General features: G+C 37.9%; 2 protein-coding genes and 1 non-coding gene across 3 annotated transcripts; all 3 read left to right on the top strand.

Moving 5' to 3' along the window:
* Window positions 1-46,693: 46,693 nt before the first annotated feature.
* On the top strand, window positions 46,694-49,413 carry LOC140884935 (uncharacterized). Its single transcript, XM_073291844.1, has 9 exons — window positions 46,694-47,048; window positions 47,146-47,183; window positions 47,290-47,398; window positions 47,566-47,589; window positions 47,669-47,737; window positions 48,324-48,362; window positions 48,470-48,557; window positions 48,709-48,769; window positions 48,942-49,413. Exons 1-9 carry the CDS (start codon window positions 46,884-46,886, stop codon window positions 49,216-49,218), a joined length of 870 nt encoding a protein of 289 aa, XP_073147945.1. The 5' UTR covers window positions 46,694-46,883; the 3' UTR covers window positions 49,219-49,413.
* A 4,951-nt stretch (window positions 49,414-54,364) lies between these two features.
* LOC140885910 (small nucleolar RNA R71) lies at window positions 54,365-54,469 on the top strand. The gene has a single exon (XR_012151323.1). It is a non-coding gene; the product is annotated as a small nucleolar RNA R71 (small nucleolar RNA).
* A 2,227-nt stretch (window positions 54,470-56,696) lies between these two features.
* Window positions 56,697-57,359, top strand: LOC140877325 (probable glucan endo-1,3-beta-glucosidase A6). Its single transcript, XM_073280863.1, has one exon. It carries the CDS (start codon window positions 56,697-56,699, stop codon window positions 57,357-57,359), a length of 663 nt encoding a protein of 220 aa, XP_073136964.1.
* The last annotated feature ends 14,730 nt before the right edge of the window (window positions 57,360-72,089 follow it).

Below are 72,089 nucleotides of genomic sequence, written 5' to 3'. Positions count from 1 at the left end.
AACCGCCTCCCCCAGATAGTGGACAATCCCTCCGGATATGACGAGTCTCTCCACAATGGAAACAAGCTCCAGAATCTCTACGGCACTTGTCGGATGGATGGTTCTTCCCACAGTGATCACACTTGTACTTCTTACCGTTACGGACAACACCAGCAGAGCCAGAGGAAGAAGAAGTAGATCCAGACTTCTTGAAAGATTGGGCACGGGGACCCAAAGAATTAGCAGGTCTCGACTGAGAGAAAGACCTGTTCCGTCGAATGCTGTCCTTCGCCTGGTGACAACGGCTCACCAAACCCTCGTAGGACATGTCGTCACCAACCGCCACATGGTCATGGATCTCAGGGTTAAGGCCCTGAAGGAACAGATTATACTTCATCTCGGAGCTGTCGGCAATCTCGGGGCAATAGGATAGCAGATCAAAGAACTTCTGCTGATACTCATCAATAGACATGGCTCCCTGTCACAGACTCAGTAGCTCGCCCGCCTTCGACTGACGGAGTGCAGGAGGAAAATACAGCTTCTGAAAAGCTGTGCGGAACTCGTCCCAGGTGGCCACTCCTCTCGCCGCAACAAAAGGTGCAGAAGTAAACCTCCACCACCTGCGCGCACGTCCATCCAGAAGATAACCCAGTGTCTCCATCTTCCGCTCCTCGGTGCATTGGAAAGTCTGAAAAGTCGTCTCCATGCGGTCTAACCAGTTCTCCGTATCCTCCGGAGACTCACCTCCAACCAAGGGCTTAGGTTCTATCTGTAAGAATCGACGAACATTGAAACGATCCTCATCTCGATGATGATGGCGACTTTCCCGACGAGGCTCCCGGTCGGCATTACCCCAACGCCCACCAATACTGCCATGAGAACTCTGGTTGTCACGATCTGCCATCTACAAAATTAACCTAACGGTTATCTTTATGTAGAATCTAAATCCCAAGAATACTTTGCATGCTCTGATACCATAAATGTAGTGACCCTTACCTGGATCACCTACTAAACAGAACTTAGGCATGCAATTAACTTAATTAAATGAATATCAGAATTAAGCTACGGAAACCATAAATATTATATAATCCCAAGGCAAGGAATCTGTAAATACCCAAATATTATACAAATAGATCGAACAGCTTTATCAATCCAAATAACAACAGAATAAAACCTAGGCGAAGCTCCAGCTGGCCAACCACTGCCTAGCCCCTCTTGGATCCACCCGCCTCATCCAATCGCAAACCTGCCTCATGGAATAGGGTGTCCAGAAACACAGAGTACGAGACGTGAGCATAAAATGCTCAGTATGAGAGTATGAGTATACATGCATGCAAAGTGAACTCCCTATAACTCGAGGTCAAGGATCAGATAACAGAGACAGACCGGGCCCTGTCGCTTCAGGAGGTGGCTCCCATGCCATAATACCAGTGGATTTACCGGACCCAAAGCCATGGAAGTCCATTCACTAACAGGATAGGGTACAACCCTACTAATAGACATCTCGAAGGAGATAGCTCAATATGCAAATGAATGCAGCATAAATCATGACATATAAATCATGCAGTCACATAATACATGCATACTCAGTCAGGATATCTCGAACAGTACTTTCGTACCTCAAATCAGTGCAAGCTCTACCAACTCTAGGTCCACGCCTATAGTCTGCTCTACACTGCCAAATGATACTACTATCATTAAAGTGCTCTAAAAGCCTTAACTAAGCTATTGCATACTTCTAAATATTTATAGGAAGCAAAAGCTATACCTTCGTCCATTGTTAGCCCTTTGATGTCGATGCCTCCAGAACTTGGGCACAACTCTGCTATGACTTTCGAAACGCCTCGACGACTCCCGGGTCAAGCCTAGGAAGGCTAGAATAACTCGGATACGACTAGAGTAGAGAGAAAATCCGGAATTGGCAATTGAAAATGAATTCTCGGCCTTCTATTTATAGACAACGAACGGAGCATCCGAACCTCGATCGAAACATCCGATCCTGCCATCGGAGCTTCCAAAGATCCTGATCTGCCACGTGTCAAAATATCACTTGTTGACTTCGGATAGGGGTGATCGGAGCTTTCGATCCAACCACACGTCATGCCTGACGTAATACCATCGGAGCTTCCGATCCTGCATCGGAGCTTCCGATCCTGTTCGGATCTTCCGAACTCTTCCCAAGTAATTATGATTAATTTCTTAATTACTGATTTTGGTTATGAGCTACTACACTGACAAAAGCAGGGTTCGCTTACAAACGCTACTGCAATTAGCGGAAGCTGCCAAAAGCAGCGTCCGCTGCAGGCAGCGGAGGATGCATGGCAGCGTCCTCCGCTGCTTGGCTCATGCATCATGGATGCATTTGTAAGAGTGGGTGCCCAGTGAGCCAACTGTGTGGCTATGGGCTTTGATGACTCTTTGTATAAACAATCTTTTGTTTAATATTATTTACACTTTTATGGCAATGACTTTATATTACTTCATATTGTTATATTGTGATATACTATTGTTGTTTTGATAAAGACCTTGAATATACTATAGTGTATGTAAGATGTGGTAGAACATGGAGATGTCTATCATGAAATACATCTTATAGTCACTGTATGTTCTAAAACCGTTCCTAGTCGATTGAGCCGTCCGATAATAAGGATAAGGATCGCTCGAGTTTGAGACTAGCATTTGCGATGCGGAGTACCACGTTTCATTGGTAGGGAACATGGAGATGTTCGAAGCATGCAAATGGATATTCATAGGATGAATAATCGAACTACCCTATCCGGACTTTCCAAGTGGTTATCACTTATCGAGTGGATAAAGTCCGCGGTTTTGGTTGTACACCATTAGTCCTTACGACTTGAAACATCATGGAGACTCTATATGCTAGTGCTGTGCTTTGACTCGTTTACCGACTCTATGGGGGTCATCAGGTGTCGAGATTGGGTACAGTTACGACACATATAGGAGTCAATGCATTGTTGTCAAGGATTCACCACATACTTGCGAGTATGGATATCCTATGCGATCTGAGGAGATATTAGTGTGACAAATCTCTGGCCAGAGTACTTGATGTGATTTAAGAAATGGTTTCTTAGTAGCACATGCGATGTCACTAATTTGATCTTCAAGATGTATTGCATAGTTATCGAATCTTGAGCGACTCTCGATATACCAATGGTTGTTGATTCGATCGGGATATATGGATGAAGGGACCGTACTGTACGCTAACCAAAATCTACTGGTTCTTGTAGGCACTATCAGTGATACCTAGGGAATCATGGGGCGATGTTGCTAGGCGCTTTACCATGATTCGTTGGGCAAAGTCGGAAAGTGTTGTTCCGAGTCACAAGGAGTTGTGAGCCCACGGCTAGCTGTATCCCTGAACCATTGAGGGTCACACAGTGTAATGGAGTTTTAATCCCCGTTGAGATAGTTAAATTTAAAGAGTTAAATTTAATGAACTAAGGAGTTGGACTTCTTAAATAAGAGTAAGGGAGTAGGATTTCCTAAAATGACATAGGGATGGACATTTTTGGAAACCACTGAATTCGGATTCAGGAAAATTTATTTTGACTTTAAAATGTGCAGAAATGGTTTCTGTGCACATTGGTGAAATCAGTTCATCAATCGGAGTCACGATGAATTTTATATTAATTTCTGAACGAGCGGGCTTTGCTTGTCGGGCCCCAGCTTATGATTAATGGGCCCTAAGGTGTTAGTGGCCTGCATTATAAATAAGTTATTACAGTACAGAAATTACACACAACAGGTCATAATTTTTGAGACAGAGAAAATTTTCGAACCCTAGCTCTCTCTCTCTGTTCGGCCGACCCCTCCCCCTCTGCCCGAGATTTTCCGGTCTGTGATTTTGAATCGCAGTAAGGAATAACGAATCAGATTCGTTTATTCTCTTCGCAGAAAACTTCTGATAGATTTTCTAGTGCAATCTATCAGAGGGATTAAACCTCTGTTCGTGGACCTGATTGAAGGAGTTCATCGGTTCCAGGGAGAGACAACAAGAGCAGATAAAATCTGTTGGTGTCCAGTAATCTCGTTGCGAGATTGAAGGTAAAATTTAATAATTGTTATTTGAATTTTACACACACAATAATTTAATCAGGGAATGGTTGATACCCACACCATGGAATTGTTCCATGATAAAAATTTTAAACTTCCGCTGCACCGGGTATCAATCGTGATTGATCTGACCGCCAGTTTTTCCAACAGTGGTATCAAAGCCAGGTTGCTCAGATCAAACGATTAAATTAATCGATTGTACAAAATTTTTGAATCTCGGTTTTTGGAAAACAAAATAAATATTTTTAAATAAAAAAAAAAAAATTTTTCGGGGCAAAACCCGGGCAGCGATTGGATCGCTGCCCGGTGGGGCAGCAATTGTTGCTGCCCCGGGCGGCGCACGGCGCCGCCCAAGGCGGCGACCGTCGCCGCCCAGGGCAGGGCCGGCCCGGGAGTGTCCCGGGCGGCCCGCGGGAAAAATTATATTTTTATTTAAAAATTAATTTTAATATTTAATATTTTATTTTTGGTCCGGTCAAAAATTGTTTTTGATTGGTTCACGAGATTTCGGATCGAATTGTTCGAGTCCGTAAATTTTAAAATTGATTTTGGATAAATTTGAATTTTTGGAAAATTTTAATATTTTATCCGTAAATTGAATTTTGAAATCAATTATTTTGGTACAATTGATGATAAGATATGATCTTCTGATATATTAAGTAAAATATGATTTTATTTGTAAAATTGGATTTTATAGATAAAATATGATTTTATTTGATATAGAGATAAAATATGATTTTATATGTGAAATGAGATTTTATATATAAAATATGATTTTATCTTGTTTAAATTTGAATTGCCACAGCATGTTATCCAATAAATTAATTTTGAATTAAATGTTATTGGATAAGGATGATCGATTGCCATGACCAATTTTGTAGGTGTATGTTAGGAATTTACATTTTGTCTTTATTATTGTTGGTTTTATTAATGGGCCTGGTTTATGGCCCGATATGAATGTCATATGTAATAAAAGTGGGCTTGGTTTATAGCCCGTTCCCACCCCCTAAAAATGTATCCCCTACTTGTCATTGTTATTTATTGTAAATACATTAGATTTAGTGGGAGATCAAGATTTGAAGATGGTGGGCCCAGCAGACAATGAAGACTGAAGAAATGTAAATTGGAAGCATATGTAATAGGATTGCATTTGCATACTGCATATTACCTAGGATTGGACTAAGACCCGTGATTGGCAACCACGGGTCAATTAGAAATGGAATCGATCATCCTATATAATATGTGATATTATGATTGTATGCATGTTTAGACATAAATTGCGTGAATCCGGCAATGCATGCAATAAATTAAATATGATGAGACAAATATTTTTATAAATAAAATCCCTCATTTTAAATATGATTTAAAATTTATATCAAGATAAATAAAGGAAATTTAAATATTGTTTAAATGTTCCTACCTTCCATCAACGGTCAATGTATGTGATGCTACCCGCGGATACGGTCCGGCTCATATTATTGGGGGGGCCCGTCCGTCGGAAAGCTGTACATTGGATTGACAAATGTTGTAAGTTGGGTGGAACTCCCATGGGATCGGCTCATATTATTGGGGGATCCACATGGCGACCGTCCATCACAACTTAATATTGATGGGTCATCTTGACATGTCACTTTAAACGGCGTCATATTATTGGGCCCTTATTGGACATGAGGTAAACACATGGGGGTTGCTTTGGAAGCAATTGGGCTCTACCTTTTGAGAATTATGGTTGGCTGATATTATTCGGGACCATAAGTTTGTCAATTGGACTCCATGTTCTCACTGAGGAAAAAGTTTCCCGTTTTCACTAGAGGGTGGTGAAATCGTTAAAATAGTGGGAGTGAGATTCATAAAATTAAATTCGCCTATTTTATGTCTTAGTAAATTGTTAAACAATCATTGATATATGTCTGTTTTTCTTTTCAGTATTTCATACAATGAATTCGCGAAATCCATTATTCTCGATCCTCGAACAAAACAAGTTGACTGGCGCCAACTATACGGAATGGTTCCGGAAGTTGAAGATTGTCTTAACTTCGGAGAAAATGCTCTACGTGTTAGAGAAAGCACCTCCGAAGGAAGCACCAGCTGACATAAGTCCGGAGGAATTGGCCAAACTTGATGCATGGTGTGACCATGACATCAAGACCAAATGCTATATGCAAGCCTCGATGTCTGATGAACTCCAGAGGCGATTTGAGGACACGGTGAATGCTGCTGACATTCACACGCAACTCAAGGAACTTTTTGGGGCTCAGTCGAGGGCTGAAAGGTTCGCTACTGTTAAGGAGTTGATGACGTGCCGCATGCGTGAAGGGACTTCGGTCCGTGATCATGGGGTACGAGTGATTTGGCTCATACAGAAGTTGGCGACCCTAGATTTGGTGTTGGAGCATGAACTCAATGTGGATTTATTGCTTCTGTCTCTTCCTTCTTCATTTGATGGATTTGTGATAAATTTTAATATGAACAAGATAGAGGCCACCCTTGAAGAGATGGTCAATATGCTCGTTACATATGAATCCACACTTAAGAAGGATAAGCCAGCTTTCTTGGTGGGCTCCTCATCTTCTGCGAAGAAGGGGCCAAGTATGAAGGGCAAGAAACGTTCTACCCCACCCAAGAAAGTTGAGCCCGAGAAGAAGCAAAAGACAAAGGCTTCAAACAATGGAAAATCCAAGGATGTTTGCCATTACTGCAAGAAGCCGGGTCATTGGAAGCGCAACTGCAAGGAATATCTTGAGCAGTTGGGAACTGCAAAGGGTATGTTCTATATTGAAATAAACATGTCACTTAATACAACTTCTTGGGTATTGGATACCGGATGTGGATCTCACATTTGCAATGATTTGCAGGTGATGACAAGAAGTCGCAGGCTTAGAATGGGTGAGACCCAGCTGAGGCTCGGGAATGGTTCCAGAGTTGAAGCTACGGCCATTGGAGATGTTTGTTTGATTTTGCAGAATGGTTTTAAATTATTGTTGAGAGATGTTTTATTTGTGCCAGATTTAATTAAAAACATTATTTCTATTTCTATGCTTGATAGAGATGGTTATTCTTGTAATTTTGTGAATGGGATTTGCAATATTTACAAGAATGAATGTTTAATTGGAAATGGACAACTTGAAAACGATCTATACAATTTAAAACTAAAAGACGTTCCAATTAATTATTTTGATAAACCGGCTACAACAAACAAAAGGAAAATCGATAGTCAAAACCCGGCAAACCTTTGGCACGCTAGGCTAGGTCATATTTCCTCAAAGAGGATGAACAAGCTAGTGGGAGAGGGCATGTTTGATATGTCTGATATTAACTCTCTACCTACTTGTGAATCCTGCCTAAAAGGAAAAATGACTAAATCTCCTTTTAAGGGGAAACCTGAGCGTAGTCAGAATCTGTTGGATTTGATCCATACAGATGTTTGTGGTCCATTTAGAGTAGGGACTCAACATGGCCACACCTACTTCATTACCTTTACTGATGATTATTCAAGGTATGGGTATTTATATTTAATGAAATATAAGTCTGAAGCATTTGAAAAGTTCAAAGAATTCAAGGCTGAAGTAGAAAACAAGCTAGGTAAAAGTATTAAGGCACTTCGATCGGATCGAGGTGGAGAATACTTGAGTACCGAGTTTTTGGACTATCTGAAAGAGAATGGGATTCTCTCTCAGTGGACTCCTCCTATGACACCACAGCTTAATGGTGTATCGGAGCGTCGTAATCGAACTTTGTTGGACATGGTTCGATCTATGATGAGCTTTACTGAGCTTCCACCTTCGTTTTGGGGCTATGCGCTTGAAACGGCGGTATTGTTGTTGAACAACGTCCACACTAAAGCAGTGGACAAAACACCATACGAGTTATGGAATGGCAAAGCTCCTAAGTATTCGTACTTGAGGATTTGGGGATGTCCTACTTACGTGAAGCGGACAGTGGGAGATAAGTTGGATAGTCGATCCAGCTTATGTTATTTTGTAGGGTATCCGAAGAATTCAATCGGATATTATTTTTATTATCCTGCTGAAACAAAGGTGTTTGTTTCTAGGAGTGCCACCTTCTTGGAGAAGGAGTTCTTATTGGATAAGAAAGGCGAGATGATGGAACTCGAAGAAGTTCGAGAAGAACCCGAAATACAAAATAACGATCCTACACCTCAGGAACCATTGCTGGACACGCCTGAACCTAGAAGATCCGAGAGGACTTCTAGACCTCCTATTCGATATGGTCTTCTTCTTGAAGGGGATCAAGATGAACCCGACATTGGATGTGATCCAAGAAACTTCAAGGAAGCAATTTCTGATGCGGATTCGAATTTATGGCTTGAAGCTATGCAGTCAGAATTGGATTCGATGCATACAAACCAAGTTTGGTCTTTGGTAGATCCTCCCGATGGAATTGTTCCAATAGGGTGTAAATGGATCTACAAAAGAAAGCTTGGGCCTGATGGTAAGGTATTGACCTACAAGGCGCGATTGGTGGCGAAAGGTTATACTCAAAGGCAAGGAGTTGACTATGATGAAACCTTTTCACCAGTTGCTATGTTCAAGTCCATAAGAATCCTTATTGCCATAGCTGCATGGTATGACTATGAGATATGGCAAATGGATGTGAAGACTGCTTTTCTTAATGGAGACATTAAGGAAGAAATCTATATGAAGCAGCCTGAGGGGTTCACATCCATGGGAAGCGAGCATAAGGTATGCAAGCTTCAGAGATCAATTTATGGTCTAAAACAAGCATCAAGAAGTTGGAACCAGAAATTTGATGAAACAATTAAAGATTTTGGTTTCATCAAGAACCCGGAGGAACCTTGCGTGTACAAGAAAGTAGTTAAGGATGCGGTGACATTCTTAGTACTTTATGTTGATGACATCCTACTCATTGGGAATGATGTAGGGATGTTGCAGTCAACGAAGATATGGTTATCAGGTAGATTTTCGATGAAGGATTTGGGTGAGGCATCCTACATTCTAGGGATTCAGATCTATAGAGATAGATCTAAGAGAATGATAGGACTCACTCAATCAACCTACATCGATACCATATTGAAACGGTTTTCAATGGATGGGTCCAAAAGAGGACATCTACCCATGTGTCATGGAGTTTCTCTATCCAAGTCTATGTGTCCCAAGACTGATGAAGAGATAGAGAATATGACACATGTACCATATGCGTCAGCTATAGGTAGTATCATGTATGGGATGATATCTACCAGACCGGATGTAGCATTTGCTCTGAGTGTCACGAGCAGATATCAGTCTAATCCTGGTCAAATGCATTGGAAAGCCGTGAAGGACATTCTTAAGTACTTGCGAAGGACTAAGAATATGTTCATGGTTTATGGAGGACGAGAACTCAAACTGGAAGGCTATACCGACTCTAGCTTCCAAAGTGATGTGGATGACTCGAAGTCTACCTCTGGATTTGTGTTCATGCTCAATGGCGGTGCTGTCTCTTGGAAGAGTTCCAAGCAGGACACCACAGCGGATTCCACCACTGAGGCTGAATACATTGCAGCATCAGCTGCTGCTAAAGAGGCCGTTTGGATGAGGAATTTCGTCCAAGAGTTGGGCGTCATTCCTAAATTTGTTGGTCCAGTCCCGGTGTACTGCGACAACACGGGTGCCGTTGCTCAAGCAAAGGAACCAAGGTCTCATCAAAGATCCAAACACGTACTGAGGAAATACCACATCATCCGGGAGATTGTGGAAAGAGGAGACATCACTGTCGAACGAGTGGCCTCTGCAGACAATATCGCTGATCCGCTTACTAAGCCCTTGCCAGGACCATTGTTTGACAAACATCGCGAAGCAATGGGTCTACGTAGTATGACTAGTTGGCTATAGGGCAAGTGGGAGATTGTAAGAGTGGGTGCCCAGTGAGCCAACTGTGTGGCTATGGGCTTTGATGACTCTTTGTATAAACAATCTTTTGTTTAATATTATTTACACTTTTATGGCAATGACTTTATATTACTTCATATTGTTATATTGTGATATACTATTGTTGTTTTGATAAAGACCTTGAATATACTATAGTGTATGTAAGATGTGGTAGAACATGGAGATGTCTATCATGAAATACTCTTATAGTCACTGTATGTTCTAAAACCGTTCCTAGTCGATTGAGCCGTCCGATAATAAGGATAAGGATCGCTCGAGTTTGAGACTAGCATTTGCGATGCGGAGTACCACGTTTCATTGGTAGGGAACATGGAGATGTTCGAAGCATGCAAATGGATATTCATAGGATGAATAATCGAACTACCCTATCCGGACTTTCCAAGTGGTTATCACTTATCGAGTGGATAAAGTCCGCGGTTTTGGTTGTACACCATTAGTCCTTACGACTTGAAACATCATGGAGACTCTATATGCTAGTGCTGTGCTTTGACTCGTTTACCGACTCTATGGGGGTCATCAGGTGTCGAGATTGGGTACAGTTACGACACATATAGGAGTCAATGCATTGTTGTCAAGGATTCACCACATACTTGCGAGTATGGATATCCTATGCGATCTGAGGAGATATTAGTGTGACAAATCTCTGGCCAGAGTACTTGATGTGATTTAAGAAATGGTTTCTTAGTAGCACATGCGATGTCACTAATTTGATCTTCAAGATGTATTGCATAGTTATCGAATCTTGAGCGACTCTCGATATACCAATGGTTGTTGATTCGATCGGGATATATGGATGAAGGGACCGTACTGTACGCTAACCAAAATCTACTGGTTCTTGTAGGCACTATCAGTGATACCTAGGGAATCATGGGGCGATGTTGCTAGGCGCTTTACCATGATTCGTTGGGCAAAGTCGGAAAGTGTTGTTCCGAGTCACAAGGAGTTGTGAGCCCACGGCTAGCTGTATCCCTGAACCATTGAGGGTCACACAGTGTAATGGAGTTTTAATCCCCGTTGAGATAGTTAAATTTAAAGAGTTAAATTTAATGAACTAAGGAGTTGGACTTCTTAAATAAGAGTAAGGGAGTAGGATTTCCTAAAATGACATAGGGATGGACATTTTTGGAAACCACTGAATTCGGATTCAGGAAAATTTATTTTGACTTTAAAATGTGCAGAAATGGTTTCTGTGCACATTGGTGAAATCAGTTCATCAATCGGAGTCACGATGAATTTTATATTAATTTCTGAACGAGCGGGCTTTGCTTGTCGGGCCCCAGCTTATGATTAATGGGCCCTAAGGTGTTAGTGGCCTGCATTATAAATAAGTTATTACAGTACAGAAATTACACACAACAGGTCATAATTTTTGAGACAGAGAAAATTTTCGAACCCTAGCTCTCTCTCTCTGTTCGGCCGACCCCTCCCCCTCTGCCCGAGATTTTCCGGTCTGTGATTTTGAATCGCAGTAAGGAATAACGAATCAGATTCGTTTATTCTCTTCGCAGAAAACTTCTGATAGATTTTCTAGTGCAATCTATCAGAGGGATTAAACCTCTGTTCGTGGACCTGATTGAAGGAGTTCATCGGTTCCAGGGAGAGACAACAAGAGCAGATAAAATCTGTTGGTGTCCAGTAATCTCGTTGCGAGATTGAAGGTAAAATTTAATAATTGTTATTTGAATTTTACACACACAATAATTTAATCAGGGAATGGTTGATACCCACACCATGGAATTGTTCCATGATAAAAATTTTAAACTTCCGCTGCACCGGGTATCAATCGTGATTGATCTGACCGCCAGTTTTTCCAACAGCATTAATTTTCATGTCCGTGATGCATTATTGTATCACGGACATGCATTATTTGCATATCTGTGATGCTTATTTTTATTATATATACATTCCTTCACTTGGTTTTTTTTTTCATGCTGAAATTCGTTCCTTCACTGAGTTTTTTTTATACGCCTTCACTTCGTTCCTTCACTTGTTTTTTTATTTTTTTAATTTCGTTGGTTGCGTAGGTTTTGGAATTATTTTTTCTTTTTCTTTGTTTGATTGGCTGCGAAGCTTTGAGAATTTCAGGTACGTAACGTGATGCATGTTTTTTATTATATATATTCTTTCAATTGATTTTGTTTGTTGTTTGCCTTATTGTAATCCTTTTTTTTTTGTGTTGGTTGCGTAGGTTTTGGAATTATTTTTTCTTCTTCTTTGTTTGATTGGCTGCGAACTTTGTGAATTTCAGGTACGTAACGTGATGCATGTTTTTTATTATATATATATTTTCAATTGGTTTTTTTTGTTGTTTGCCTTATTGTAATCATTTTTTTTGATGTTGTCTGTGGAGGTTGCGAAAATTTGAGAAACTTTTGTTTTATCTTTTTTATTTGGTTGGTTGCGTAGCTTTCGGAATTATATTTTCTTCCTCTTTGTTTGATTGGCTGCGAAGCTTTGAGAATCATTTCTGGTACGTAACTTGATAAGTATATAATAATATTTGAAAATTTTGTATCAATTGTTTATTATATAATTTTTTTGTTGATTAATGATTGTATATTTTTATTTTTTTTCAGAATGTCGAGAATAGAAGATCTCAGCGTGTTGTATTTGCAAGAATCACACATATCATCAGTAGTTTCTTCGCAAACGATCGATGAAATTATTCGAGTCAAACGATCAGACAACTTGATTTGGAAAATTGTATCTGGAGAATGGCTTCCATAGCCGTGTGAAAGCATATTTACACCATATGAGATTTTTAGGTGTTCTGCAATGTGGATTTCGTGTTTATGATAACCATTTGATTACTTCTCTGGTCGAACGATGGAGACGTGAAACTCACACATTTTATTTTAGATGTGGTGAGGCGACTATCACGTTGCAGGATGTTTCAATTATTTGGGGTTTACCAATTGATGGTGAGCATGTATCTGGTGTAGATGCTTCGCACAAAGTGGGAAATTGACAACACATATGTCTCAATTTATTGGGATTTACGCCATTAGCCTCATATTTCAAAGGTGGTCACTTGTCGATGACCGCTTTATACGAACACTGCATCTCCATACATATTGAAGATAATAGCTCCGAGGTTGATGTTGTAAAATATAGTCGATGTGTAGCATTGATGATTATCGGAGGAATAATGCTACCCGATTATCAAGGAGGATATGCTAGATTGATTTTTTTTACAACTGCTTTAGAATATTGATCGAATAAAATCTTACAGCTGGGGAGGTGCAGTTTTAGCATTCCTATACCATGAGTTGTGCAATGCAACACGTATAGGAAAATCAATAATATCTGGGCCTTTACATATTTTACAGGTATAATTTAATTTTATTTAACTGAGACTGAATTAATATTTATTGAATTATATTTTTTCAATAATGACAGATATGAGCATGGAGCAGGATTAAATGTGTTAATCCTGATCGGACTGGCTTATCTCTTCTCGTGGCCCCGAACTCTGATGCTGAAATTATGCCATTTTCTCCCTATGGTGCATAGTAAAAAATGTATTGTCATAATATGAACTCTGATTATTTTACTCGATTTTTAATTATTTTCTTTATTGTAGGTGGAACAATTTTTTCAGTTATACTCATGAACCGACACACTCTCTTCGAATTATAAGTGATTGTTTTGATCGTATGAATCACGATGAGGTATAATACTAAAATATATAAACAATGCAACAAAGAAATTTTTTATAAAAAATGTTAATTAAGATTTGCATTTTAATTTTGCAGTTTAACTTGATAGTGTACGAGAGAAACGATCCAGATGTCAGGACAATAATATATTCATATGATACTAATATTTGACGATGTGTTTGTCCTGTGATCTGCTTTTAAATTGTAGAGATGCATTGTCCAAATCGAGTGTTGAGGCAATTTGAAATGCGTCAACCTATTCCTCAACCTGAAGTTGACAACGATTACCTCCACAACATCACCAGAATAGGTCATCGCAACACAGACTGGAGGGAATATCATGAAAATGTCATTAATTTTTGGAACAGAAGGAAGCGGCATGTTGTCCAGGGTGAATTGCATGGAAGATCTAGACAAACAAATGATGACTACTTTCCATGGTATGGGCGCATAATTGTTCGCATTATATCTCCTACAGTCAGTGAGATTGGTTTTCGTCCATATCCACACAATATATTTGTTGCTGGACACCATGATATTCCATAACATTTCAGTACTCCTGCTAATGATACACATTTGGCATCTTCAGGATATGTTCCAAGGTCATCTGGTTGGCATGCCCATGCAGGGCCATCTAGTGGGCTATACAATGCAGGACCATCCGATACATTTGAGAATATGGGGCCATTTGGTGCACATGATGATGAGGTTTATCGAACTCCATTTTGGAACAACACCCAAAGTTTTACAGAACTAATCAAGGTTCCCCCTCTCCCACATGGTTTTTATAACACGTCGGCACCTCAAAGAAATGTTGTTTCACCAGTTATTTTCCCAGGTTATTCAAATGAACAAACCCAGAGCAGTGAAGACCATGATGATGTGGCTGAAAATAATCCTCAAGATTTTGTACCGCGTAGAGGTTCACGTAGACGTAGACCACGTGGTTGTGGAACCGAGGGTCACTTGCATAATCGTAATTGTAATCATCGATCATGATAAATTTGTGTAATATAATAATAATATTTGAGTGTTTAATTTTATAATTTTAATCTACACTTTAAGATAATATATTGTGTTATTAACACACACACACATACACACACACACACACACACACATATATATATATATATATATATATATATATATATATATTACGATATTATATGTTTATTATATGTAATAATAAACAATAAATTTGAAATATATTATATTATATTATATTTTATTGTATTGTATTGTATTTTATTATATTTATTATATTATAAATTAAATAAATTAAAAGACAGAAATATAAATGAGATAAAATACATACATCTATTAAATCAAAACTCATACACGAACATTTTACCAGTAAAACTAAATATAAATGTTATTATAAAAACAGAAAGGAAAAACATTATTATTATTAATATAACACGATGCAGCAGTCTTGCATATCTCATTCATGTGATGTTTGACGAGGTGGTGGACGAGATGACGTTCCTTCATCTTTGCATGTGTGTTCACACGTTCATCATCATTCAAATCATCAGCGTCGTTGTCATCTTTTTCTCCAAACTCCCCATATGACATCTCTGGTTCAGTATCACTATCACTTCTAGGAACATCTTCATCATCAATTCTAGGAACATCATCGTGTGGGGCAAAATTCTGGTTGTTTGAATACAAATTTGTTGCATCGTTTTGATCCCAACCCAGACCCGTATTTGGCCAACATGGAGGAACATGTTCAAAAGGGCCAGAGATATGTTGATCCCACGAACCACCCACATGATTCAACTGAATATTGCTCAATCCTTCTGTAACATGTGGAATATATGCTTCTTCATCATCATGACCAACATTTCGATCAATTTGATTTGCTTCAAAGTACAAATGCAATACATTTATATTGGGGCATTGCATTACAAACTCCAGAGCGTCATCATCAACAAGGTCGACTGGAATTTTATGCCATATTGAATTCTCCATGAATGATTATTTCGTCAACAAATTCAGATTAAAATTCATCGGATCAATGACCAATATTTTATGCACATATTCAACCAACTCGAACAAAGAAATTGATCTCAATACTCGAATCGGTCTAATATACGGGATACTATATTCAACCGACCCATTCTCAACACTAACGTGACCACAAAAATATAGAAGCACATCAATGTTATCCATACCGAATTTGAAATTTCATGAAAAAATATTACAAATACAGAAGGAGGAAGGAGGAAAGAAGAAAGGAAACAATATTTTTCAGATATTGTGAAGAACTTCTTCAAGAGAGAGTGAGAGACTGAGATTCAACCAATTGTTTGTTGTTATATAGAATATTGAACGATTGAATTTCAAATTTTGTAAGGCTTAAACACGTTATTTAATGTAGTCAAAAGTTGTGTGGGAATCTTGTCAGAATCATGATGATCAATGGTCAAAAAAATAAAGTGAGTTCAGTGTTTGCGGGAATCTTGTTGAATGAATGAGAGAGTTGGAAATCTTGCTGGAATGATCACGTTTTTTTGTCGGGAGGTTGTATATTATTATGGTGATTTTATACGTGCTCGAAAATTTTATTATTTAGTGTCTCGAATCACGTCCGCAATATGGGTAGGCGGATGGTGATTACTTGAAATTTGTACTTCATTAAAAATATTATTTTAGTAATATTAGAGTTTTTTAAAAAACTTTTTTAATTGATTAATTTAATTTTAAAAAATATATAACTATAATTAATATTTTAAATATATTTATATGGTTATTTAGTTTTCAAACTATGATAAATACACATTCATTTCCATTTATATACATTTTTTAGGTTTTTAAAAATTTAAAATATATTATTAATTATTTTATATTATCTAAACGGTTTTTCGATCCGATCATCCAGTTAAAACGGTCCGATCAGTTGGACCATTTTTTAAGGTAAATCGGTTCGATCACAGGTCCGGTTTATGAAAGCATTGCTCTTAAGAATCATATCTTCTAAAGAATTTCTTTTATTGGAAACGTTTTATAAGTATTCAAGGGTCTATTGATTTTATAGTAGTTAAGTATTCAAGGGTTTATTGATTTTTTAGTGGACTCAACAACACGGAAAATTTCGCCTTAATTGTATAGACACTGTCTTAAGTGCGTTTATGGTGAAAATTTATCAATATATGTAGGTACACTGAAAAAATGATGGATCACATATGTATCGTTAAATCTACATGCATCTTTAGATGTTGCTTCTGGCATTGCTTGTATATATATGATCTAATTTACTGACACAACACATATTATTAAATATCTACCTTTAGATACCCAGTTACGGTACTACCCTAAGGGGGGTGTGAACTTCCCCATATAAATTAGATTATGTTTCGACTTATGGTGCTTTTTTTATCTAGTGCTTATAACGTGATGTTGGGGGTGCAATAATTTTCTTTGCTAGTAGAGGGGTCGAACAATGACGTTTGAGCTGCTGTGCGATTTAAAAGATTTGAGTTGCACAATTACCATCAGCTATAGCTTTTGGTAAAGCGGTGATAGTCGTGCTTTGTTTGCATTTTTTAATGTTGTTTTGTTAGTAGTTTGCATTCATTTATTTGTTTTAGTTCATGTTTTATCTTAGTTTTGTTTTATGCATGCATTTAGCTTCATAACATACTCCTGGGTTTAATGTGTAGGAGGTATCAAATTTGAAGAAGAAAAGCAGAATTTTGGCAAAGTTTCATGCGCTCGATCCCACGTACTCATAGGATCGAGCGCGACTTCTGAAGATTCAAGGCAGCAGACAAGCTATTTTTCATGCGCTCGATCGGACGAACTCACGCGATCGAGCGCAGCCGAGGAAATTGAAAATAGTGGGATCAAAATTTTCATGCGCTCGATCGGACGTACTCATGCGATCGAGCGCGCTAGTCTGTTCGGGAAATATTTTGTAATTTTGGAAACTTTGTTATTTTGGACTCTAGTTTTTATTAGGCTTTTAATTCCGTTTTTAGAGAAGATTATCAGACTTGGACACTCTCTAAGGCGGCTAGGTTTTGTTCTTACAATTTTCTCTCAACTTTTCTTCTTTTCTTTTGAATTTTTCTTGAGTTTGTGATGAATCGTTGTAGCTAAACTTTTATTCTTGGTTGACGGAGACGAAATCTTGATATAATTTATTCATGAGATTTTATTTTCAGTGTTTAATCTTTATTAAGTATCAATAGTTGATCTGTTTTATTTTATGCTTGTGTGCGAGATTTTAGGACTGGCCATCTTAGGATTTTGTTATAAAAACTATAGCTAAATTAGAATTCAAATCCGTAATTGTTTGAATCAACTAATTTGCGAAGCAACTGCGTTTGATATTATCTGCTGTTGAGTTTATTAAATCATAGGGTCAACTTTTGACTAGGCTAAATACAACCGCTGGTGTTTGCATTGTCTAGATTCGTCAGTTTTACTCGTTTGAATGCTACCTTAGATTTAAATCTAGATCGCTAGAATCCGGATTAATTTATTGGTAAGGGTTAATTTAGAATGCTGGTTTCTAATTAACTAAAATTAAGGTGAAACAAGAATTAGATTTTCAATGATGAATATTTGATAGGATTAATTATTTTTAGGGAATCGATGATTGAATGAATAAATATCAAAGGTGTAGTCGACCGATTCCAAGGCTTGTCTCTTATTGATTTCTCCAGTTAAATTTTCATTCTTGCATGCTAGTGATAATATTTCTCTTTCATTGTTTAAAATTTTTAGTAGTTAATTTCAAAACTCAAACCCCCTTTTAGTTTGTTTAGAATACATTAAATTTACCTTTCCTCGTGGGAACGATCCCTACTCGCACTACTACATTTTTCGTGGTAATCTAATTGAGTTGGGTAATTTGGGCGTGACGCGACTAAGCGCTTCCAAATTTTGGCGCCGTTGCCGGGGAACGTTGTTTAATTTATTGTGTTCTATTTCTTTTTTGTTTTGCTTTGTTTAATCTCACTCTCTTCTCTTTTCTTTGTTTCTAGTTTTCTCTTGTTCATGCTTTCAGGTGATTTTGCTGAAGAAGACTTTCTTTACGACCCGGAGATTGAAAGAACTTTGCACAGGCGAAGGAGAGAACTTCGTAGGCAACAACAAGAGGCAGCTGCTCGAGCTGATTTTCCAGAAGAAGAGATAACTGCTAATGCGAACCTGAGTCTTAGACAATTGGGCACTCCTGATCCCAATCAACAACCTTTATGCATTACTTTTCCTACACTAGAAAATAATGCTACTTTTGAGTTTAAGTCTGGATTGATTCACTTATTACCTGATTTTCATGGTCTTACAGGTAAGGACCCGAATAAACACTTAATGGAATTCCATGTGGTTTGCACGAGTATGAAACCCCATGGAGTGACAGAGGAGCAAATTCAGCTGAGGGCCTTTCCTTTCTCTTTGAAGAGTACTGCTAAGGATTGGCTATACTACTTGCCCTCTGGTTCTATCACAACTTGGACGGAGATGAAAAGAATCTTTCTGGAAAAGTATTTACCAGCCTCTAGAGCTGCGAACATCCGGAAGGAAATCTATGGAATCAAGCAATACTCAGGGGAATCACTGCATGAATATTGGGAGCGGTTCAAGAAGCTTTGTGCTAGCTGTCCACAACACCAGATAAGTGAAAATCAGTTAATTTAATTATGCTATGAAGGTTTGTTGCCTCATGACATGAGTATGATAGATGCGGCAAGTGGAGGTGTTTTCATGGATAAAACACCGGTACAAGCGAGGAACTTAATTGAGAATATGGCTGCCAATTCTCAACAATTTGGCACCATCAGGAATGCGCATGTACTGAAAAAGAACAACGAGGTAAATGTCTCTTCCCTTGAACAACAATTAATTGAATTGCCATCTCTTGTGCGTCAGATGGCTGTAGGAAATGGACAAACTGCAAAAGTGTGTGGGATTTGTGCTGCAGTGGGACATGCTACTGATATGTATCCCACACTTCAAGAAGAATCGGTTGAACAGGTCAATGCCACTGGAGGATTTTCTGGACCACCACAATGGAAATACGATCCTTATTCCAACACATACAATCTTGGTTGGAAGGATCATCCAAATCTGAGATATGGGAACCCTCAAGCAAATCAATCGGGGCCTCAAGCGCCACCACACAATCAAACTTTTAGGCCACCGTATCCTCAACAGCAGCAGCGTCCTCAGATTCCCAATCCGGGTGAGTTTCTTGAAAATATTGTTAAGGAGCTTGCTACTAATACTGTAACTTTCCAACAGGAAACCAGAGCAAGTATTCAAAACTTGAATACCCAGATGGGACAACTTGCCACCACCATCAATAAGTTAGAAGCACAGCATTCTAACGCTTTGCCATCACAAACAATTCCAAACTCAAGAGAGAACGCAAGTGCAATCACTCTATGGAATGGGAAGGAGTTGAAGATCAAAGAGAAAGAAGTGGATACTTCGATCAAGGAGAAACTGCATGAAGAGTCAAAATTGACTGATGGAGAAGCAACCAATGAAGAAGCGCCAAGAGGTAAGTTTCCTCTACTTTCTGAATATAAGCATGTTGCCCCTTTTCCCTTAGCACCTAAGGAGTCTAGAAAAGATGAAGGGATAAATGATCTTTATGAGACTTTTCGTAGATGTGAGGTGAATATTCCGTTGCTAGATGATATTAAGCAGGTACCTCGATACGCAAAGTTCTTGAAGGAACTGTGCACGGCGAAGAGGAAACATACATTGAAGGGTTGTCAAAAACTGGAGCTTGGTGAGAACGTATCTGCTGTGATCCAACGAAAATTGCCCGCAAAATTCAAGGATCCAGGTATGTTTTCTATCCCATGCACCATAGGGAATGTTAGACTTGAGAAAGCCATGTTAGATCTAGGAGCATCAATCAAAGTTATGCCATATTCTATCTATGCATCCTTGAAACTTGGTCCATTGAATAAAACTGGAATTATTATTCAATTAGCTGATAGGTCTAATGCATACCCTAGGGGAATCGTAGAAGATGTGTTAGTGCAAGTGAATGACTTGGTATTTTCTGCAGATTTTTATGTGCTAGACATGGAAAACGGTGATCATAATAGTCCTATTTTGTTAGGCAGACCATTCTTGAAAACTTTCATGACTAAAATTGATGTTCACAGTGGCACACTCACTATGGAATTTGATGGCGAGGTTGTGAAATTTAATATTTATGATACCATGAAATTTTTTGACAGTGATGATTGCGTATTTTCTATTGATATTGTGGATTACTTGGCCCAAGATTATTGTGAGTATGCAGGAAAATATGATTTAGAGGTGGCTCTCGTTGCACCTATTCAGCAGGATGATGGAATTGAAGTCAGTGAAGAAGTGAAAGAGATTGAGCGAATTCTGAACAATGCTTGAGCTACCTCAGTCAGGTAATGTCTCTTATTTATCTTTACCAATCTCTAATACTAGGCGCCTTCCATCTATTTTGCATGCACCAGTGGTCGAACTAAAGACACTTCCAAAACATTTCAAATATGTTTTCCTTGGAGAAGGAGAAACATTGTCAGTCATCATCTCCAATAGTTTGGAAGCCGACCAAGAGGAACAATTAGTCAAAGTACTACAAGAGCACAAAATTGCTATCGGATGGACCATAGCAGACATCAAGGGAATTAGCCCTTCTACATGCATGCACAGAATTTTAATGGAGGAAGGTGTGAATCCCTCACGTCAGCCGCAGAGAAAGTTGAACCCACCAATGATGGAGGTGGTGAAGGCTGAAATTATGAAAATACTTGAATTTGGAGTCATCTACCCGATTTCTGACAGTCAGTGGGTCAGTCCAGTCCAAGTGGTGCCCAAGAAAACCAGAATTACTGTGGTGAAAAACAAGGATGATGAATTGGTTCCCACCCGCATTCAAAACGGGTGGAGGGTTTGTATAGATTATAGGAAGTTAAATGCGGGAACCCGAAATGATCACTTTCCTTTACCATTTATTGATCAAATGATTGAATGTTTAACATGTCATCCTTATTATTTTTTTCTTGATGGGTATTCTGGTTATTTTCAGATTTCTATTGCGCCGGAAGATCAGGAAAAGACAACATTCACTTGCCCGTTTGGCACCTTTGCATATCGACGGATGCCCTTTGAACTTTGTAATGCACGACCACTTTCCAATGGTGTATGTTTAGTATCTTTTCAGAATTCATTGAGCATATCTTAGAAGTTTTTATGGATTATTTCACTGTCTATGTGATTCATTTGAAAGTTGTCTGTCTAACCTTGCTCTTGTCCTCAAGAGGTGTGTCGAAACCAACTTAGACTTAAATTCTGAAAAATGTCACTTTATGTTTGGGCAAGTTGTTGTGTTAGGTCATGTTGTTTCTTCTAAGGGAATAGAAGTAGACAAGGTTAAAATTGATATTATTCAGTCTCTCCCTTATCCCACATGTGTGCGGGAAGTGTGTTATTTTCTTGGCCATGCACGTTTCTACAGGAGATACATTCAAGACTTCGCCAAGATCGCATCCCCCATGTGCAAATTGTTGCAAAAAGATGTCCCATTTGAGTTTGATGAACCATGCAAAACATCTTTTGACAAAATCAAAGACTCATTAACACCACACCAATAATCCAGCCACCGGATTGGAGCAATTCATTCGAGATCATGTGTGATGCCAGCGACTATGCAGTTGGCGCGGTTTTAGGCCAAAAAGTTGGGAAAGCATCGCATGCTATATACTATGCTTCGCGTATTCTTAACGATGCCCAACGGAACTACTCCACCACTGAAAAGGAGCTTTTAGCTGTAGTTTTTGCATTAGAAAAATTTCGCTCCTATTTACTTGGTGCTAAAGTCATTGTTTATTCTGATCATGCAGCTCTTCGGTTTTTTATGGCGAAGAAGGAGGCAAAACCAAGGCTGATAAGATGGATACTACTTTTGAGCGAATTCGATGTGGAAATCAAAGACAAAAGAGGGACAGAAAATCGAGTCGCTGACCACTTGAGCCGCCTAGTTCATATCGATGAGGAACTGAGCTTGCGTGAAGAAATTTCTGATGGACAACTATTTTCAGCAAGCGCCGAATTACCCTGGTACGCAAATATTGTCAATTATTTAGTTACTAAAGGGTTTTCTTCTGAATTTTCTAAGGCACAAAAGGACAAGGTGAGAAGCGATGCAAATTATTATGTGTGGGATGATCCATACTTGTGGAAATACTGCGCTGATCAAGTCATACGACTATGTGTACCGAAAATCGAGGTAATCCCTATTCTCACATTTTGTCATTCTTATGCATGTGGTGGCCACTTTGGAGCAAAAAGGACCGCAAGAAAGGTGTTGGACAGCGAATTTTTCTGGCCATCCTTATTTCGAGACGCTTACGTTTTTTGTAAGTCGTGCACTCAATGCCAGAAGACAGGTAATATCTCCCAGCGTAATGAGATGCCTCAACAACCTATTTTAGTTTGTGAAATATTTGATGTGTGGGGCATCAACTTCATGGGACATTTTTCGAGTTTGTATGGATTTATTTATATATTACTTGCTGTGGACTATGTCTCGAAAGTGGAAGCAAAGGCCACCCGTACTGACGATTATAAAGTTGTTGCAGAGTTTATCAAGCACAATCTTTTCTCTAGGTTTGAGATTTCACGAGCCATCATCAGTGATAGAGGAACGCACTTTTGCAACCGAACTGTGGCCAATTTGCTTAAAAAGTACCATTTGACGCACAGGATCTCTACTGCATACCATCCACAATCCAACGGTCAACCTGAAGTATCGAACAGAGAGATCATGTCATCTAATTTTTTGGATGATGCATTGTGGGCGTATAGAACCGCGTTCAAGACGCCGATTGGAAAGTCCCCATATCGGCTAATTTTTTGAAAACCATGTCATCTACCTGTGGAATTGGAACATAGAGCCTATTGGGCTATTAAAAACTTTAACATGCAGATGGATGAGAGTGGCGAACACCGGAAGCTACAGTTGCAAGAATTGGAAGAAATCCGCAATGATGTTTATGCCAGCTCTAAGATTTACAAGGACAAGACAAAGACCTTCCACGACAAGATGATCTCTATATGAGAATTCGAAGTCAGACAGAAAGTTCTACTCTATCACTCATGACTTCGATTGTTTCCAAGTAAGTTGCGTTCACGTTGAAATGGTCCGTTTGTTGTTACTAATATCTTTCCCCATGGTGCAGTCAAAATTCAAAGCTTGGACACATCCAAAACATTCAAGGTCAATGGACACCGGCTTAAACACTACTATGAAGGAGTCCAAACGAATGTAGGAGGGGACGGGCATGATATCACTCTAGATGCTCCGCCGAATGTCGACTAAATCGCGGCATGCAGTCAAGCTATAGACTGACTGTAAATTTAGCGCTGACTGGGAGGCAACCCAGTGTTTCTTTCTCTTTTGTTTTTGCTTGCTTTTATTTATTGGTTTATTTTGCTTTTGTGTAGGGGTGGAATCGGGTTGGGACCCGTCCCGTAACCCCCTTACCCGATTCCCGTCCCGATAGAAATTGAGATTTTTTTCTCCCGATCCTGCACTCGAAAAGTGTCGGGACCCGAATGTTTGGGATCCCGAACATTCGGGATCCCGTCGGGTCGGGAGAGGGTAATCCCGAATAATATTTTTTTAAAAAAAAAATTCTATGAAAATATTTTTTTAAAAAAATTATGAAAAAAATCAAACAATTTTTTAATAAATTACAAATAAATTAAAATTTCTTTATATATAACCATTAAAAAACTAAAACATTTTTTAGTACATTACAAATAAACTTAAACAACTACTTAATTAATAAAAAAATATAATTATTCATAATAATAAAAAAACAAAATAAAAATTTATAACTCAATGTTAATATTAAAAAATATAAATATAAAAAAAATTATATTGTATATAATTATAAAAACATTAATATTAAAACATAAAATTTTTTAAAAAATTATTTTTTAATTAAAAAATATTATTAAAAAAATATTATTTTTATATTCTGGTCGGGTCGGGATTACTAATAATAAAAAAACAAAATAAAAATTTATAACTCAATGTTAATATTAAAAAAGATAAATATAAAAAAAATTATATGGTATATAATTATAAAAACATTAATATTAAAACAGAAATTTTTTTTAAAAATTATTTTTTTAATTAAAAATTATTATTAAAAAATATTATTTTTATATTCGGGTCGGGTCGGAAATCCCGTCGGGAAGAGTAGCCTATCCCGATCCCGATCCCGAAATTAATCGGGTCGGGAAAAATCCCGACCACTCGGGTTGGAAAAATTTCGGGACGGGATCGGGTTGGGAATCGGGACGGGTCGGGATTTATATACAATTTTCCACCCCTAATTTTGTGTGTTTTTTTTAGCAAATTTTGAAAAATTGAAAAAAAGGGATTTTCACTGAAGGTGTGGTGCGCTCGATCCTGCGAACTCATAGGATCGAGCGCACGGTTTTACCCCAATTCTCTTCCCCGGATTTTTATTGGGCGCGCTCGATCCTGCGTATTCACGCGATCGAGCGCGCGTTTTTACCCCAGTTCTCTGCCCCTGTTTTTTAAGTAGCGCGCTCGATCCTGCGTACTCACGCGATCGAGCGCGCTCCCCTGTGCGTGTTTTATTCTCTCTTTTCTTTCTTTTCCCCCTCATTCTTCCTTTTCTTTTCTCGGCCTCCCTAGAACCCTAAAACCCCAAATTTCGAATTCTCTCAAATATTCACCAATTGTTCTAAATTTCTTGCAGGCGTCATTCCAAGGATTGCAATCATCATCCCTTCTCTAATCTCCACTTCTCCAGCGCCTTATTTTGCTCAAAAACGCCGGAAACTTTGGTGCCCGCCACGTGTTCGACGAATTGCCCTATCCATTTTTCTTGAAAATTCTTGCGACATTATGGGCCCAAAACGCAATAGAGAGATAGGTGAATCTTCTCGCCAAGGAACAAGGGATGCACCCGCTCCACTCCACCTCGCCGGCCAATTCGTAAACCAAACGGCTCGGGATAGGTATGATCACGCTAAAACCCATCGCTCACCTATTACTGAGAGAGGTTTTGATATAGAGGCTTACGACAGCGATGTGGCTACCCAAATCGTGAACCGTGGGTGGGGAAAATTTTGTCAACAACCCTCTCCGACCATTGTCCCTATTGTTAAGGAATTTTACGCTAATGCTGCGGAGTGCACGGATAGTAAGGCCTTCGTTCGAGGCATTTTGGTTTCTTATGTTCCCAAAGATCTGAATAGTCTGTTGGAGACGCCCGACATTGATGATAGCCTGTACCAGAGCATCGCCCTCAACCCGGATTTGCACGAGGTCCTTCAGCAATTATGCATGGTAGGGGCTGCCTGGCGGGATCCTGTTACTTTCAAATGTTTTAAGGAGAAATACCTATTGATGGATCCGGCCACTTGGTACATTTTCGTCGCCCGCCGTCTGATGCCCATCTCACACACGAGTGAAGTCCACGTTGAGCGTGCCATGCTACTCTACGCTCTACGCTCTCGATCTTAATCTGCCGGTAAATGCGGGACGAGTGATTCACACACAGTGAGGCATTCCATCACTACCAGGACATCGGGTCTTTTCTTCCCGATGATCATCACGCAGCTGTGCTTTCGCGCGGGTGTGCAACATCGACCCGACGAGGAATGGTTGCCACCAATGCGCCCCATTGACAAAGCGACTGTAGTAACCCACATCTCGAATTAGTGATTAATGAGTAATTAATCACATGATCATGTTCTTGATTGTTAATACATGATTAGGGAAGTCCTGTTGGACTAACGGACTCCAGAAATAGATCCAGGATACTCGAAATGGTGGGCTTGGATCGGGAGATTCGGACGCTCCGAACTGGTGTTCGGAGGACCCCGAACGTGATCGGAGTCAAGATCGGAGGCCCGAGGAGTTTGGACGATCCAAAGAGGAGTTCGGAGGATCCGAAGAGGATCGGAGGCTCCGTTGGTGGAATCGGAGGACCCGAACAGGGTTAGGGCTTACGTCATCAATTACGTCAGCAAGGTGACGTCATGGATGACATCACTGATGGGACTTCGGAGGATCCGAAGTTAGGATCGGACAATCCGATCGTGTTCGGACGATCCGAAGTCATGATCGGAGGATCCGAACAAGTTCGGAGGGCCCGAATCCGAGTTCGAATGGCCCGAACTTCGTCTATAAATAGAGGAGCCGAGGTTCATTTGTGACTCGCTCAATTCCTCTTTTCTCTCTCTATTCCTAAGCCTTCTGACTTAGATCTATGGAGATCTAGGCGTCCTACGGGAAATCCAGAAGTGGCTTAGTGATCTAGGCGTCGTCGCGGATCTATGACCTAGTATTGAGGCTATCGATAGCAAATGGCTAATGACGGACGCAGGTATAGCTTTGGCATCCTAAAAATATTTAGGAGTATGCATTAGATTAGTTAAGGCTTTTAGAGCTTTATTGTTGATGCATGGATAATTTCATTGTAGTAGCAGTAGACTGGACTAGTAGGTTTGGATTCTAGACCAGCGGAGCTATGTTTGACCAGCAGTGTTAGAGGTACATAAGTACTGACCGAGATAGCCGGCATGATATATTTGCATGTATGTTGCATGAATATGTGCTATATGTCTTATCACGTTTTAGCATGTTTTATCGTCTTAGCACATACATGATTTTACGTGTGACTAGATCCGGAGAGATGTGAGTCATTAACAGTCTCCATAGGGAACAGTGATCTCATATTGGACTCAAGTCAGGTATGACAGTTTCCATATGGGACTTGTATCCTGTTTTGGATTTGGGTTAGGATGGGGTTGGCTCAGCCCTGATATGGAATATATGAGTACCCCGCATAGTAGCTCTCTAGCCGGTACTGTATATTCCCGGCGCCATGAGAAAGTGTTTTCACTTGAGTTTTAAATCATATTGTGTGCGCATATTTGTATTTATATCATTTCTTTCGTATTGAGCGTTGTCGCTCACGCCTCTGTGTTTGGGTATCGTGGTGTACCTTGTGGCGGGGCAGGTTTGAGGCTGGACGGTACAGGCGGCTCTCAGCAAGATTGAGCATCAGTTGAGTGCGAGGTTGTAGAGGGTAGGGATTTGTTTACCCTGAACCTTCGATTTGGTTGTATAATAATATTTATACACGATTGTTATCGTCGGTTTTATTCTGCCGATTGGATTTGTTGTACTTTAATTATCCGCATCTTTACGCTTTAAGTTTTAATTGCATGCGCTTTTATCGTAACTCTGATTAGTTAGTGGATCCGGGTTGGGTCACTACATTTTTGTTATCAGAGCGCATTGCACTGGGAATTTCGTAAAGCGGATTAAGTTATTATCTGTTATTGTGTAACAGATGACAGATTACGATAAAAGCCATGATAGCGGAGGCGGCGGTCATTGAGGCGATCCGAATGATCGTAGACGTCGTCAAGGACAGCCTGAGGAGCGCAAGCGAGTGAGCATGCGTAGATTCAAGGAGGTTAGCCCGAAGCCTTTGTCGGGAGGTGAGACAGCTGAAGAGGCGGAGGATTGGCTTGAGAGGATGGAGCAGTGTTTTCAGGAGTTCCGTTGCACAGATGATGATAGGATGGAGATTCTTGCCTTCATGCTTGAGGGACGAGCGAGGAAATGGTTGAGATCTACTTCCGCACCATTCTTAGCAGCTAGAGGAGTAGCCACCTGGGCAGAGTTCCGTGCTGCTTATCAGAGGTTGTATTTTCCTCCAGCTCTTCGTCAGGCAAAAGCCAGTGAGTTGCTGAGTTTGCGACAGGGGACGATGACGATCGAGGAGTAACAGCAGAAGTTCTTTGATCTGCTACCTTTTTGTCCTCATGTTGCTGATAGTTCTATGGCGAAGTTTGATAATTTCCTTCAGGGTTTGAATCTTGATATTCATCGGATGGTTGCTGTGGGCGGCGATGGGACTTACGAGGATTTGGACCGTTGTCGCTAGGCTGAGGACAGTATTCGAAGGAACAGAGGACTTTACTCTTCTTCTTCCAGGTCAGCGAGTGCCAGTGCTTTGGGCCCTAGGGGTCAGTCTTCCAAGAAACCAGGAGGTACTTCTTCTTCTTCTTCCTCTGGATCTGGTGGAATGCATAACTTTGGCGGTCAGAGGCCGAACCATTTTTGTCAGTGCAGACGCAGACATCCACCAGGGTAGTGTGGTCGATCGACCAGTGCATGTTTCCAGTGTGGCCAGGAGGGTCACATGAAGAGGGATTGTCCGATGCTGATTGGGGCAGTGAGTGGTTCCGGAGGTTCTTAGGCATCTGTTCAGCCACCTCAATATCAGCAGCCACCTTTCCAGTAGCAATTTTTGCAGCAACCGCAACAGTCTCAGCGACAGCCTACTCAGACTCCTTCTCGGGGTCATTATTCTTTGAGGCCACGTGCCCAGGGTCAGGTCTTTGCGCTTAATCAGGAACAGGCAGAGGCTGACAGTGATCAGATGATTGCAGGTATCTGTAGTTTATGTGGTTTTCCTGCATATGTTTTAATTGATACCGGTGCATCGCATTCTTTCATTTCAGCACGTTTTGCTAAGAAGTATAAGTTGTCATATATTCCTTTAGACGTGTTGCTAGTGGTTTCTACTCCTATGGGTAGCGAGGTTTTAGCCAAACGTCTAGTTGTGGGTTGTGTTTTGGATTTTGAGGGGCATCAGCTTAGTGCTAACCTGATGATTCTAGCGATGGAGGATTTCGATTGCATCATTGGGATAGATCTATTGACTGCCTACCGAGCGATAGTGGATTGCTATCAGAGGTTTGTTTAGTTTTGACCGGAGGATGACGAGTCATGGTATTTCTATGGTGAGGGAGCGCGACCTCCGATGCCAGTAGTTTCTGCTCTGAAGGCCCGACGTGCTTTAGAGTCTGACGGGGAAGGATAGCTTATCTACGCCATTGACACATCCTTGGGAGAGCCAGATATCCAAGAGATACCAGTGGTTCGTGACTTTCCAGATGTATTTCCGGAGGAAATTCCAAGGTTTCCACCAGTGAGGGAGATCGAGTTTGACATTGAGTTAGTGCCAGGGACTGCACCGATTTCCAGAACTCCTTATCGTTTAGCGCCATCAGAGATGAAAGAGCTGCAGAAGCAATTACAAGATCTTCTTGATAAGGGCTATATTCGACCTAGTGTTTCGCCGTGGGGAGCCCTAGTGCTGTTTGTCAAGAAGAAGGATGGTTCAATGCGGTTGTGTATTGATTACCGTCAGTTGAATCAAGCGACAGTGAAGAATAAGTATCCTATTCCGCGGATAGATGATCTCTTTGATCAGTTACAGGGTACTTCTGTCTATTCGAAGATTGATATTCGGTCTGGGTATCATCAGTTGCGAGTCCGACAAGAGGATGTTCCTAAGACAGCATTTCATATACGGTATGGACACTATGAGTTTCTAGTGATGTCGTTTGGTCTGACGAATGGTCCAGCTGTTTTTATGGATCTGATGAACAGAGTCTTCCGAGATTTTCTGGATAAGTTCGTGGTAGTGTTCATCGATGATATTTTGGTATATTCTCGTAGCATGGATGAGCATGCCTATCATCTCTATACTGTATTGCAGGTCTTGAGGGAGAGACAGTTGTAAGCGAAGTTGAGTAAGTGTGACTTTTGGATTGACCGAGTTGTATTCCTTGGTCATGTCATTTCTCAGGAGGGCATATCTGTTGACCCTAGCAAGATAGAGGCTATTCTGAATTGGTCGCGTCCGACTACAGCTTCTGAGATTCGTAGTTTCCTTGGTTTAGCAGGATACTTCCGACGTTTTGTGTAGAACTTCTCTCAAATAGCTAATCCTCTGACTCAGTTGACAAATAAAGATGTTTCTTTCGTGTGGTCTGATGCTTGTGAAGATAGGTTTCGTGAGTTGAGACGTCGTTTGATGACAGCTCCAGTTCTTGCTTTGCCATCTGGATCAGGTGGTTTTGTAGTTTTCACTGATGGTTCTCTCCAGGGTTTGGGGTGCGTGTTGACTCAGAATGGCCACGTGATTGCGTATGCTTCTAGACAGTTGAATACTCACGAGGAGAACTATCCCGTACATGATCTAGAGCTTGAAGCCATTGTTTTTTGCTTTAAAGATATGGCATCCATTTGTACGGAGAACGATTTGAGATCTTCACCGATCATAAGAGTTTGAAGTATCTGTTCACTCAAGCTGAGTTGAACATGCGGCAGAGTCGTTGGATGGATCTATTGAAAGATTATGACTGTGACATCAAGTACCATCCAGGTTATTCTAACCCCGTTGCTGATGCGCTTAGTCGCAAGGTTTATGTGAGTTCCCTTCGTACCAGTTCAGTTTCGAAGGCAGTGGAGGAGTGTTGTTCTTTGGGATTCACATTCCGTCATAAGAAAGAACAACAAGGGATTCGTGTTTCTTCTGTGCTTGCAGAGCCAGCGTTGTATCGACGAATCCGTGAAGCTCAAAGTTCTGATCTGAAGACGCAGAAGTTGGCCCATTTGGCTGAGGATGATAATACTTCTGGTTTTCATCTACAAGGAGACGGTCTATTGTGTCTTTCTGGTCGAGTAGTTGTACTCGAGGATTCTACTTTGAGGGATGAGATCTTATCGCAAGCTCACCGCAGTCGATTCTCTGTACATCCAGGCATCATGAAGATGTATAAGGATTGTCGCACTCGATTTTGGTGGAAAGGAATGAAGCGCAGTGTTTATCAATTTGTATCCCGATGCCTTGTGTGTCAGCAGGTCAAGGCAGAGTTTAGACGACCCGGAGGGTTACTTCACAGCTTAGAGATTCCTGAGTGGAAGTGGGAGCATGTGACGATGGACTTTGTCACCCACTTGCCTATGTCTTCCAGGAATTGTGATGCTATTTGGGTTGTCGTGGACCGGTTGTCGAAGTCAGCGCATTTTCTTCCCTATAACCGCGATTATACCTTTGATAGGATGGCACAATTGTATGTGCGGGAGATTGTTCGATTGCATGGGATTCCGTTGAGCATTGTCAGCGATAGAGATCCGAGATTTACCTCGAGATTTTGGGGTAGTTTCCAGCAAGCCCTTGGTACTACTTTGAGCCTGAGTATGGCTTATCATCCAGAGATGGATGGACAATCCGAGCGTACTATTCGCACTTTAGAGGATATGCTTCGCGCGGCGGTAATGGATTTTGGCCCAGCGTGGAATGATTATTTACCCTTGGTGGAGTTCGCTTATAACAATAGTTTCCATCGCATCATTGGCATGGCACCATTTGAGGCTCTTTATGGACGTCGTTGTCGTACACCTTTGTTTTGGGACGAGGTTGGTGAGTGTCAGGTTGAGGGTCCTCAGATGATTCAGCAGATGACTAATGCAGTGGAGTTGATCCGACGCAGGATTAAGGCGGCCCAGGATTGACAGGCTAGTTACGCGAACGCTCACCGGAGACCGTTACACTTCGAGGTGGGAGTGCATGTGTTCTTGCATGTGTCACCTTTCCGGAAGGTGATGAGATTTGGTCGCAAGGATAAACTGACACCGAAGTTTATTGGTCCTTTTGAGATTTTCGAGAAGGTTGGGGATGTGGCTTATCGTCTGGCCTTGCCACCCGATATTTCAGAGATTCACGATATGTTCCACGTGTCCTTGTTAAGGCAATACGTGGCAGACGAGTCGCATATTTTGCATCTGACCGAGGTAAAGGTAGATCGGGATCTATCATATGTGGAGAAATCCCTGCGGATTCTAGACAGGAAGGACAAGATACTTCGTAACAAGCGTATACCGTTGGTAATGGTACAGTGGCAGCGCAGAGGTACAGAGGAAGCTACTTGGGAGTTGGAGAGTCGGATGTTAGCCGAGTAACCCGAGTTATTTTGAGATTTTGTACTCCTTTGTACCGAGTTTGTACTTGTTCAGTTGTAATAAAGAATATTCATGTTGAATCCTATACTTTTCCTCTGACTTTAATTTCGAGGATGAAATTTTTTAAGTGGGGGAGAATGTAGTAACCCGCATCTCGAATTAGTGATTAATGAGTAATTAATCAAATGATCATGTTCTTGATTGTTAATACATGATTAGGGAAGTCCTGTTGGACTAACGGACTCCAGAAATAGATCCAGGATACTCGAAATGGTGAGCTTGGCTCGGGAGGTTCGGACACTCCGAACAGGTGTTCGGAGGACCCGAACATGATCGGAGTCAGGATCGGAGGCCAGAGGAGTTTGGATGATCCGAAGAGGATAGGAGGCTCCGTTGGTGGAATCGGAAGACCCGAACAGGGTTAGGGCTTACGTCATCAATTACGTCAGCAAGGTGACATCATGGCTGACGTCACTGATGGGACTTCGGAGGATCCGAAGTTAGGATCAGACGATTCGATCGTGTTCGGACAATCCAAAGTCATGATCGGAGGATCCGAACCAGTTCGGAGGGCCCGAATCCAAGTTCGGACGGCCCGAACTTCGTCTATAAATAGATGAGCCGAGGTTCATTTGTGACTCGCTCAATTCCTCTCTTCTCTCTCTATTCCTAAGCCTTCTGACTCAGATCTAGGGAGATCTAGGCGTCCTACGGGAAATCCGAAAGTGGATTAGTGATCTAGGCGTCGTCGCGGAGCTGTGACCTAGTTTTGAGGCTATCAACAGCAAAAGGCTAACGACGGACGCAGGTATAGCTTAGGCATCCTAAAAATATTTAGGAGTATGCATTAGCTTAGTTAAGGCTTTTAGAGCTTTATTGCTGATGCATGGATAATTGCATTGTAGTTGCAGTAGACTTGGAATCTAGACCAGTGGAGCTAGGTTTGACCAGCAGTGTTAGAGGTATGTAGGTACTGATCAAGATAGCCGGCATGATATATTTGCATGTATGTTGCATGAGTATGTGCTATATGTCTTATCATGTTTTAGCATGTTTTATCGTCTTAGCACATACATGATTTTATGTGTGACTGCATCCGGAGTGATGTAAGTCATTGACAGTCTCCATAGGGAACAGTGATCTCATATTGGACTCGATTCAGGTATGACAGTTTTCATATGGGACTTGTATCCTGTTTTGGATTCGGGTCAGGATGGGGTTGGCTCAGCCCTGATATGGAATATTTGAGTACCCCGCGGAGTGGCTCTCTAGCTAGTACTGTATATTCCCGGCGCCATGAGCAAGTGTTTTCACTTGAGTTTTAAATCATATTGTGTGTGCATATTTGTATTTATATCATTGCTTTCGTATTGAGCGTTGTCGCTCACGCCCCTATGTTTGGGTATCGTGGTGTACCTTGTGGCGGGGCAGGTTTGAGGCTGGACGGTTCAGGCGGCTCTCAGTAGGATTGAGCATCAGTTGAGTGCGAGGTTGTAGAGGGTAGGGATTTGTTTACCCTGAACCTTCGATTTGGTTGTATAATAATATTTATACACGATTGTTTTCGTTGGCTGTATTCTGCCGATTGGATTTGTTGTACTTTAATTATCCGCATCTTTACGTTTTAAGTTTTAATTGCATGCGCTTTTATCGTAACTCTGATTAGTTAGTGGATTCGGGTTGGGTCACTACAGCGACTATCGATGCAAAACGCGCATATCGAAGAAGCCAATTCATGGTGGACGATCAATTTATGACAGTACCGCCTTCGGCGCTCCCCCGCTGAACTACTACTGTCACTGTTAGGGAATTGGCCCACCATGCCCAGTATCAAAATGCCTTCAATGCCGCTACGACCTCCAATTTTCAAGTCCTGGACTATATTTGTCGTGGCATTTCTGAGAGGCTCGGGATCGACCCTACCACGCTTCCACCAGCTATCCCATTCCTACCACCTTTCGAGTTTTAATTCGCTGATCCTGTTCTTCCCCCCGAGCATGAAGAGGAGGACGACGCCGACCGCTAAACCAGGGGAGTCTTGTTTTCTTTTCTTTGCATTGCATTCTGTTTGCATTTTGTTCTTTGGTTTGTTGGTTGTTTTGTTAGTTTAGTTCTTGAGCATTGAGGACAATGCTTAGTTTAAGTGTGTGTGTGTGTGTGTGGGGGGGGGGGGGGGGGTATCATGCATTTCATTTTTTTTTGTTGCATTGTTGCATTTAGTTCATGTTCGTGTCATAGCATTGTGTTGCATTCGTAATGAATTGAGAAAGAAATGGTAGCCTGGCCAATGATGAAGAATTCTTTTTGTTGTTCAATAACTGAATCACATGCCCTTCTAACCAAATTTTTTTTGAACTGATGGAACCAAATAGACGGTTGAACTCTTATACACTCGATGAATCATACTTGAATCCAAAATTTGAAACAAACATACATGGATAGGATTAAGGCATTGTTGGATTATTTGGGCCGAATTTATTCTTGAATTATCCTTAGATGTCCTGTTGAGCTTTCACGTATATATGAGCACATGAGGTGCATACTTCTGAATTTGGTGCAAAAATCATCGTTTACTGTTGATGATTTCTCTTTTCTGCACTGATTGAAATTTGTATGAGTTGACGGTGAATTGAGATATGTCTAGAACAAGTTTGGACACTCCTCGAGGCGCAATACTGGTAAACTGTGACTTAGGAATGATGTAGGCAATTTTTCTGCATATCGTTTGAGCTTTTCAAGCCACCCACTGAATTATTTACCCCTAGTACCTTGTTTGAGCTTAATTGACAAAACGAATGGCACGCATGTAAACGTGTTGTAAACCCCCATTCGGCATTGTTTCAAGGTCCTGCAACTACTACCTATAGCCTAAACACTATTTCCTTCCTTTAAGGGAGTAAGTTGAATGTCAAAATTACTTTTATGCTCCTACTTTGTTTTGAGAATATGGAATGGTGTGGTGATAGAATTTGAAAACAAGAGATTGTAGTGCAAAAGGGAATGAAAGAAAAAAAATTATGAGAAAGAAAGTGGTGAAGAGAAAAAGAAAAAAAAATTTAGTTGGTGAAAAGCCATAAAAAGTTTGAATATCAATCAAGTGCAAATAGGTTGCAATCCGAATAAAAATGAGTGGACTTTAGAAAAGAGCATAATTTACTCCCTCTTTGAATACTTTTGCTTCATTTGTAGCCATATGCCAAGCCTAACATTATAAGCTGAATAAGACCTATTGACCGAGTCACAGTCGCCCAATATACTAGTGGAGAGGGGTTGCGAGAATTTTGCCTATGGACTGTCGATTGACACTGTTGATAAGTATGAATTTTTGACCGAAACACGCACACACTAGAATTCTTTGTATTTGATCAATTGTGAGCGTGTTAATTTGATTATCTATTCATTTTGATAATGTGAAACATTGAGAAGTCCTCATGATATATGAATTTATGAATTGAATTTGGAGGAGAGTGTTTTGAATTTGAGTTGCGGAGTTTATAAGTTTGTGCGGTGAAATTAGTCCGTGTTTTAAAAATGTTCAAAAGAACATTCGTGAGTTGGATATGGTTGGATGTGAAAATTTTGAAAATTGCTGAGGCCGGTGCTCCGTAGTATTTCTTTATTCTTGTTTGTCTTATTTCATTCTATTTTGCATGACTTGCTCGAAGACGAGCAAGGATTAAGTGTGGGGGTATCTGATTGTCGTGTTTTGTTTGCATTTTTTAATGTTATTTTGTTAGTAGTTTGCATGCATTTATTTGTTTTAGTTCATGTTTTATCTTAGTTTTATTTTATATATGCATTTAACTTCATAACATACTCCCGGGTTTAATGTGTAGGAGGTATCAAATTTGAAGAAGAAAAGCAGAATTTTGGCAAAGTTTCATGCGCTCGATCCCACGTACTCATAGGATCGAGCGCGACTTCTGAAGATTCAAGGCAGCAGACAAGCTATTTTCATGCGCTCGATCGGACGAACTCACGCGATCGAGCGTGGCCGAGGAAATTGAAAACAGTGGGATCGATATTTTCATGCGCTCGATCGGACGTACTCATGCGATCGAGCGCGCTAGTCTGTTCGGGAAATATTTTGTAATTTTGGAAACTTTGTTATTTTGGACTCTAGTTTTTATTAGGCTTTTAATTCCGTTTTTAGAGAAGATTATCAGACTTGGACACTCTCTAAGGCGGCTAGGTTTGTTCTTACAATTTTCTCTCAAGTTTTCTTCTTCTTTTTTTTTTTTGAATTTTTCTTAAGTTTGTGATGAATCGTTGTAGCTAAACTTTTATTCTTGGTTGAGGGAGACGAAACCTTGTTATAATTTATTCATGAGATTTGATTTTCAGTGTTTAATCTTTATTAAGTATCAATAGTTGATCTGTTTTATTTTATGCTTGTGTGCGAGATTTTAGGACTGGTCATCTTAGGATTTTGTTATACAAACGGTAGCTAAATTAGAATTTAAATCCGTAATTGTTTGAATCAACTAATTTGCGAAGCAACTGCGTTTGATATTTTCTGCTGTTGAATTTATTAAATCGAAGGGTCAACTTTTGACTAGGCTAAATACAACCGCTGGTGTTTGTGATGTCTAGATTCGTCAGTTTTACTCGTTTGAATGCTACCTTAGATTTAAATCTAGATCGCTGGAATCCGGATTAATTTATTGGTAAGGGTCCCCTTTTAGTTTGTTTAGAACACATTAAATTTAACTTTCCTCGTGAAAACGATCCCTACTTACACTACTACATTTTTTGTGGTTATCTAATTGAGTTGGATAATTTGGGCGTAACGCGACTAAGCGCTTCCAAGTGGCAAGCGTTCGGTCCTACAATTGGTATCATATCCAAACTGTCAAGATCATGTGTTTGATTTCCATTGATTGCAAGGAGTGAAATTATTAAGAGGGAGATTGTTGGGGATGCAATAATTGTCCTTGTTAGTAGCGCGGTCGAACCACGACACTTAGGTTTCTCTGCGGTTTAAAATATTTGAGTTGCACTATTATTACCAGCTATAACTTTTGATAAAGAGATAAACGCTTGGTCCTACACATGATATTTGATAATGATGATTTGATTTCGGAAATGGTGAGGTAATGGCATCATTCTTCAAAGCCAAAATACAACCTAACTGTAACTTTACATGGTTAAAATTCAAAACTCTAATTTACATCTTTCAAAACAAAAAAGAAATCCTAATTTAGATACTTACTAGCCGGTTTTTCGACCCTATGTAGGGTGTAAGACCCTAATTGGCCAAATTCATGTGGGACCCACATGAAATGCATATGCGGCCATCTTTTGGTCACACAACTACAGTGAGATATTACCTCCAATGTAACATCGAACCTCTCTTCATAAACCCAAAATACAAAATAACAAAGTAAGATGATTGTTATTCATATTTAAATGGCCTGAATTCAGAAATTTTGATTTTTTAATAGTTTATACATTCTTTTTATTTATTTATTTATTTAGAAAATGATATTTACTGCTTTATCTAAATATAAATGATTTTGTTTTCAAAAAAAAATTAAATCCAATTCTGTGTAAGTGATTTTTTTTCCTTGAACAAGGGCTGGGAGATTTTTGTAAGTAGATTTAAAACTCATGACCTTCTCCCAAATAATACAAATTAAAATTGATTATTAAATTCAAATATTCTCATCCAAATAGCAGAGAATTTAGGAAAATGTACTTTACTCTTAAATAATAAAGGGTAAATTATAAATCCATACCCAAACCTATTTTCATCTTACATTTTAATATCTCATCCATTTAAACTTATTTTTTACTCCCTGAAGACAGAAAATTTTGTTTAAAAATACCAATTCTACCCTTATCTATTCAAAATCCTGATAAATCACTAAAATCATCAGTTAAAAAAAAAAACAGGTTGAGAGAATGGAGACTAAAAACAAAACTAATCCAAATAGTATATATATAAATTCAAATTAAAATCAAAGAACATAAACCATATCATATACATGCTTATGTTGATACAAGAGCAAGTATGTGTTTAGGAAGCAAACATATACTTCCAAATCATTATTGGAAGAAATACGATAAAGGATTAAAAGTTCGAATAGGAGATGTATCAATAATCATGCTTGATACAGTAGCAGAAAAATTAAAAATAGAAATTGAGGAAACAAAATTTGTAATACCCATTATATACCAAATAGAATCAGGAATTGACATTATAATAGGAAATAACTTTTTAATACAATATATTCCTTTTACACAATTTGAATATCACATAACTTTAAACAAAGGATCATCAATGATTTATATTCCTAAAATACGAACAGCATTTCGTGTAGGAAATGAAGGATTTACAAAAAATTTTCATAAACGAAATACAAATCCAATAGAACTAAAAATAGAAAATATTTTAACAATTAATCCTGAAAAAAAAATCATGAAGAATTTCATGATATTTGTTCTGAAAATCCTCAGGACAAAATTAAGAAAAGAAAACAATTCATTGCTTCAATAAAACTTAAAGACCCTAATATCACAATCCGTGAAGCACCAAGAAGATGCAACATGGACGATGTAAAAATATTCAAAAAAAAGGTTCAAGAATTACTAAAACTTAAGATAATCATCCCTAATAAGAGTCCACACTCCTCAACAGCCTTTTATGTCAGTAAGAAAGATACTGATAAGAAAAGAATGGTAATTGATTATAGAAAAATTGAATAAAACAACAATTATGGACGGATATTACATCCCAAATAAGAATGATTTACTATCTTATATAGGATAAATGAAATATTTTTTCAGTTTAGATTGTAAATCAGGATTCTGGCAAATTCAGCTAGAGCCACAAACACAATTACTTACTGCATTCAGTTGTCCAAAAGGACAATATCAATAGATTGTATTACCTTTTGGATTTAAACAAGCTCAAGGTATTTTCCAAAGATACATGGATGAATCTTTTAAACCATATGTAGATTTTTGTTGTGTTTACATAGATGACATATTAATTTACTCAAAAACAATAGATCAACATTATAAAAACCTCATGACAGTACTAGATATTTGCCATAAAAATAGAATTATACTTTCTGAAAAGAAAGCACAATTGTTTAAAACAAAAATAAATTATCTAGGATTACAAATAGAAGATTGAAAACATTGTTTACAACAACATATACTTAAGAAAATTCATGATTTTCCTAGTGAAATCAAAGACAAAGATCAATTAAGAAGATTTCTAGGATTATTAACTTATTCTGGAAATTACATTAAGAAACTTACAGAAATCAGAAAACCTCTTCAGGCAAAACTTAAACAGGACTATAAGTGGAAATGGTCTAAAGAAGATACTAATTATATAGACACTATTAAAAAGAAAATAATTAGTAATCTTCCTGAGTTATATTTTCCTTCCAATAAAGACATAATAATAATCGAAACAGACGCTTCAGATGAATACTGAGGAACATGTTTAAAAGCCTATACAGGAGAAAAAAATTTAGAAGAACTTACTAAAACAACTACAAGAAATAATGAAGAATTATGTAATTATACATCAGGGACTTTTCAAGGTGCACAACTAAATTATCACTCAAATGAAAAAGAATTATTAGCTTTAATATTTACAATCAGAACTTATGAAATTTATCTTATATCTAAACCATTTTTGGTAAGAACAGATAATATGAATTTAACATATTTCAAGACAAGGAAAATATCAAGAAATGCAGGAAGAAATGCAGCAAGGTTAATTAGATGGCAATTGGAATTGAACCATTATCAGTTCGAGACACAGCATGTCAAAGGAACGGATAATTCATTACCCGAAGCATTAACCAGAGAACTTCATCCAAATTATAATATCCGTAGTAACGGAATAACAAAGAAGATCTTAAGTGATCCATAAAATGACTGTGAGTCATCCGAACATGCCTTAAAAAACATGGGGAATATAAATTGATGAAATGAGATTTATATTCAGAAACATGAATTATTTTATGGCTTCAAGTCATCCGAACATGCCTCAGAAATCATGAAGAATATAAATTGATGAAATGAGATTTATATTCAGAAACATGAATTACTCTATGAGTAAAATAATCAATCTCATAAAGATTGGTTCAATTCTTGCAAAAAAATTCATAAATGCAATGATACGCATAATAAAACTATACGAATTACTCACGATAAAGAGTTCAATTTCTAACCATTTATATATATATATACATTTTCTTGTGCAGGATGGAGCAATTAAATCAATTAGAAGAACAATTGATTGACATAGATGAAGAAATTCAGATTCTTCAACAAAAGAAAAAGAATATAAATGGAAAAATTCAGAGGATAAAAGAAAAGATGACAACCTCATCATCATCATCCTCCTCCTCACCGAGAACACCAAATAAGATAGAAACTCCATTTGATAAAATAATGGAGATGAATGAGAAACAGTCAGTGGTCACAGCCAACACTGACAACAAAGAAAAAGAAAAGAAAAAAGAATCGGTGGTCACAGCCAACACCGAGAAAAATGAAAAAGAAGAAAGGACGTTTAAAAGCGCCCTTGAAACAAGAGAAAGAAAGATGGTCAATTTGCGACCACAAAAACCAATTTTTGAAAAAACAAATTTTCTAGAAAAACTCAAGACTGAATTCTTTGAAACACTAAACTATTTGAGAATAGCCAAACCATATGCAGGATCTTGGCTACAAACTTCTGACACACAAAGCATATCAAGAGCAAGAACAGTGCAGGGTGCTCCAGCGCATGAAGTCGCAAGATTATTTTCAAATGGATTATTAAGTGGATTAGAAGTCAGTTCCAACAATCAAGAGATAGAACTATTTCCATATCAACTGAGAAATAGTATCATCCAGTTCAAGAAAGCAGTATTCAAAGACGATCCAGTATTAACATTGAGTATTCATTCAACCCTTCCAAATTGGGAAAATGACAAATTCTATCAACCGATGATATACATTCAATGTCGAAGAAATAAAGACAAATTCTTATTTGAAGGATCAAATTAAGAGAAATCAGTAATGGATATCTCAACACTTCCTGAGATAAGAATAAAGACATTGATTGACATGATCTCAAAGACAGGAAAAATTGATGGAAATTCAAAGGTTAAAATAAATTTTGCAACTAGTAAAATTTTATTAACCACTGGACACAAGGAGACAATCCAAAAGAAAGATCAAACCATGTTAGCTCAATTCGAAGCCCCAATCTATGAAGCAAGAGTTTACATGACCAGAGAAACTCAACAAATGCTATGTCAAAGACTAAGAACAATAACTTCCACTCACAAATGTGGACATTTCCAACCAATTTAGACAGAAGAAGCAGCTGTCAAAGAAGACAAACCAATAAAGAAATGGTCCGAATGTGCCAGTGATTCAGATAGTGACCAAAATGTAAAAACAAAATAAATCGTGGACCACACCGCATGTGAAAGGCATCCACTCAGATGTAAAATGAGCTGTTTTCCATTATGTAGTGTCGAGTGGCCCCCTCCCTCTTTTCCTTCATTTTAATTTTGTATGCGTTTCCCCACGCCTATAAAAGGAGATGTTTGTGTTGTAAATGAATAAGAGAAGTTTGAGTATCTCTCTCTCTTCTTAAGTTTCTTACAATTTGGTTCATACAAGACGTGTGAAAACTATCAGAAACTAAGAAACATAAAAATCAGAAACAAAATTAAGCCATATGGCTAATAACTAAGCAAGCAGTGCGAAAGGAGTGACAAGGCTGGAAGCTGATAATTGAAGATCCATGGTTAGAGTAAACCTGAAGATCTGAAAAGCAAGTACCACTCGATCAGGAGATCTTTAAGGGAAAGCAAAGATTTGGTCTCTGCTCAAAACCAAAAATCAAACAATTAAGGTAACCTTCCTGAACCTCCTGCTGCCCTTAAATTTAAAAATTATTCAAAACTCTATCATGCCTAGAATGACTCTGAAACAGGAAGTACTCATATTAAATAAAAAATTTCGAGATCTGAGAAATAAAATTCAAAATCTAGAGAATACAGATCCACTCTACGTTCAGATCTATAACAAAATGAATAAAATAAATCAACGATTATTCGTTGTCGAAACTTATATAATTGTTCGATTTGGTGAACATAGTATAAAGGAAATATATAATGAAATTGATAATGAAAATAGTAATTAAAGAAATATTCAAAATATATTAATCATGTCATCATCCTTTATAAGAAATGGAAGATTAATAATTAAAAACTGGTTTGAAACAGAGGATGATCATGAATATGATACATTTCATCAATATCATATAAATAATTTCGATTTAACCATATTCAAATCAGTTTATCAACTAAAAATTGTAATAGTAATGAATGAATGGAACCAAATTGGAATTAAATCATTTATCTGTTACAAATGAATCAGACCTATAAACCGATGTGTAAACTATGTATAAACTAATGAATAGAAGAGTTCCGCAACCTGGTATCAGAGCGCGGTTAAATAAAGCAGATTATTAATGCCTGAATTAACTTTAGATATTGAGATTAAAAATTTATTTGATAAAATAATCTTACTAAAAGATTTACGTCAAATAAATCAATTATGAAATAGAATAAAAGATCTTCAAACCTTTTATTTCAAAAATCATAAAACGGAACATTTTTCAAGCAACTGGAAAATGATAATTCAAATTTCCGAGAACGAAGAAATTGAAGACATAACAATCTGTTATGAATAAGAACAAACTTTATTATCGAAACCCGGTCAACAAAAACAAAATAGTAAAAATAATAATTTTTACTAAATGGAAAATGTATGAAAATACAAAAGCAAATATCTTTAATTTATATTACCAAAATATAAATTTTGATATAGAAAATTGTGAAAAAAATTTGAAACATCTAAAAAATTGTCAATCTTCAATTGATAATTTCGAAGATTTAATTTCCAAAATCTATTAAAACAGATAGATTCAACAAAAATTTTTTTAATAGTTTTAAGAAAATTAAGAAGTTCTATCATCTGTTAAAATGACAGAGATAATAACTTCAAATCAAATCATTCAGATTGATGAATCTGAAGAGCATCAAGAGTATAATTTAAATATTATATTCAATCAAAGTAAGTTTGCTGAAATACAAAAAACAGGATTTTCTAATTCAAAAACAAATTTAATAAATCAACCTGAAATATTAAGTAAAATTTCAAATCTTCTTAATCCCAGAAAGAATTTAATTTATTATTCGATATGAACAAAAGAACGATCATATAAAATAAACAACGAACTAAGATCTAACACACTGAAGTTATTAACAACTCAAGATATTGATACCATCATGGCAAAATCCAGTGAAAAAGAAAGATCTGAACTAAAATATGTTCATATCAGAGGAATTGAAATAATTGTATCAGCTCACTACCGAGAAGGAATAGATACACCAATTGAAATCACAGTTCGTGACAAAAGGATACGTAATCTTGGGGATTCAATCCTTGAAAAAATTATAGCAAACTTGTGTTACAAAAAGATGAAATTTTGTATTTATCCACAATACAAATATATCTCTTTTTGATAAAAACATAAATGATATTTTAACACTAGATTATTGTTTTTATAGAAATAATCTTATGTTAACAGGAAATCATCCGATCAACATAAACTATGTTGTCGGTTTAGCAATGAGTAATAATTCTCAAACATGAATAATTTCAACAAAACCAACCATTTTTGTTGAAAGAATGTTTGAAAATATTGCAAAAATTGAACATTCCCGAAAGTCATTTATTGAAGAAATAGATTTCTGTAAAAAATGGAGTTCAGATGACCTCCAAATAATGAAACATTCTTTTCCAAGAAGATCGTTATCATTAGCTAGAAATGATGAAGATATTCTTGAAAAAATTGGAACCATGAATCAAAATATCCTTAAAATTAAACAAGCCATTGTTACTGAATAAACCTCATAATGACATTCTTAACAAAATTAGAAAAAGATCTAGGAGAATTAGAGAGTAAAATTGAAAAGATCAATTTAACAATACAAGAATTAGAAAGAAATTTCAAAGAATATATTGATTTAGCTACGACCAGATTAATAATAGAACAAGAAAGACATAGTAATGAAATATTAAGCTATCTTAAAGAAGTTCTTCCAATAGATAAAGGAAAAAGAAAACTGGAAGAAGAACCAACATTTAAAATTGAATCATGGTATAGAAATCCCCTTATTTATGAAAAAACTAAGTATGGAGATTTTTAGTGAAACATATCAATCTGATTATGAACAAATAGGAATAAATACAAAAGAACTGTATCATTCTCATCAAGAAACAGAACAATATAGAGATATGGATATCTCAGAACCAGAATCATAAGATGATTCTAGACCACGATTAACTCTAAGAATGAATGTAGGTAGTGGTAGTGGCACCAAAAATGAAGGATACGAATATAATAAAGACCAATATTCTGGAACATATAAAAATGTTAGAGATATTCTTAGAGAATCAAAAACTTCAGGATTTGTAAAACAAAACATTCTAGATTTATGATGTTCTACTACTAAGGAAAAAAAATTAAAGATAGATCATTGGGCAAATAAACTATCAGTACAAATCCAATTAACACCACTATTAGATAAAAGTGAGAACATCCAAGTATTAACTCATGGAATGATAAAAATGACATTAGTAGGAGCAGTAAGAACTTGGGCTGAAAACCTGGTAATTACTAATCTACCACAAGGAATGACAGGACATCGATATTTCGAACTATTTGTTGATGCCTTGTACCAAGAATTTTTAGGAGTTTCTAATAATGACGCTAATTTAGTAGCCAAAAGAATAGAACAAAATAGAACAATTTTTATTCTGGATAATATAAAATTATGCAATTTATGTTATCTAGAAGAATTTATTTGTGATTATGAAACAAATTATTATCAGTTAATAGATGCTGATAAAAAAGAACATTATAAATTAAGTATTTTTAATAAAATACCTAATATACCAATAAATAGTAAAAATGAATTCTTAACTAGCGCTTATGCCAAAACACTAGGAGGAGCTATTAAATTTATTAAAGATATTATAACAAAGAAATTTCATGAAATAACATTAAATAAAAGAATATTCAAATCTTACAAACAAAACAATAAACTTTGTTGTGACAAAATAAAATTCACAGTAAAAGAGTATGGTTGCAAAACAAACAAACCACACAAACATTTAAGAAGACATAAACAAAATAAATCTAATAAACCTTATAAGTCTTTTAATAGAAAATTTATTCCCTATAAAAAAAAGAAATTTAAAAAGAATTTCTTCAGAAAACCTTACAAAAGAAAATTTTATAAAAAATTTGATAACAAAAAATCACCTTGTTCAAAAGGTAAAGGAAAGAATTGCACATGTTGGTTATGAATGAAGAAGGATATTATGCGAATGGATGTCCAAAACGAAATGAAAAGAAAAATAAAGTTAAACTTCTTGAAAAATATATACTATTGGATTTTATCCAGTAGAAACAATTGAATTTTCATCTGATGATGAAAATATTTATTATCTTGATGAATCCAGTGAATCAGATTTTGAATCAGATTCCACATCTGATAATTCGAAATATAATAATGATTAAAAGACAAGGGCATTTTTGGAACAAACCACTTTGGGTACTAAAATAAAACTTTTGTCTGCCTTAGGTACCTATTTGAAAGTTGCCCAATAATAAATAGACTAATACGAAATGTAGTGGAATTGATTTCTGTTAAATAGAATTTATCTCTTTTTCAAAAAATGCCCAACTTGTTTGGGTTTTAAATCAATTATTATTACTAGCAGTAGGGGCACACACAATGCGTGTGTAACGAATAAATATTATGTTTTTTTCCCGCAAACGTGGAGGATGTGAGATGTGGAAAAGTTGAAATGAAATGTAAATTAGCATGGTGGGTGTACAGGGGTATTTTTGGGCATTTGAAAAACAAATCAAGAAACCAATAGTTTTTATAAGGTACTCAAATTTAATAAATAGTAAAAGATTAAATTAAAAATGTATCTAGCTTCTAAACCAAACCTATTCAAATCTGGTTCGGCTTGTACCCAGCAGCTTAAAGCTAGGCTCGGGACAGAGACCCTTTATCACTGGTTCGGGAAGCCGTTGCAACCAAAGAATTTCAAAACTCTTTCCTTTTCCTCACTTTAATTGATTTTTTTTTTTTTTGCTTTCCGAAGATTCCCTTCGTGTAACGGATTGAAGCGGATGCCCACTGGTGTGCGCTCGCTCCTGTACGAATCATCTCTTTACTCTCTATTTTGAGTACAATTTCTCCCAATTTTTCTTGTTCGAGTAAAGAAAAACAAACCAGTTATTGAGAAACCTGTTCTTGAAAATCCACTAGGGTTTCTTCGCGTTCATTTGTAGAATTAGATAATTTTCACTGTCCGTGAGGAATGAAAGGGGATAAAATGGCGAAAAGATCTTCTTTCGGAAATATGATGAGAAGGGGGCTGTCAGATATCAGTAATTCTCTGCCACAACCTAAATCTCCGGTAATCCCTAATAAATTGCCTTCCGATGCTGCTTCCGCTAGAGAATACATAGACAATCTTGTCAAGGTATAAAGATTCCGACTTTGTTCAATCTCGTTTATTTTATGTTTTTTTTTATGTCTAATGTTTATCGATTTTCTTGTGTTTCATGAACTCTGTACAGGAAAAAATGGGCTTGGTCAGGCTTATTCAAGAAAAAAAGTACGTTCTTCTTCTTCTTCTTTTTGCTGCGTCTCCATGTGTGCCTGATTGCACGGTTTCTCTTTTTTCCCCCCCTAATTGGTGCAGTTTGAATGTTTGTAAACAGTAAAGTTTTAGAGTTGAGCGGGATTGAGATTCAGAACTTAAGGACATGTCTTCAGAAGATGCAGCTGCAGAATTGGAATTTTGCTCAAGCCAACAGCCAAATGTTAGCGGTCAGTTTCTCATCTAGATTCAATGGGGACGGGCTTAAGTGATAGCAATTTGCAAACATATATTTGCGAATGTTCCATTGGCCATTGTTCCAATCTTGCATTCTGCTGTTTGCTTGATTATGATCAGAAGGTTTATTTAGTGCTTCCATTATGTGTTACATGTGCAGGAACTTAATTTGGGAAAAGACAAGGTAAACTATTTTTTATGATTCCCCGTTTCTGTTTTAAAAATTTTATTGGGTTGCCATCAATTTCTGTTTCTTGTGGCAGATAAAGGCTTTACAACATGAGCTTTTGTGCAAGGATGCACTGCTAAAGTCGAAGAATTTAGAATTAGCGGTATATTCGTTCACCGTTCATGTTATTATAATCGAATTGCTTCCTCAATTTCTTCTTACCAAGATGAAATTTTGTTGATTGTTAGAAGGATTGAGTTTGAGATGCCGCTCTGTTTTCATGTCATCTAATATCTTAGAAGAATGTGTGTTAATTACAAGTTCAGTCACTCCATTTGTTAAAATAAAGCTTAAGCGTGAGTTTTTTTGTGGCTGGACATGCAAAAGAGGACACTATTCACTCCTCTGTCATGAGTTCCAGCTTTTAAAATAAGCAATTTCCAAAATGGTGTTAGCCATGAGATCAGAAGTTATCTTTAGGTTGTAATGGCCTTTATATTTCATTAAATTAGTTTTTAGTGCTTATTTCTTTGGGGCCTATGTCATCCAATCCCCACCAACTTGCACGTGTATATTTGGAATATCGATTTTGGGCCAATGTTCTTGGATTTTTGGCTTACACTTAAGGGGTCATGCCGCATGTCAATGATTAGCAGTACTTGTACCAAGATAGGTACAAGAATTGTCACGCTTAATTGTTTTGAGGTACTTGATGTTTATTGCTAGTCCTCAATGGCTGACTTCTGCAGGGGCATGTAGAAACAAATGCTCGAAAGAAAGAGTTGCAGGTGTGACACTCATCTTTTGTCTGTTTTCTTTGTGTCATTTAGAAAAAAAAAACCCAACATTTTTTCTGCATTAGCACTTATATATACCGGTCACATCTGGTATGTAGGAATCAAAGATGGTGGCTGTAGAAAATGGATTCAATGAGGATAGTGAACTATGCAATGCCAACAGGAGGCGTTCTTCAAGAAGTCGATGTAAGTTCTTGATCGGATGCTCCTGAATGAAATTTGTCATCCGTGGGGAATTCAGGAATTTAGTTGCATTTTTTTGACATTGTATTTTTGCAATGAAAAATTATTTTTTCGGAACATGTTTTTTCGATTCTAATTAGAGTAAAACATGCAGCTTTGGGCAGTTCTGCATTATCCACACAATATTCAGAAAAAGAGGCGGTAGCAACCAAAAGGTTTGATATACTACTGAAATCTTCATGGTTCTCTGCAGTATCATCAATTGAGGCTAACATGGGAAGAAATATTCAATTTTTTAGGAAAATGAACAAAATAAATAATGTTTTTCATTTGTAATAACAATTTTCTGTATTCATTGCTGTCACTAACATCATAGAGTTTTCATAGGCGTCGTGTGAGGAGACAATCTACTTCAAAAATTCAAAACCTAGAACCATCTGAGAATCTGTTTGAGATTGATGATGAGAAGTTTCCAATATCTATATCATCAAATTCTCCGACACATGTTCTTGGATCGTCCTCTTCTTGTCCCAAAAAAGAGGTGATTAGTGATAGCAATGAATCAAGGAGATCGTCGTTTGGGAGACCTTCGCGTAGAGCTGCTGAAAAGGTTCAATCCTACAAGGAAATCCCTCTCAATGCCAAGTTGAGGAGATCAGAATGATGATTAAATCTGTGCCGCATTTTCGAATGGAATATGATGCTGGATGGGTCTGTACACTCACTGGAATCTCTGTATTTGTAATGTTGTAGGATTATTACATTCATTAATCTCTCAAGCATTTTGATACTCTAGAAGCTAAGTCCAACGCATCTCAGGTAGTGTTTGAGAGATTTAATAGGAAGCGCTTTTTTAGTTTTTTCTTCACAAAATTTCAAAATTTTGCGAAGAAAAAACTGATAAGTACTTTCTAGAACATCTCCCAAACACTACCACTACCTTAATGCCAAAACTTTTGGTCCAATAATTCATGCATTAAGCTTTTGATTCTGTTCCTATTTGCTAAAGTGATATCTTAATTCCTTTCAATTTCATTATACTTTCTAGCACTTCCTGGTACATCAATAATTTATCATGGATTCCTACATCGCATCGAGTTATGATGGGATTTACCAAAAATAATTAAAAAAAATGAAATGAAGGAAGTTCATCGGGTCAGCTGTACGTTGATCCTCCAAATTAAATACTCGATCAATAGGGCAATTCCATCTTTCCGTATGAAGTCTCCACGTCTCCATCATTAACTAATTAACACAAAAATTCACGTGAAATTATATCACGTGTCAATTTTATAATTTTATAAGAGTTATATGTGATATGAACTAACTCATAAAAGTATTTCGTTTTATGTTAAAATTATTACTTCCACCGTAGCTATGAATGCAGTCGATCTGTCTCATGAATATAGATATGTGAGACTGTTCGCAAGAGACCTACTTAAATATCAACTACTAGTATTTTTGCACAGTGGTTTGTGTAAAATTGTGGCTCTACAAAAAAATTACAACCGAATAGGGACCGAAACTACCCGTGCTAATTTCCTTCGTCGCAAAACTTAGAGACCAAGGGTTTTGTGGATCTCTAAATTGGTGATCGACAGATATATTCGATTTTTAAATTAAAGACCAATATTTAGTTTTCGATCTCTAAATTAGAGACCGAATTGGTGACTTATGTCTTAGTTTTGAGATAACTGTACACCTGTTATATCTTGTTGTGCATTATTAATAGGATCTTGGAATGAAGGGGCTCCTCCGAAATTCTCGGATACCGGCCACGATCGTGGATCGTGGCTTGTGCTATAGACGTACTCGGAGACGTGGCAATGTGGGGAGGACATGATTCTGAATTGTAGGTGATGTCGGTTTAAGGTATTTTGACTTAGTCTTAGGATCTCCACAGGCTGTCTGATCACCCTCTCTCTCGCTTACTAACCTCCCAGGCCAGGTATCTCTCCCTACATTTGGGCCCTCGCCACCCCTTCCCTGAGCTATTCGGTGATCTGGTCCTCCATCCTTCATTCCGAACTTCTCATTTCGACCCGGTTTGGTGACAACTTGGGATGTTCCTAAGGTATCACCACTCTCTCCTAAAATGGTCGAGCTAGAGCCTCGCTCGCTGTCCCGAGTGATTAACATCGAATCCCTGGTGAGAGATGATTTTTTCTTTCGAATCCACGACCAAACTAGGGTTGACCTAAGCAAGATGTCAGCCCTAGTAGTTGCAGAGGCACGCGTGTGTCAAATATTGTCAGACGTCATTTCATCTACTCGTGTCCTACTATCTCGTCCGTCCGTTCATTCCATCCATGAACGGTTGCGATTACTAGCTTATTAGTATTTCTTGTCTCCATTTGTCTGCATCTTCATCTTTTTTCACATAATTCTTTTTCGAGCTTCCCTATTCTGAAGGCATCCGGCGTTCCCACTCCACAGTTTCCGATCGACCACCTTTGCTCTTGTAAGTATTCATCACTTCCCTTCATGTCAAATTCTAATTCTTCTACTTCTGGTGTGAATGCTCGAGGCTTACCCACGTATGAATCAGCGGGTAAAAGCACGAGTAACGACCGCCCTACCACTATTGTCTGTTCCACTGCCACTTCCAAAAGGACCACTACTCTCCCCCCACCACTTCAAATTAAGGAACCCGCCCATCAGCCTTCCTCTAAACCAAAACCCTGTTACCGGGCTAAATAAAATATTACACAACCCCATCGAACGGAAGGTACTAAAAGTCCAATCTAACAACCTGAACGAAAATAGGATCACCACGCAACAACAGCAGCTGGTAGCGCTAAGTCGTGTTACGTCCAAATTACCCAACTCAAATCAGATAACAAAATATGCATTAGTGTGAGTAGGGATCGTTCCCACGAGAAAAGTGAAATTTATTTGTGTTCTTAAAAATACTGAAGATAAATAAAAGGGGATTTGGAATTTAAATCAATTAACATGCATGATTAAACTAAACTAGAGAAATCAATTAAAAACAAGCCTTGGTATCAGCCGACTACACCCTTGAAATCATTCACTCGATCATTGATTCTCTAAAAATAATTAATTCTCATTGAATATTCACCATTGAAAATCTAATTTCTATTCCACCTTAATCTTAGTTAATTAGACACCATCATTCTAGATTAACCCTTACCAATAAATCATCAACTCAAGGGTTTTTCTTCCTCAACCAAGTACTAAAACCTAGAAGAATAAAATCTAAGAACAAGAAAGATAAAACTTAGCCTAAGCGTGTTTTTCAGCCTTCAGCCTTCAGCCGTCTCCAATCTGCTTCTCTTCGATTTGATGATAATCCCCTATTTTGCGTCTCAAGATCCTATTTAAATGGACTTGAAAGCCTACGAAATAAAGCCCACAAAATAAGAGTTTTAAAATCCCAAAATTTTATTTTTTTTCCTGCGCCCGGTATATTGCTCAATCGGTAAATATTGACCGATCGAGCGAGCATACTTTTCATCCACTTTTGTTTTCATTCTTCATATGGCCGATCGATCGGTAAAGTTTGACGGATCAAGCGAGCTCATTTTTTTCCAGCGCGCAAAGTTTTTGCAAATTTAATACTCAAGATCTAGCTGTCGGATTGAGCTGAAATTTGGACAGCAGCTTCAAAATATCTTGAAATTCATTCTAAATGGTGAAGATTGAATTTGGATCTCTCTAAAATTAAAAATGATTTTTTTTATCATTGCTGCTCCGTAATTCATTCTCGCGCAATAGCTTTTCCATCTTTTCCTCTCAAATTCATCTACCTTTTGCTCATTCTCCTTCTTCTCCTAAATCCAACCAAAAACAATAATTAGGAACTATAAAATGAATTAAAGCAATGAAAATTCTCCTAATCATATCAATTTAACCCAAATAACCATAATAAATCATCATCACATCAAATTCCCCCATACTTAAACCTTGCTCGTCCTCGAGTAACACAAAAATATAAGCAAAGATGAATCATGAAAATCAAAGCCTCAACAAAGTCCCACATACAAAACAAAATTACAAATACTCTCGATTTTCCACAGTACACCATCAGTCAAGCATGAACGTGCGTGTGTGCCATTTTATTCCAGCTACATGCAACTTCAAAAGAAATAGTTTCAAGACTGTTCGCTGACCTAAGACAATTCAGTGTAAGTATCACAATCAAGTCTCCTTCCTCCCAACAATCCCTAAACAAAAACACGACTCTCTTGAGATATAATTACGCACCTTCGGATTTTTCTTAAGCCATAATAATTACCCACAAACTTAGCTATAACTAAGATAGGATTTGAATTTCAATTCCCTCATCTATAGCCCGGATGGAGCTACAATCCCATTGAACCCGCAAACTTAGCATGGAAAAGTGAATAGAATTTCAAACACTTTCCAAGCCCAGATGGAATTGTTATTGATTTTCAAAAAAAAATTCATAAAAACAATAATGCAATGTCATAAAAACCATCAGAATTCAAGAAACACTATCAAGTTTCACAAACACTTATTGCCGTGCAATGTTCCAACAAACATCCATAGTATCTAATACATCGCTACACTTCACTGGTCAAACATGTGTGCTTAAAAATATTCACTACTTAACCTACGGTTCTCATGTCCAATCAAGAGTAAAATCTTCTCACCAAAAACAATTTTAACAACTTTTTTTATCATAGGCTAATCAATCATCATCCTACTTACTATGAGCTCACAAAATTTTTTTTTCTTCAAAAATCGGCTACTTTCTCTCAATGATTGGCTAAGTCATCTCCCCCATACTTAAAATATTACATTGTCTCCAATGTAAGTAAAAATGCAAAAGTAAATAAAAACAAATAAGAAACAAATAAATAAATAAATAAATAAAAGAAATAAAAGAGAATACCCCCCTTGGGTTGCCTCCCAAGCAGCGCTTGATTTTCAGTCTTTAGCTTGACCCTCAGAAGCACTCCTCAAATAGCGGCTGACGCCCAAAATAAGTTTCATATGACACCACAAATGGGTCTTTGTTCCATGTGCCCTCAAGCTTGGCTAGATATAAACAGTTTAAGCTCGTCACCTCAACAACACTCCATAGCGGCTGGTAAAAATGGGAAGAGAACGTCTCGGTGGGCTCTCGGAAGCCAACATCTTTTGAAACTGGTACTGATGGATAGGAAGGATTTTGGGGATGTGTGTATGATAATACTATCGATGAGCTCAAATCGATAGACTCTTGAAATCCATCATCCTCAAACTCGAGTGGAAAAATATTTTCATCATACTCTATTTCTTCCATAATATCTTTCGACTGCGGTTCAATAAGAAGAAAAGACTCAAACACCTCTAAATCTTCAGCATGATTTGATTTGCACTCCCAATCCTGGTTCTCTGAGTCATCATCATCGAACCAAATCGGGTTGGTCACTGCTTTAGTATCTTGCTTCACTTCCTGTTCTCGGTGTTCATGGACGATTGATCTCTTGATATTCTCTATGTGCTCCACAAGGTGACATCTAGAATTTTTTAGATCTTCTATAGCTTCCTCAGTTGATGCCACAAGCTTGCTCATAATATTCTCTAGCGGATGTAAGACCAATTTAGAACAACTTCCCTCCTCCTTTTGAAGCTCGAATGGTTGGTTTGTAAAATCCGGGTGTGTAAGATCCCAATACCGGTAATAGTCAAATTCTGTCATATCATCCAACAGATGCATCAAACTATCATCATCTTGGAAAAATAATGAACTACCGACTGAGAAAAATCCTTCAATTAGGTATCTTCTTGTCACTGCATTCAAACCGTCAAGAAAAAATGTAAGGGGAGAACAGTTAGAAAAGTCATGAAATCGAAAGATGGTTGCTAAATCCTTGAATCTCTCCCATGCTGCGTAGAATGGCTCTCCATGTTGCTGGATAAAACTTGTGAATATTTGTCGATTTGACATCTTGAAGTATTACACCACAAAAAATCTTGCAAAAACAAGAAAAAAAATGGTGAAAAAAAATAAAAACACAAATAAATTTAACGCCTTCCCCGGAAACGTCGCCAAAATTTGGTAACACTAAGTCGTGTCATGCCCAAATTATCCAACTCAAATCAGATAACAAAATATGCAGTAGTGTGAGTAGGGATCGTTTCCACGAGAAAAGTGAAATTTATTTGTGTTTTTAAAAATACTGAAGATAAATAAAAGGGGATTTGGAATTTAAATCAATTAACATGCAAGATTAAACTAAACTAGAGAAATCAATTAAAAACAAGTCTTGGTATCGGTTGACTACATCCTTGAAATCATTCACTTGATCATCGATTCTTTAAAAATAATTAATCACTACAAGAAAAACGGGAAACGACAACGGATATAATCCATTGTCGTAGGGGTCAAAAAACTGTTGTACTTTAAGGTGTTGTCGAAAGTATAGCATACAACAACGGTTTATATCCGTTGTGGATTCTAACATACGACAACGGATATGCAATAGTAAATATCTGTTGTCGTACAAAGTATTTGACCACGGTTTATAACCGTTGTCTTAAGTTGCCTTTAACGACAGTTATAAACCGTTGTCTATGTTGACATACCACAACAGATTTGCAACAGTTTATATCCGTTGTCGTAAATATTATTCAACCACATTTTAAAACCGATGTCTTATGTAGGTGTTTGCTTATTATTCAACCACGTTTTAAAACCGTTGTCGTATGTTGTTTTTTACAACAATTTTAAACTGTTGTCTTAATTTGATTTTCAAAACAGTTATTATTCATTGTCCTCAACATTACAAATGAAAAAAAATTAAAATTTCTAAAATAAAATTTAATATACAATTTTTCAATATTACAAATCAATATTCTTATTCTAAATTCAAAATCAATCTATAACAAAAAATATATAGATCGAGTTATGAAAAAATCTATATAAATTAACTCGAAACTTTCCAATAGATCGAGTTATGAACTAATCTATATAAATTAACTTGGAACACTCCTTCAAGAATAGCATCCACCATTATCGTCTGCATCACGACTATCTGCACAAGTTGACGAATTCAAGTAGCAGAAAAGATGTCAAAATTCTGGAATTCAAATCCATAAATCATTGGTCACGAACCAAAGCAACTGATCCATATAACTGTTTTTCTACAACAAACTCGGTAGAAGCTGTGTTGCTACCTGGACACATGGCTACTTTATTTCCAAACCTCAACCAATATTAAACTTCTGCATTCCCAAAAAATAAGGTGAATCCAAATATTTGAAAAATATGCATGATCCGAAACATTAGACCTGCAAATCCAAAGAACAAGCAACACACAGGGTGTCCAATTCCCATTTAAATACTCGAGAAACCTCAAGATTCAAACTCAAACAGAGATTTTAGGCAGATCCTCCAAGAAAAGACTGTAAATTTATCCATAGATAGTACAGTAAAGTCTATACATATATCAATGGCAGAACAAAGCTAGAATCTGCCCCAAAACCTAAAACAAATATCAGCTGATCAAATAGCAATCACACATACACAAACTATAAGCAGCACAAATCTAACATCTACATGCATCGCTCATCAATGAAAGTTACAAACAATTATCAGCAACCACAACTGAAAGACGCATATTCCAGATAATCCTCCGATTAAAACACAAAGAACAAGCTAGAAAATACCCAAAAATGATCGAGAGGTCTACTCGGATGCAGCGGAGAGGAAAGATTTCGCAGATGTGAACTTAAGACCTCATCCTTCACCAGCACCACGATTTGTGTGTGGAAAGTGCAATGAGTGGTACGCAATTTGAAACACTATAACACATTATACCCTTTTACCTTACAACTTTGCCGTATAAGCAGCTGCTACAAAGCTAGAAAAACTGCAAAACACATAAAAAAAGAGAACTACAAGTTAAATTAATGTTTTAGCACGAAGAACTAGATTCACCATTCTCGCAACAAAGAAAACAAGGAAACAAAAAATACCATCTAGTTTCAGTAAATTCAAAAATCCATATCTGGTAGTGTACTATAGCAATGGAGGCCAAGGAAGAGAAAAAAAAATTAGCAGAGAAGAAGCCCGCTTCCGAGAAATCTCCGAATGAGAAAAAAATTTCTTGTAGTGTCTATATTAACGCCATCTTAAGGTCTCAAACCTGTAGATCGAATTTCAATTGAATGGATGAAGTTTCAATACCGGGCAACTATTGTCGAATATGGGTGACGACTTGGAAGCTTCATGTCTCCATTCCTTTCTATATTGGCAATAATCTCCCCTCCCCTTCAGAATCCATTAAGCTTGTCCAGAAACTCAATGGCAAACGCATCAAAATCTACGGAGCAAACCCAAAAACCCTTCAAGACATCCAAAACACCGACATTCAAATCTCTATCATGGTACCCAACGACCTCATTCACGACATTTCCACCAACCAAACGCTCGCGGATGAGTGGGTGCGATTGAATGTCGTCCCCTTTTATCCCAAATCCAAGATCCGGTACCTTCTCGTGGGGAACGAAATCTTGAGCAACTCACCAAACACGATCAGGTACTCTATGAGAAAGTTCGGGCTGAAGAAAATCAAGGTCGGAACCCCATTAGCTATGGATGCCCTGGAATCTTCATTCCCGCCGTCGAACGGCACTTTCAGGTTCGATGTTAGGGAGAAAGTGATTAAACCATTGCTCCATTTCTTGGATAGGAGCAAATCTTTCTTCTTCGTTGATGCGTACAATTATTTCGCGTGGGTAGGCCAACCACTCCAGATTAATCTCGAATCTACGGTGATAAGTGGGCGGCTAGGGTTGGGTTTTGAGAGAGTCGTGAGAGCGAGAGGATGAGGAAGAAAGGGGTTGAGTAATTTTTATTTTTTATTGACGAAAAAGGGTGACTTGCATATTTATTTTTTTAAAATTAAAAAAATGGAAAAAAGAAAAGACAACATAAAAAGACAACGGTTTTAAAACTGTTTTGTCGTAGACTCCAAAAAAAACGCAAATAGACAACGGTTAATTAAAACCATTGTCGTAGGTCATAAAAAACACGCTCATAGACAACGGTTAATTAAAACCGTTGTTGTAGGTAATAAAAAGCACGCTCATAGACAACGGTTAATTAAAACCGTTGTTGTAGGTAATAAAAAGCACGCTCATAGACAATGGTTTTTTAAAAACCGTTGTCCTCTTTCATTAAAATATAGCCAACCACAACGGTTTTTATTAAAATTGTTGTTAAAAGTCAAAAGACAACAGTTTTTCGAAAAAACCGTTGTCTTTTGAGTGTTGTTAAAATCAATATTTGTTGTAGTGAATTCTCATTGAATATTCACCATTGAAAATCTAATTCCTATTCCACCTTAGTCTTAGTTAATTAGACACCAGCGTTCTAGATTAACCCTTACCAATAAATCAACCCAAATACCAGCGATCTAGATTTAAATTTAAGGTAGCATTCATATGAGTGAAACTGATGAATCTAGACAACACATGCACCAGCGGATGTATTTAATCTAGTCAATTGTTGTTCCTACGATTTAACAAATTCAACAGCAGAAAATATTAATCATAGTTGCTTCAAAAATCAGATGATTCAAAAAATTACGGATTTGAATTATGTATAGCAAAATCCTAAGGTGATCAATCCTAAAATCTCACATACAAGCATGACAATCAATCCAAAACAACTCTTGATACGCAATTTGGAATTAAACAATAAAAAAACTAAATCTCACAAATAAAATAACTCAAGGGTTTGTCTTCCTCAACCAAGTTCTAAAATGTAGAAGAATAAAATCTAAGAACAAGAAAGATAAAACTTAGCCTAAGTGTGTTCTTCAGCCTTCAGCCGTCTCCAATCTGCTTCTCTTCGATCTGATGATAATCCCCTCTTTTGCGTCTCAATATCCTATTTAAATGGCCTTGAAAGCCTACGAAATAAAGCCCGCAAAATAAGAGTTTTAAAATCCCTAAATTTTATTTTTTTTCTGCTCCCGATATCTCGCTCGATCGGAAAATATTGACCGATCGAGCGAGCATACTTTTCATCCACTTCTGTTTTCATTCTTCATACGGCCGATCGATTGGTAAAGTTTGACGGATCGAGCGAGCTCACTTTTTTCCAGCGCACAACGTTTTTGAAAATTTAATATCTCAAGATCTAGCCGTCAGATTGAGCTATTGAACTTAATTCTGAACGGTGGAGATCGAATTTGGATCTCTCTAAAATTAAAAATGATTTTTTTTTATCATTGCTGCTCCGTAATTCATTCTCGCGGAATAGTTTTTCCATCTTTTCCTCTCAAATTCATCTACCTTTTTCTCATTCTCCTTCTTCTCATAAATCCAATAAAAAACAATAATTAGGAACTATAAAATGAATTAAAGCAATGCAAATTCTCCTAATCATATCAATTCAACCCAAATAACCATAATAAATCATCACCACATCAGTAGCTCAACGACCGCTGCCACCGGGTCCGTCCAACCTAAGTCCTTCCCCATCGAATTGGGTGTCCAACACAAAACACTTGGACGTGAGCATAAAACACTCAGTACAGAAGTACAAATAAACATATACCATGCATGCACATGCAATATGAAAGGTACTGGAAAACCTATCTGCTCAGTCAAGGCGCCATGATATGTAGCACACTGGGCCGTCGCATCAGGAGGTGGCTTCCATACCATAAAAACTTGTGGATATAACCGAATCCAAATCCATGAAAATTCATCCACTAAAAATACGGGGCTGAGCGACACTTACTACATGCTATGCAAATCAACGCATAAAGCTCAACGTGTACATGCATGCCTCATAATATCAATGCACATAATAATACCACACAAAACATGAAAAAATAATACATGTATATTCAACCTAGAATCTCGGATAATATGTCCGTACCTCTATTGAGAAAACCCAAGCAACCTAGCAACTCTAGCAGTCAAGGTACTCAAAATCCACGCCTATAATTAATAATCACTATATCACTTATTGTGCTTTAAAAGCCTTAATTAAGATATTACATACTCTCTAATCTCTATAGGGATCCAAAGTTATACCAGCGTCCGTAGTCAGCCCGTTGATGGCGACTGCCTCAAAACATCGGCATAGCTCCGCTACTGCTTCCGTAGCCCTCCGCTACTACCGGCTTCTCAATATGACGCCTAGAAACCCCTAAAAGCCCCAAAAGACTAACTAGAAAGGAGAGAGGAAATTTTGGAAGGTGCAATTGGAAATGAACTCGGCACCCCTATATATAGACAGCGATCGGAGCCTTCGATCCGATCGGAGCTTTCGATCCCTGCATCCGAACTCGCTTCACCAACCACGTGTCTAACTTCTAGAGGATGCTTGCCAACAGTAGATCGGAGCCTCCGATCCTTCTTCTGAGCGTCCGATCTCTGACGTCACTGCTTACGCATTGATTTCGACAGCTGGCCACGGTGACGATCGGAGCGTCCAATCTTAGTTCGGAGCTTCCGAACTCTGCAGAGCTTCCGAAATTGGAAGAATAGCTCCAATCTATTCGGACCTTCCGAACCCTGTTTGGAGCTTTCGATCTGCTCAAAGATCAAAGCTTTTACCGGACCAATTTTGATCGTTTTGAGTTCGTTCTTCAACTTTTAAAATCCATTAGAAGATCCCTTAATCATGTTTAAGCCAATTAAACATATTTAGGCGCTTGATTAACTTAATTTGGAGACGGATTACTACATTCTTCCCCACTTAAGAGATTTCATCCTCAAAATCAGGACTAGGATAACACAACACAATGATGAAACATCTTATTACAATACTGCAGTTACAATTATAGCTTAACTATGGAAATAAAATACAATCAAAACAACTCTAGATGTTCAGAACACATACGAATCTCAAGCTCTCAAGTATCTTCCTCGGTACCTCGACGCTTCCACTGAACCATGACCAGAGGGATACACTTATTCCTAAGCACTTTGTATTTCCTGTCAAGAATTCTGAGCGGTCTCTCCATATATGACAAATCAGGCTCCAGCTAAACCCCTGTCGGATGCAGAATGTGTGACTCATTTGCCATTTACTGACAAATTAGTGACACATGGAACACGTTATGAATACCGGATAGATACGGTGGTAACGCCAAACGATTGGCCATATCCCAGATTTTCTCCAAGATCTCAAACGGACCAATGAATCTCGGAGCTAGCTTTCCCTTGAGACCAAACCTCATCACCTTCCTGAAAGGTTAAACTCACAAGAAGACATGTTCCACTGTCTCAAAATGCAAAGGTCTGTGCTTGGTGTTGGCATAACTGCCTCTCTATCCTGTGCAGTCTTGATCCTCTTCTTGATCAATTCAACTTTATCCACAATTTACTGAATCAAATCCGACCCCTCAACTTTTCTCTCCCCTACTTCATTTCAGAGTAAGGTTGTTCGACAACGGCGACCATAAAGAGCCTCAAATGGTGTCATGCCAATTCTGCGATGGTAGATATTGTTATATGCGAACTCTATCATCGGCAAATGATCCTGACATGATAACCCAAAGTCCATCACTGAAGTCCTCAGAATATCCCCCAATGTCTGAATATTCCTCTCGGACTGATCATCAGTCTCCGGATGATACGTTATGCTGAGACTCAAGGCAGTACCCAAGGCTAGCTGAAAACTACCCCAAAAATGTGAGGTGAATCTTGGATCTCTATCACTGACAATGCTCAACGGCACTCCATGCAAACACACAATCTCCTAAATGCAAAATATTTCCATGTGATCAAAACTGAACTCGCGATTGTATGGGAGAAAATGAGCATACATGGACAATCTGTTTACCACAACCCAAATAGCATTACACTGTCTGGAGGTCATTGGCAAGTGGGTGACAAAATCCATCGTCACATGTTCCCACTTTCATTTTGGAATCTCCAAACTATGCATCAGACCACCCGGTCGTCGATGTTCTGCCTTAACCTGCTGGAAAACAAGGCAACGAGAGACAAACTGATACACACTACTCTTCATACCTTTCCACCAGAACTTGGTACGTAGATCCTTATACATCTTGGCACTGCCTGGGTGCACGACGAATCTACTACGATGTGCCTGTGACAAAAATTAGTCTCGCAGGGCTGAGTCATCAGGTACCATGACTCTTCCAGACAAACACAATAATCCATCTGTCTGAAAATGGAAACTGGATGTGTTGTCTCCCTGAGCAAGTCTTGATAATTTCTGCGTCTTCGAATCAGAAAAATGCACTTCTCGGATACGAGCAAACAAGGATGACTCAGTTAGCACTGAGGAGACTCGAATTCCCTGTTGTCCTTTCTTATGCTGAAACATAAACCCTGAAGAACAGCATTCTCGAATGGTACTAGTCCTTGAACTAATACTGAGAGTGCTGATACTCACTTTCTGGCTAAGTGTGTCCTCCACTGGTTAGAAGTACCTGGATGGTACTTAATCTCTCAATCATAGTCTTTGAGAAGGTCTAACCATCGACGCAGCCGCATGTTCAAGTCTGCCTGAGTGAACAAGTATTTCAAACTCTTGTGGTCCAAAAAGATCTCAAACCTCTCTCCATACAAATAATGACGCCAAATTTTTAGCACAAACACGATTGCTGCAAGCTCTAAATCGTGTACTGGGTAATTGTTTTCGTGGGTCTTCAATTGTCTGGAAGTATAGGCAATCACATGTCCATTCTGTGTCAACACACAGCCTAACCCTTGAAGAGATGCATCGGTAAAAACCACATAGCCCCCAGGTCCTGATGGCAATGCAAGAACAGGTGCAATAGTCAGTCGGCCTTTCAACTCGTCAAAGCTTTGCTCGCACTCGCTTGACCAGACAAAAGGAACATCTTTTCTTGTCAGTTGCGTCAGTGGGCTAACAATTCGCGAGAAATTCTTGATAAACCGTTGATAATACCCTGCCAATCCCAAAAAGCTATGAATCTCTAAAGTTTTAGTCGGACACGACCAATTCAAAATAGCCTCAGTCTTACTTGGATCGACTGATACTCCTTCTCGAGAGATAACATGACCAATAAATATCACTCGGTCAATCAAAAACTCACACTTGCTAAACTTGACATATAACTGCTTTTCACGGAGAATCTGCAGTACAAGTCTCAAGTACTGCGCATGTTCATCAACACTGCGTGAGTAGACCAAAATGTCGTCAATGAAGACAACGACAAACTTGTCTAGGTAATCGCGGAATACTCTGTTCATCAAATATATGAACACTGCAGGCGCATTTGTCAACCCAAAAGGAATCACTAAAGACTCATAGTGACCATATCGGATACGAAATGCTGCCTTCGAGATATCCAAATCTCGAACAGACAACTGATGATACCTTGACCATAAGTCAATCTTTGAGTACACAGAGGTACCTGAATTTGATCCAACAAATCATAAATCAATGACAAATGATATTTGTTCTTAATCCTCGCACGGTTAAACTGTCTGTAGTCGATACAAAGACACATAGAACCATCCCTTTACTCGACGAAAAGAACTGGCGCTCCCCAAGGTGAAACACTCGGTTGGATATATCCCTTATCCAACAAATCTTGCAACTGCTATTGCAACTCTCTTATCTCTTCTAGTGCTAGATGATAAGGCGCTCGAGAAATCGGTGTCTTATCTGGTACAAGTTCAATCCCAAACTCAACCTCTCTAACAGGAGGAAACCCTGGAATCTCATAAAGACATCTGGGCATTCACAAACTATGGGTAACTCCTCTACAAACCTGCTACCTATGGATGTATCAATCACATGGATAAGGTAGCCTTCCCCACCCCCCTCTAAATCCTGATCATCCCTCAAATCCAAAACCAGAGGCATAAGGGATTGCGCTCCCTTACCATAGAAAAACCAACTATCGCCCTCAACTGAACGAAACTGAACAATCTTCTGATAACAATCCGCCGTAGCTCTATAAGAGGTCAAGACAATCAATACCCAAAATACAATTAAAATACTCCATTGCTAGAACCATAAGGTTTGATAACAACTCAGAGCCCTCAAACTCTAATGTACACCCCAAGACTAAACTCTTGGCCAAATCTGAATGACCAGTCGGAGTAGACAAAGATAACACTACATCTAGAGGTATGTACGGCAACATATAGAGCTTAACGAATCTTGCTGAAATGAAAGAATGCGAGCACCAGTGTCGATGAGAACAAATATAGGAATGCCGCATAAAAGAACTGGACCTGCTATAACGTCCTCGTTATCCTGTTGAATTTGATCCTGACTCAGGGCAAATACCTGACCGAAAACACGAGGTCTCTGATTGGTGCTCCCAATAGAGTTCCTGCGACCTTTGTGGAATGGAAGGATGAGAACCAAAACCAGACGCTGATCCTCCGGTAGTCTGTGGACAATCCCTCTTCATATGGCCAATTTCACCACATTAAAAACAATCTCCCGACTTGCGAAATTTATCAGTCCGATGACGGCCTCCACAAGTAGCACACTGTCCTTGGCCCTTCTTTTTCCCAAAGTGATGAACGCCACCTGAACCGGAGCAATAAGAAGAAGAAGACACGCCCTGCTTTTTGAACGATTGGGTCCTCTAACTCAAAGAGCTGGCTGGCCTGGAAGAAGAGAGAAAGGATGTAATGCCCCAAATTTATCTTAATGGACTTTATTTGAGATAATCAGAGTTTTTAGAAATCGAGGGCCGATTCGATTTTGATCAGGGACTAAAATGCAATTTTTGGAAAATTTAGGGACTGAAATGCAAATTATGGTTTTGTTATATTATGGAGGCCTTGACTAGTCTCCTCATCACTTCATCTCCTTCCCCATCTCCTCCTCCCTCCATTGTAGCGCCTCCCTTGTTCTTCGAGCTTCCAGATTTCTCCCCGTGCTCGATCCGTCCATTGGAATTTATTTCTGAAGGCAGATTAGCGATCACGTCTGCGAGAGCTTCGTTCTATAGTAAGTTTTTCTTCGATCAACTAGACTTCTATTTTCGGATGTTGTTAGAATCGATTGAGTTTGGAGTATGTTGATCTTGGCAGAGTTCTGATCGTTTTTTCTCTGTCAGTTTTGAAATAGAGCGTCGTTCGGAATTGTTTTGATTTTTGGAAGATTATTTCGAAATTGGAGATTTTAGATTTGAAGGATTTGAATTGTTTGTATGATATTGAGATGATTATGAGTTTATTGAATTGATATCTTGCTGTCTGCGTTTCCGGTTTGATCAGTTTATAGCCGTTATGCCGTCAGTTTGAGTTTTGGATATCGTTCAATATTTTGATCGTATCGAGTTTGATTGAGCTTTTGGATGTCGATATTGATCCTATTTACTTCTTATGATAGATTGAATTGAAGTCAGTAGAGTTGCGAGGTAGCAGCTTTGGTCAGTTGGAAGATTGAAGTCGGTACAATATCGATTTTCTTATTTATCGATTGAAGAAGTTGATTGAGTTTTGAAAGAGTTTGATTGGATATTGACTTTTATCCTTGTTATTGATTTCAGATTGAAGTACCTTCGAAGCGAATAAGGTAAAAGACGACTTAGAATTGAATGGAACGATTAACTCGAATTAGACTTTATTCGAGTGTTCTGAAGAAATCACATACTTGCTTGATTGAATATTTATTTGAATGCATGAGATTATATATGCATTTATATTGACGAAATAATGTTTGAATGATTATTTGAATTGATGAATGAAAGCATGATTGAATGCTTATATGCACTGATGATTGAAATGATATTAGAATGCATGAGATGACATATGCATTCATATTGAGCCTTGATTCATTTCAATTTGATTAGACGATCTAGAGATTGTAGTAGAGTGACCTGATTGAAGATTTTATACCTTGTCAAATAAACTCTTTATAATGCTCTGGAGTCTAGAGGATTAAAATATGCCTCGTCCACCTCGAGAGGGGAGTTCGGTGTGATTGTTGGATATTTTAACCTCAGGATCCCAAACCGAAGAAAGAAAGAAAGAAAGAAGAATTCCATTTGATTATCTGAGTCTGATAATCCAGAAGTTTTAAAGACATGCATATCATTTTAATTCAGTACTTGGATTAATTACTTTAATTCTATCTTGATGTGATAGATATGTGGAAGTTGATACATGTCATGACTTGATATGTTTACTTGATTTATATCTGAAGTTGATATATGACTTGGATTGATGCATGTCTTGATTGATATGTTTGATTGATACTGCATGATTGTCTCTTTTACTGGGAATATCAATTCTCACCGGATTATCCGGCTGTTATCTTGTTTTTGTATGTGTGCATGGCAACAGGTGGGGCAGGATCGAGTCAGAGACGACAGGGATAGAACGAGATTGAAGATTAGAAGTGAGACTTCGAGTTAGAATTGGAAATGCATGCCAATCTAGTTTATGTTTTGAAATCATGTTAGAATTCGAATGTATTGTATTTGATTTTGAAGTATGGAATTTTGGAATCGATTGAATGATGAGTACTGAAGTTTATATGTTGATTGAATGTTGTTGAATTCAGAATTGAGCATGTTAGATTGATATTGAATGAAGTTGGTAAAGAAAGGCACACCCTATTTTGTAATTTTTCTGGGCAGGGGGGGTGCGATCGATCCTAGGTTTTTGCGGGATCGAGCGCGGCCCCTGTTTTGTCCGAGGAAGAGAGTTGCACAGAGTGGTGCGCTCGATCCTGGCTTTTTGCTGGATCGAGCGCAGCACTTGAATTTTTCTCGGCAGAGAATTCTGGAATATGGTGCGCTCGATCCTGGCTTTTTGCCGGATCGAGCACAACACTGTTCACCAAAAATAATTTTTTTTTATTTCATTTGATGTCTTATCTTTTGGACTTTGAATGGTTCTCGATAGGATTATCTCCCGAGATTAGATGATTAGAACCGAGGTCTCACATTAAATGGTATCAGAGCGTTAAGATCTTGGACTGAATTTAGAAGAGAGCGGGGTAGATTGAGTCCGCTTGAATTCAATTTCTCGCATGTGATTGATTAATTCTATGATTGAAGAATATGCGAGCATGCTTTATGATTGAGAATTATTTGAATTACTTGGATATGTGATTTAATTTTTAAAGCATGAATTAATTGAGATACGAACTGTTTCGGGTTACTGGTTGCATTGAATACTCTAGAGATCGAATGAGTATATCGAGCTGAGGTTGTTGGACCCCGGATAGATGTAATTGAGATGTTGTGTCCTAATCCTCTTGAATCAGATTTTCTACTCGGCAAGTTTTGAACAGGATTCAACTAGTAACAAACCCGATTGTACAGAATTGTTCTGTGACTGAACTGATGGATGTCACTCCGACACTGATGGAATCATTACTGGTGAGATTTCAGTCATTTAGCCCTTCAACTCTGAGGAGTTCTGAGAATGAGTTTGGGTGTGAAAGCTGATTAGAAGAGATCGATCAGTTGTTTGATTCATTAAACTACACTGATGAACGACGGATTCAGTTAGTTGGTTACCAACTGCAGGTATTGCGAAAGTTAGTGGATATCAAAGAAGAAAGCCTTAGAGAAACAAGGTTTGGTTGTTTTGTAGAGTTGTTTAAATCCGAGTTTATGTGACAGGCTGTGGTACTTGCTCTTATCGAAGATTCACAGACTCTAACTGCTCCTGACGATGATGAACAGGTAACTGTTCGATTTTGGTCTTTCGACTCTTATACTGTTAGATATTGATGCAACTTTTCTTCTTGTGGAGAAGTTAAAATGATACTTCCTCTACATTTGAGTATCTGAATTAGTTGCGGTGAGTTTAGTTCGAATTTTTTAACTTTGATTCGATGGGAGTAGATTGTACTGAACAGTACTATACTTCGGTTATCAGATTTGATTATATTATCGATTTAGTATATTAACCGAGTACAGGGCAACCGAGGTTGATTTCAGACAGTTGCCAGATTCAGATCTGAGACGATAGACGAATGGATTTCCTCCGGTAAAACTCCTGAATTAAGAATTCCTTTCTTATTGATTGTTGATTACCGTTTGTTACAGAATGGTACGGAGGAATGTTTGATGTATGTAGATGATGTCTTCAATCAGCCCGTGTTGGTTGATTTATCAGAGATGTTAAGTTTGCTGATGTTGTTCTAGTTGATATTCCAGATTTACCTCTGAGTCGAGAGGATGAGTTCAACATTAATTTTAGATCAGACATCATCGACTGATAATCTGAAGGGAAGAGGTTTCAGAGATCGAATTCGGAATAAGGTACGACCGATTTGAATTTTTTTTATCGTACAGATTGAATTGGAATTGAATCTGCAATGTTTATGAGTCCTTTGAACCGAATCTTTCAGAGATTTTTAGATGAGTTCTTGAATATTCTTATCGATGAATCTTTTATCCTTCGAAGAGCCGTATTGATCTTTCAGATTCTTTAAGAATTGTTCGCAGATTTGCATGCCGATCAATTATGCTATTCTTCTGACGTCTGAATCTTTTGAGACTGAGTTGTATTTTCCTCCATCTTTCTCTGGGGATATGGAATTTTGTTGAATACCTCAAGACTAGAGCTGTTATGAAATGGTTGGTTCGACGTCCTTATTTGAATTTGAAGATTCTTGGATTTAGCGAGTGCTATCGCGAATCCTTTGAGGAATTATTATTGTTGATTAGACGAATACTCAGCAGATTATGCTCTTCTGTTCGGTGTATCTTTGATGATCTTTTGGTGCTTTCCACTTCTTCTTATTGAGTATTGAGACTTATTATTGTTCAGAAGAAATCAGTATTATCTTGAGCATCGAAGAATTTGAAGATGCTCGAGACGCAATGTTAGTTACGATTTGAATCTCACATAGATCTTATTGCTTGAAAGATTTCAGTAATCTATTCTGATATAGGAAGATAGAAGTTTTGATTGTCGCAGTCCGAACTGATTTTGTTTTGGGAGAGAGAGTTTTAGAGGATGATTTTTCTGACTGCGAATTTTTATTGTTATCTGGAGAACTGATGGTAACCGCTAAGATCTTAAGCTGTATGATCTGATCTTATTTTATCTACTTCAGTTGTTCTCTTTGACAGATGATTGCTACACTTCTGTTAGAGACTGGAACAGATGGGATGTGTATCTTGACTCCTTCATTCGACTTCGAACCAGAGTTGATTGAGAAGATAGAGAACGCTTTGGAATCTGATTCGAACTTTCAGAATCCGATGAAGATAGATCAGATCTGAGTATAATCTGAGTTTCAGGGTTTTAGTGATGCCTTTTAGCGTATAACTTTTGTTGTGCCAGATGTTTCGGTTTGAGACAGAGTATCAAGAGATTTGCACTTTGAAGTTTATTCAGAGTTCTTCCAGATGATCGGAAGATGTTTGATGAATTGAGGAATCAAATTGAATAGAGGATGATGAAGTATGAGATTCGAAGTATAGTTTCTGATGTTGTGAACTGTCAACAATCAGAAAGAGAACGATCCAATTTTCTGTTGTACAGTCTATTCTGAGATTCAGAATGGAGTTGGGATCACAATTAATTGATTTTAGCAGTAAGACTACTTTGTTGAGTTCGAGATGAGATGTTATCTGAGTATGGTTGAGCGAGTGATGGAATACTCCGTTAAGAATTCTCGATTCTAAGAATTCTTGATTTATTCTGTAGATTGACTGATGTTACAGAATAGTATGAACGAACTCTCGAAGCTTTACAGTTGATGTATTGAATTGTAACCTGAACTGGTTGATATTCCAGTGGTTATTGAATGATTGAAGTTGTTCGGATTGAACTTCTAGTTTGGTCCCGATTGTCAGAACGAGTTCGACACTGAATGGAGATCCGAATTTTATCTACAAAAAGTTTGTTAAGTGAGCTTTCTCAGAAGCGTTTCCGATTGAGGTATGGCCATTTTGAGCTTTTGACAGGCCGTTTGTTTTGACGAATACTCCTGTATTGTTGAAGAATTTTTTGTTGACCGAATCTCTCAGAAGTATTAGTTGAAATTAGGAATTCTTATTGATGAATTTCTTGCTTTCTGGATATGAGAATTGAACTGATCGTTCAGAGCCTTCTACAATCTTTTCAGAAATGTACGCCGATCAGTTGTAGACTAATCTCGATGTTCGAAATTCTGATTGAACCGAATGAATTTCTTTGATCTTATTATCTGTTGATAAAATTTCTGATTATCCGTTCTTCTGTATTCTAAGTTTCAGTACTGACGATCTTGCAGTACTTGGTTTTTTCTTATTGAGATTTCTGATTTGAATCTTTTTAACAGAAGGAGTGAATGCAGCAACTGATGTTTAGAATCGAAGAATTTGTTCTTATTTTATCTACTGTCTGATTTTGATTGACCGATAGATAGGATCCGTTACAGGTTTCTGTACATAATGATTATGATGAAGAGGAGATAATTGATATCTTGTCAGAGGTTGTCTGATGTCATAAATTGCCGAAGTCTGTCAGTTTAGACTGAGATCCTTGATGCATTGTCCTTTCGGTATAGACTTTGAAGGGATTTTTTTTGTTGATTTCAACTACTTTTGATTCGATACCCTCAGAACGACGGACAACCAGATCAGATGAGTCGAACTTTAGAAGAATTGCATTGAGTAGTAGTGCTCGACTTAGCACTAGTTGACAGAATTCTTGATGTTTGTGGAAATTTCGTGCAACGACAGAGTTTGACGAGTTATTGGAGGCACATTATAGAAGTTGTGCGAGAGTAGACGATGATCGAATTGAATTTTGAGATTAATTCCCTTTGTCTCTTGGTTTAGAACGTAAGATGATTCGAATTGTGACTGAGTTTAGAAGAATTTTCTGACGACGATGAGTTGACTTTTGATAGACGGACGGAGTGTTGATGAAGTAATTGACTAGAGATTCTGACATTCTCTGATTGATTGAGATGTCGAACTGTTGAGACGAACGATTCAGAGTTTATTTGGAAGCAGATTCTGGACTTAGTTCAGAGATGTAAATTCTTATTGCAATTCTTTGACTTTATCCTCGACCTTGTGTAGAACAGTGATTGATTTCGAGGACGAAATCGATTCTAAGAGGGGGATAATTGTAACGCCCCAAATTTATCTTAATGGACTTTATTTGAGATAATCAGAGTTTTTAGAAGTCAAGGGCCGATTCGATTTTTATCACGGACTAAAATGAAAATTTTGGAAAATTCAGGGACTGAAACGCAAATTGTGGTTTTGTTATATTATGGAGGCCTTGACTAGTCTCCTCATCACTTCATCTCCTTCCCCATCGCCTCCTCCCTCCATTGTAGCGCCTCCCTTGTTCTTCGAGCTTCCAGATTTCTCCCCGAGCTCGATCCGTCTGTTGGAATTTATTTCTGAAGGCAGATTAGCGATCACGTCTGCGAGAGCTTCGTTCTATAGTAAGTTTTTCTTCGATCAGCTAGACTTCTATTTTCGGATGTTGTTAGAATCGATTGAGTTTGGAGTATGTTGATCTTGGCAGAGTTCTGATCGTTTATTCTCTGTCGGTTTTGAAATAGAGCGTCGTTCGGAATTGTTTTGATTTTTGGAAGATTATTTCAAAATTGGAGATTTTAGATTTGAAGGATTTGAATTGTTTGTATGATATTGAGATGATTATGAGTTTATTGAATTGATATCTTTCTGTCTGCGTTTCCGGTTTGATCAGTTTATAGCCGTTATGCCGTCAGTTTGAGTTTTGGATATCGTTCAATATTTTGATCGTATCGAGTTTGATTGAGCTTTTGGATGTCGATATTGATCCTATTGACTTCTTATGATAGATTGAATTGAAGTCAGCAGAGTTGCGAGGTAGCAACTTTGGTCAGTTGGAAGATTGAAGTCGGTACAGTATCGATTTTCTTATTTATCGATTGAAGAAGTTGATTGAGTTTTGAAAGAGTTTGATTGGATATTGACTTTTATACTTGTTATTGATTTCAGATTGAAGTACCTTCGAATCGAATAAGGCAAAAGACGACTTAGAATTGAATGGAATGATTAACTCGAATTAGACTTTATTCGAGTGTTCCGAAGAAATCACATACTTGCTTGATTGAATGTTTATTTGAATGCATGAGATTATATATGCATTTATATTGACGAAATCATGTTTGAATGATTATTTGAATTGATGAATGAAAGAATGATTGAATGCTTATATGAACTGATGATTGAAATGATATTAGAATGCATGAGATGACATATGCATTCATATTGAGCCTTGATTCATTTCAATTTGATTAGACGATCTAGAGATTGTAGTTGAGTGACCTGGTTGGAGATTTTATATCTTGTCAAATAAACTCTCTATAATGCTCTGGAGTCTAGAGGATTAAAATATGTCTCGTGCACCTCGAGAGGGGAGTTCTGTGTGATTGTTGGATATTTTAACCTCGGGATCCCAAACCGAAGAAAGAAAGAAAGAATAATTCCATTTGATTATCTGAGTCTGATAATCCAGAAGTTTTAAAGACATGCATATCATTTTAATTCAGTACTTGGATTAATTACTTGAATTCTATCTTGATGTGATAGATATACGGAAGTTGATACATGTCATGACTTGATATGTTTACTTGATTTATATATGAAGTTGATATATGACTTGGATTGATGC

The sequence above is a fragment of the Henckelia pumila genome, chromosome 2 (assembly GCF_033568475.1).
Source record: "Henckelia pumila isolate YLH828 chromosome 2, ASM3356847v2, whole genome shotgun sequence".
Classification (NCBI taxonomy): Eukaryota; Viridiplantae; Streptophyta; class Magnoliopsida; order Lamiales; family Gesneriaceae; genus Henckelia; species Henckelia pumila.
This window is presented reverse-complemented; position numbering and strand designations above follow the sequence as displayed.

Coding starts and splice junctions, on each gene's coding strand:
- LOC140884935 (XM_073291844.1), top strand. CDS start 46,884: ATGAAAGGGGATAAAATGGCGAAAAGATCTTCTTTCGGAAATATGATG. Junction 47,049..47,145: donor ACATAGACAATCTTGTCAAG/GTATAAAGATTC, acceptor AACTCTGTACAG/GAAAAAATGGGCTTGGTCAG. Junction 47,399..47,565: donor CCAACAGCCAAATGTTAGCG/GTCAGTTTCTCA, acceptor TTACATGTGCAG/GAACTTAATTTGGGAAAAGA.
- LOC140877325 (XM_073280863.1), top strand. CDS start 56,697: ATGGATGAAGTTTCAATACCGGGCAACTATTGTCGAATATGGGTGACG.